Source organism: Lactuca sativa, chromosome 7 (genome assembly GCF_002870075.4).
Source record: "Lactuca sativa cultivar Salinas chromosome 7, Lsat_Salinas_v11, whole genome shotgun sequence".
Lineage (NCBI taxonomy): Eukaryota > Viridiplantae > Streptophyta > Magnoliopsida > Asterales > Asteraceae > Lactuca > Lactuca sativa.
In genome coordinates, this window is record NC_056629.2 from 145372345 (window position 1) to 145444433 (window position 72089).

The following is a 72089-nucleotide window of genomic DNA, read 5'->3' on the forward strand; positions in this document are numbered from 1 at the left end:
ACCTGTTGCTAGCAATTGGATCCGTAGCCCCATGGAAATTTGGAGCCCCACAAGCTTGGAACTCCCTGAATGTCAACTGCGCTTCCCCATCATGGCCGCCATCTCAGTGCGGAATGCTCCCAGCCTTTAATCAAGAATCTCCAAAATGCCCTCCTTGATCGTACCGAAGATCACAAGAGTCTGGTCAATGATACTGCATGTAATCTTAAATGAAATGATCCCTCTTCGACGCCAGAACTGCCAATTGGTCTAGTATGGAGCGTCACCATAACAATCATCAGACTATGCATTCTATATCGAGGGATCACACACACTACAAGTTCCCTGGTTTTATCTCAGCCCTCCCTGACTCGATTATGGATCATCTGCTTTTAGTAGTACAGACCCATACTACCTTCCACATCTACCCGTACTTTCCTCAAAAATTGCCTTGACTCCCACTAAGTCCCTTTCACTACTACTACTTTTCGCGCTAATCTCATCCTAGGCTTTCCCTAGGGTAATTTCCGACCCACTCTCTACCATCAACTGCGTAAGAAGTCCCTGTTATCTCTCTCTAAATAACTCATGAATACCTTTACATATTACTAAGACCAAATAATTCTTCGAATGAGAGGTATCTCCCTACAACGATTGGACTCAAACAAGAACTGCGAAATAAGGCTAAACCTAACCTTCTAAAATTATTTAGTCCTCATAATATGTAACTTAGCATATTTGTTTAGTAGTTAGTTAAAGATAGCTAGAACTCCTAAAAGCACAAAACAAGTAGCATTCGAGCATTGAGTAACTCAAGCCAATCATATCCTAATCAGGCCATCATATCACTGACTAATCAGTACTAGCATGTAGTTCAATAAGCACATACAGTAAGCATATAAGGCATCCTTCCTAGATCCTTAGACCTAATCTAGCATGTAGTTCACATATTCACAATTCATATCATAACATAAACGTGTATGGGTAATTTGGGAGAACTTACTTGAGCTCGGCTGATTGCATGCACCACACCCTTTTCTCTTTTAAAATTTATTTTTATAAAAATGATTTTCTTTTGAAAACATTCATACCAAGTCCTCAGTTTGAGTCTAGACAAACCCAAGAGTGTACCTGAATCCCTCAAACCAAGGCTCTAATACCAACTTGTAACATCCCAGAAATTCATGACCCAAAATTCCGTTTTAAACCATTAAATAAAACCATAGTTGTTAAGATCATTCTATCAAAAAAATAAATCATAGTATCCAAACATCAAATCAGAGTATCATATCAGAACATCAGAATAAACATCCCAGGCTAAACATCGTGGTGTGTGTCATGCAGTCATCCCGAGCTCTTCCCTTTGCTACCAGAAGTACCTGAAACAAAAACTGGAAACTGTAAGCATGAAGCTTAGTGAGTTTCCCTAAACTACCACATACCATACACATAAACACATATATTGTGCCCCCGCCCAGTATCAGGCTCTTCCTAGCATCAGGCCTCACCTGGCATCGAGCCCCGCTCGGTATACATATCTATTTTTCCCAGGCCACGCCTGTCACTGGGCCTCGCCCACTATACACATACAATCAATACCATATAATCATGCTACATATAAATAGGTCATACACAGGACTATACGTTCCAGTCCTAAGGCCTTGCCTATCATGGGCCCCACCCTTACTCTGCTAATGATGAGATATAGAACCCTGTCCACACTCAGCTAATGATGAGATATGGGACCCCGCCCACACTCACTTCCCTAACCAGACACATACAAGTATCACACAGACAACAAGTAAAATCAAACATGTACATATCCATCGGGTACCACCCGACATCGAACTGTAGTCTGGAAACACATATAAACATTCATCGGACCATAATCTGGAAAACATATAAACACACATCGGGCACCGCCCGATCATCGTACCTTATTACAAAATACATACATTCATAAATACGCGTCGGCATTGGTGCCTTTTACCTGTTCAAACAGTAGGAAAACTCACCTCAAACGTTGAAGCTCACTACAAGAAATCCCTAGCTGTAGTCCTGCCGACTCCCCGAGCTATCCATGCCAAATATCACCCAATTAACAATTAGCTTCCACATTGTAGTCCATAATCCTTACTTGGGGTGAAATGAACGTTTCACCCCTGGTCCAAAAACACTCACAATCGAGGCCCAAGCCCCAAACCATAATTTCCATGAAAGCCCATCAATGGCTCGATTTTCCAAATTGGGCCCAACTCCTACATGGAACAACCCTTTTGAACCCCTTTCATACTTCATAACCCTCCATGGGTCAACCTTGGTTAAAGTCAATTCAAGGTCAAAGTCAACATCCAAGTCAAAGTCAAAGTCAACGCTCTAAGTTGACTCAACTCGTCGAGTTTCCATAAATCACAAAATCGTAATATCTTGCATCAACTCGTCGATTTTTCCCTAAACTCATCGAGTTCTTCCATTTCAATGGAATCAGAACACTTTGAGTCAACTCGTCGAGTTCTTTAGTCTGTTAACCCCTTTTTAATGCATTAAGCCTTTATTCTTCTGATCTGAACCCAATACTATAGATCTAGACTGGAAATACCTTTAAGAAGGGTAAAGTTTCCAACTTTACCAATTAATCCCTTCTAAGGAGAATAAGCTCAAACTCTAACCCAAAAAGGGACAAAGTCTTAATCCAAAACTACAAGATAGACCATGAGGTTTGTAAATCCCCAATTTGCTTGTGTATCAATTAGATTCGTTTGATGGTGCGGAATCCCAATCAAACGGATGATGCCAGATCAAAAGAAGAAGAGAAGGAGGAGAAGAATATGATGAATCTTGTATGATTTGATTAGAATGAAGCTCCAAATACAAGATTCACACACACTAACACACACTAAAGCTCCTCTCTTCTCTCTAACTTTCTCTCTCTAAAACACCTTGGATTTCACACACTTAAGCTCCTTACCTAACCCCCCCACATGCACTCCTCACCCTATATATATGAGACATGGGCCGTGAACAAGTTCACAACCGTAAACTTGTTCACGGCCGTAAACACAGCCGTAAACTCATAACACATTTCAGAAAAATACAATTGCCTAGAAAAGCAAAGTATAAACCATAATTTTGACCCAACAATCCCCCCTTGGTTTATAGCTTTCTTTTCTTAATTGACCCAACAAGCCCCCCCCCCCCCCCCTAAAAAGTAGTTGGCTTTTCTTGTCAATCTTCATTGAGATCTTGGCTTCAACATTAATCTTCAAATTCTTCACAACTTCAAGATGAACTTGATGAATCTTCAACGAATGACTTCATCTTGAGCAGTTGGCCTTTTCTTCACAATTTGACTCTAAACGCATATTGGGTGGGGAGGCTTCTTGATAAGATTCTTGAAAGATATCGCTTTCAGTTTGAGAATCTTCAGAGAGAACAAATCTTCTGGATCACATCAGCAGGTACAAAGATAGCAGCAAATTGATTGAGGAGGCTTCAATGTAATCTATCACATAAACTTCAACTACAATTTCACCTTGCTTCTGGAGTTGACAAATTGAATGTTGAACGAATAATATTCATTTCTTGTTCCTTCGAATAAGAATTCTTCGATGCTCACGGACGAAGCCTTGGCTCAGAAATTTTCGACATAGACTCCATGAGTTTCATCTAAATCTGAATTCACTTTTCAAGACAAAACAAAACTAAAAGAAAACTTAGCACACAATATTTTTGGATTTTTCATATTTTCTGAAAAACAAATAAAACAGAAACAATTTTTTTTTAATTTTTGATTTTCTTGAACAAGAAATAAAACAGAAATAACACTATTTTTGGATTTTTAATTATCTAATTTTTTTTAATTCTCCCCCTAAATTTGTGCATAGAAAAAAAAAACTATGAACAAATTTAACAAAAACAAAAAATATTTGGGATCAAAGTTGTGAGACAGTTTTAACTTTGTTTATCAGTACCTTCACCTTCATGAATAGATCTGGTCAATTGCCGGTATTGTGGTCCACTTAAACACGAAGAATATTGACAAACTTTTCCAAATATACCACTTAGCTGACGACGACAATGAGTATTGTTGTCCACTTAAATCAAGTAGTGAGATCTACAGACAACCTCTAAATAGTTCAAGTTTAGTTGCACTAGAACGTGTTCCCCACTTCCCGATATACCCTGATTATCAAGAACTTCCAAAGAACTCCTTACTTTAGGTGAATAGACAATTATTAAGGAAGAAGTCAGATTTAGAAATAGGTGCATATGTTGTGTCCCAGGTCGGATCTCTTTCAATCACGCAGAGGGGATAACGTATGGCTAACTAGGATAGAGGGATTGAGAGGTAGAATATTGCATATGCTGTGTTCCAGGTCAGATCATTTCAATCACGCAGAGGAGACAGCATATGACTAACAGATAGAAAGAATTTCATAGATAAGGAGGTACGTAGAATTAGAGTTGCATATGTTGCAATCTAGATCGGATCTTTTCCAATCACGTTGAGGAAGCAACATATGATTGACAGATAGAAAGCAAGAAAATAATTTTCTACAGACCTACTTTATCAGAACCCCCAGTCGCCCTATCAGAACCGAAATTAAGGACATAAGTACGTACATCAAGGAAAATTTGAACCACTATTCTAGATGCGTATTAATTTAGTGTATCTCGTGGGTTCCCATGTTTATCTCACTGCTCAATCTACCCAAGCGTCGTATGGTCAGTCCAAACAATCCTATCTAAATCCACACTTTCAAATCCTTCGTGCCTACCAGCACATTGAACACAGAGTCTAGACAATTCAGATTCAGTCCCTTACACATGTTTTAGACTGACCGTTATCACTTTCTTGATATCATTTTCCAAACAATACATGCTAAACGAAAAACTATAAGAAAGAAAATAATTGTCTTCAAAATGAAACAATTTAAGATAAACTCAGGAGTATAGAGAAGAAAACTCAAATCGAAAGTCACCGGTTGAATTTTCATTCAGAAGGTTTGAGAATAACACGTATAATCTAAGAGTAGATCCAAAAATTCTTCATGTCATTAAGCACTAACCTCATGTCTGATCTATTCTTTTCTTTCTTTCACGCAATGGACACATACACTCAAAAAAAGTTATGAGTGTTTCACAGTTGAAAGATGCCTCCTATCATATGTCTGGAACAACCACTACCAACAAATCGAAGTCTGATGATATGCCTCCATAGTTACTCCAACACAGAGCGGGATCAGTTGGTCTTTGGAACCTAATCCATTTTGAAACTGGGTTGACCTTTTTCATTTGTGCAAGGAACTCTCTCCCATGACATATCCTGCTTATTACAAACAGAAGATGAAGAAATATTAGAGTCATTGGGTGATTTGGGAGATTGAACCTTTGGTACCCATCTATATTCGGGTTTAACCCATTTCTTGTTCGATCTGATGGGTGCCCCGACACTTGTTTCAGAACTTGAGGTCGATCGTCAAGATGACTTTGATTTTGGCTTCACAAGAGCATCTCTTGGATAGGACTTCTTGGCAGACATTCCCTTCTTGTTCTTGGGAGTTGGATGCTTGGCCTTCATAGCATTCCAGTCGCCATTGTCTGAACGTGACCTTGAGGGGTTTCTTTTGAAAAATCTCCCGCTTGGCGTGTTCCGCCACCCTTGTGCATAGTAGGGAACGTATGCACGATTTGGACAGTTTTGGGCAATGTTTCCAGGTGTTCCACAGTGAAAGCAAGTCTTTTTCTTCACTGGGAAGTTGTTTCTTCTTGCCCCTGGTGGCATATTCTTGCCTTGTATCTTGTTGTTCCTACAAGCACAATTACAACAGGCACTTTGTTTCACTGGAATTAGTGGCTTGTATTTCTTAACAGCAGGTTGATCAGAAGCAGCTGAGTTCCAAGAAACAAATTCAAAGTTCAAGGAGATGTTGGTTTGTTCAATGGTGTTCTCCTTGTTCTCATCCTCTGCTACTTTACCTGCACATGAAGTAGATGTGCTAGAAACAGGAACATCAGTATTTTCAAACAAATAATCAAATATGTCAAAAAAATTTAACTCAACATGATCCGGAGCAGAAGCATCACAAGATGTATCATTGATTTTAACATCGGAAACAAAAGAATTATCATTTGAGACAGAAACAACAGGTTTAGAAACATTTTTATTTTCAGAAACATATCCTTCAACTTCTTGCTTTGATTGATTTAAGGATTGATCTACATGGGAAGTAGAAACATTAGTATTTTCAACATTAATAATGCCTCCTGAAACAAAACCAGCTGGTTTGCCATAAACCATGAATGGTTCGTTGGCAATCTCCTCTTTAGTCTAAGGGTGATACTGATATGTATGGTTGAAAGGAGGAGGTACTTTATGGTATCCTAAACCCTTTTGTCGGTTTTCTTTAAATTGAAGACAATGATCTATCATGTTCGCAACTACTTCGCTTGAGACATCAAATTTTCTGAAATCAAAATCTACAGTTTCAAATTTGTTTTTTAATGTTTCAAGCTCAGTATTTAACTCAGCAAGTTGTCTCATGACATAGTTATAATTTTCACATTTATTGCTATAATCTTCCTGAAGCTTCCTAAAGTCTTTGATTTTTGCTTCTAATTCAGCCTTTAGGGGTTTCTGTCCTTTCATGAATTGATAACCTTCATATTTTAGGTCCTCGACTTCCCTTTTAAGCAAATCATTATGTTCACGAAAAAATTTAATCGTTGCTTCACAAGATGGAGTACATAAAACTTCATTGACCGGAACGCTTGAACAACTCATTGTTTACCAAAAATGCCCTTTGACTAAACACTCAAAAATCAACCTTAAAAGTCAAATTTAAAAAGTCAAATTTAAAAATTCAAATTTAAAAGTCAAACCGAAAAGCTAAATTTGAAAATTTTAAAGTCAAACGAGAAAGTCAAAATTTAAAGTCAAAGTCAAAATTTGAAGTAAAAAATCAAAATTAAAATCTAAAACTTTTGTAGAAAATGGAATTAAAAAATGAAAGAAATTTTAATTTTCGGCTAAAAGTGTCAAATTTGCGAAATTAGGTGCGAATGGGAGTGGTTTTGAATTAAAATCGGGAGGATTAAATCAACAAGTAGTTTGGCCCAAGTGGTAGGACGCGTTCTTGAAAAGAGAGGAGACCCGGGCTGGATCCTCGACACCCCCAATTCCACTTCCCTTTTTTAAATAAGATGCTGCTGCGAAGCTTGCTTGCGAAGACTATTGTTGTCCGAGAATGAGATGCGAGACCGAGAACGAGGTGCGAACCGGAAACGCTGCTGGACCGCAAACCACCGAGGATCGCAAACTCTGACCGTACACATGCGAGCCACAACCACCGCTGTAAACTCTGGCCGTAAACTCTGGCAACCGTAAAATCTGGCGGTAACCCTTCGAAGGCCGTAAACACTGCTTCAGATCGCGAAAAAAACGACGTTTTTCACCATTTTTGCTCCAAAACTCTATCAAAAACTCGTTTTTATGAAAAACACGAAGAACAAACCCCCCCTTATTTTGCCAGGATCTATCCAAAAAATGCAAAAATCCTTCAAAAATAAGATCAAATAAGCTCCAGAAGTGACAAAATTGATTGATACAATCCAAGCTTTGATACCACATGTAAATCCCCAATCTGCTTGTGTATCAATCAGATTCGTTTGATGGTGCGAAATCCCAATCAAACGGATGATGCCAGATCAAAAGAAGAAGAGAAGGAGAAGAAGAATATGATGAATCTTGTATGATTTGATTAGAATGAAGCTCCAAATACAAGATTCACACAAACTAACACACACTAAAGCTCCTTTGTTCTCTCTAACTTTCTCTCTCTAAAACACCTTGGATTTCACACACTTAAGCTCCTTACCTTACCCCCACTTGCACTCCTCACCCTATATATATGAGACATGGGCCGTGAACAGGTTCACAGCCATAAGCACAGCCATAAACTCATAAAACATTTCAGAAAAATACAATTGCCTAGAAAAGCAAAGTATAAACCATAATTTTGACCCAACAAGGTCATAGATCTGGACAATAAGAACCAAAAATATCACGTAAATGTTGGATTAGGTGTCTAAGCCCATAACTATAATTAGTATGTACTTGACCTGAGAGTAGCATGGTCCATTTGGGTTGCATATCACCACGACAATTTGATAGGATGGACTTTTGAGAAGAGGTTATTTATGATTTATTAATTTATTATAAGTTCTTATATATTAATATGAAATCATATGATTTAATTAGTATTGATCAAGAATTAATTTGGAATTAAGTTAGTGATCAAAAGAGACTAATTAAATTAATGGGGACTAATTGTGTAAATTAGTTGTATATATATATATATATATATATATATATATATATATATATATATATATATATATATATATATATATATATATATATATGTTCTGGGCTTATGATACATGATGGACTATGTTTATGAATCCATAACGAGTTAGCCCACTTGATTCATGGATCATGGAGAATAAGCCCAAGAGTATGGATTAGGGTTTACCCATGACTCTTGGATTCCTAACATATATATATATATATATATATATATATATATATATATATATATATATATATATATATACTTGACCCCATAGCTAAAATCAACAACCCTAACGTTCTATGAGTTCATATGAGCCAATTTGTATGCAAGAAACTCTCTCAAAAGTCATCATTTGTCTAAGGTGTGTTGTGAACCATTTGAGATGTCACACTTGGGGCACTAAGTTCTTAAAGGCCAAATACAACAAGTTCTACAAGATACATAAAGAGGTAAACTCCTAATTAATATTTTATGTTGTTTATGCCAATTGCATGCTAGTTGTAGGCTTAATGCTTTGGAAACAATATTGCATCTATAATGAGAGAAAACATAGATCCAAAGCATTTAGGGTTGTATGTGCACCATAGGATGTTGTAGTATACTAAAACCCATCAGTGGTATCAGAGAATAGGATTGTTTTCTAATATACTTGATGTTTATTGGTTTTCAAAGTTGAAAAAAATCGTTTTTCTACATTCTAACAGGTGAACTCACCGAGTCCACTAGGTGACTCGACGGGTCCACACAGAAATTGACCAACTCGACGAGTCCAGTTCATGTACTCATCGAGTTGGTGCCCTAGTGTGCAGAATTTCGAGTTTTGGCCAGAAATTGGATTAGGATCATTACCCCAAACCGTTTTTTGAACCATGAAATCTGTTTTTCATAAGATAATGATCATGCTTGTCCAATTTAAAGATAATTATCATAATTTCAAGATTTGTATTAGTTTATATGATTAGGCTAATTTCTTGAAGATTAATGATATGAATTATCTTGTTCTTATGAGTTAAACTAGATCATGTATGTATTATTTGATTATTGTCTTAATTAAAATAATGATCAAGTGTTGTTAATGAAATCCATAACTTGTCTTCAAGTTATGGAAAATGAAAGGTCTCATTTTTAAGAGTCATTTTAAATGGTTTTAAAGTCTTCCATAACTTGTCTTCAAGTTATGGAACTTGAAAAGTTTTTCATAAAAAATACATTAAAATCATAAGTTATGGAAACCAAAAGTTTTGACAAGGTTCAAAACTTTCCCTCAATTTTGGAATTTGTAAAGTCTCACTTTTGAATACTTTAATTCCAAACCCTAGAGTTTTAAAAGTTAAAATTCAACCATTATACTATTATATTATTATAAGTTTAATTATATATATATATATATATATATATATATATATATATATATATATATAAGAATAAGTCAGTCTTACCGTTAGTAGGCCTTATTCACGAAGCCGGTCTATAAGGGGGTATAAGGTTACTGCCTATAAAATGGCAGTTTAATGGGTGTTCACTCTCACCCGCCGCTTCCTTGACTGGTGGAGAGTCATTAGCCGAACGGGTAGGATAGGACATCAATTCTCATTAAAAGTATAATGAAAATACCAAGTAACTACAAACTTATAAATTCTCAATCTTAGTTACTTAAGAAAAATGTGAATTTTGTGTTAACTCATGAAATTGCACTTTGCACCGTGTTAAGTCGTTAGTGGAGCGTGTGTGGTTAACCGACACAATAATATGGGATTGAAAGTGTGTGAAAAAGGGTATCTTGATGTTAATCATATATTAATGGAGCGTGTGTGGTTAACCGAAACATTGATTAGGTGATGTAACATTAAGAGTACCAAGCACATTTGCATGGTTATTCACACCTTGTTTGTGATCCTCGGCATCCCAGTCACAAACTTGAAGGGCACAATCGAGATTTAAACATGCCATTGAAAAGCTCAATGAATCTCAAAGGATCTAGGAATTTCAATCCATTTAAAACTTAATAATCAATTTTGTTTTACATGGTGGAAATTGGTAATTTACCTACCTTCAAATATTTTGCAAGTGGATTACGGCATCCCTCTTCTGAATTGTAAAATATGCCTTAATATTTCATTTTGGGTGCTATTTTAAGGATTAAATAAACTCACTTGAATTTCATCCATATAGATGTCTACTTCAGACAACTATGGTCTTCCCGTATGTTTTGGAAAAACCTTTCCTCATGAAGATGATATTCCACAAGACAATCAAGGTGAAAGATTAATCCCTTCTTTGTGTTGTAGTGGAACTTCACTTCCTCCACCTCCTCCAATAATTCTCCCTAAACCACAAGTGAAAAGACTTGAAAAGTTCAAGGTCACTCAAACCCTATTGGCTAGCAAACACTAAGATGGAAGGTCCGTGTGTGCACATGTCTTGGTTATGAAGTCACACATTGACAAGCTGGGAATGTTGGGTGTCGTTTTCTCGAGGAAGTTGGCTGTTGACTGCGTTCTTTAGTCACTTCCTGAATCGTATAGTCAGTTTGTTAAAGACAACTATATGACATATCACGACATGAACCTTATCGATCTTGCCTATTTGCTTGTTGCTGCTGAATCAGCAATGATTTGGCGCACTGGTAAAGCACATTTGATTGGAAGATCTACTCCCCAAACTTCCATGGACATTGACAATGGTAACATTGGAAGTCTAGAAAATCTTTCTCTTCCCAATGGAAAGGGATCAGCCATAGTCAATTCGTTTGACCAAATGGTAAAGAGAAAGGCTAAGTCTGAGATAGTCCCGTGTACCATTCCCAAAGAGTCCATATGTTTCTATTGCCAAAAGAAGGGGAAATGGTTGCGAAGCTGCCATATTTACCTAAAAGATCGCAAGGATGGTAAAGTCAAAAGTATGACTCTACTTTAGGTAAGTCTACTATCTAACTCTATTAAGTTCCTATTTGGAGATTCTCAATACATGATGTAATGAAATTACATTTTGATGTTTCGTAGAATCGAAGAAATGAAAGAAAACTTAAAGGAAGAGTAAGTTGATTCTGATCGTGAAAAGATGGATTTCAATCACATGGTTCGACGATCATAATTTTAAGCCGCTGCTTAAGAGTTATGATAGATTGCTTAGGAATAGATAACAACATATTTTCATATGTAATCGCATTGTAAGGAAATTTTTTTTCCGTATTTTATAAATAAATAAAATTTTGTTGATTTTATCTTATCTTATATCTCCTTACAATGACCTTTGTGAAAAATTGATGTTTGTATGTTTCTAGAAATATTAGGAAAATGGATTTGATTCTTTTGTTTGTGGTAGTGTCAAAATTTACCAGATAAGGAAAAATTCTCATCACCCAATTTTCAGTTGGATAGAAACTACGAATCATGAAACTTGTATTGTGTGATGAATGAGAACTTCATCTTTGGGGAATTAAGACTAATTTCATGTTCACATGTATATGTGACTCAAGTGAAGGACTAGGCGATCGGGTACACTTGGTTGTGTGTTGGTCAGGTCCACTACAAAGAGTGATAAGACTATTTGTTATGATTTAATAAAGTTTAGTAAATATGGTTATACTTACAAGATTAAGTGTAATTCTGAATCATTGAAAAAGTTTCAATGTATGGTAGAACGAATAAGAAGAATCAAATTAGGCAGAACGATAAAACTTTCTCCAATCTGTGAAGAAGGGAGAGTACTTGAGTATCGTGTTTTATGATTATCTTAGTGATTATGAAACCATATCACAATTGATCCTCTAAGGACATCTTAGTGCATTTGTATGGATAAGAAGAGGAATCGTGAATTGTTGAAATGGTTGAATCAAGAAGATGAGTCATACATCGTTCCAAAATCAAGTCTTAGAGTCATACTCCAAGATTGTGCCTTGAATGACATAATCTTAAGAAGGTTTATAACACTAATCAAATGTAGAGTAAAATATTTACTTACTCTTGTACATTTGAAATTGGTAAGTTGTGATGTTTTGGATAAAACAAAGACCAACTAAGACCAATTGTGTGAAGTGTTTGTCTTGATAAGAATCCGCACTAACTCTTGAATAATTGTTTGTCAAGGAATGGTTCTTGACAAGAGAGTCTTATATGTCAAAAGGTCAGTGGGAGTCTAAAGATCTTGAAAGTTTCAAGAACTAATCAAGAGTAAATCTATTGTTAAACACTAGCACACGAATTGAGGATTGTAACCTATCGTGCTGACATATTCTTGTTTCTGTGCCCATTCCAGTTAAGTTGACTATGCACGTGAGTTCTATGAGTTCTTAGTTGTTTGCATAACAACTTAGGAAGCAATGGCAGGCCGTTGTGCTGCCAGGTGGCAAGGAATTAAGATTGAACAAGTTCGGTCCATATGAGTTTGGATTTGTCACTAACCTTGTCTTATGATTATGGTTATGACAAATTCACATGGATAGGAACACATATACCATAAAATCTAAGTTTCATAAGGTTTCTCTCTAATTCATGAAAATGATTGTGAGGAAACGCTTTCACTAAATAGATTTAAAGGATATAGCAATTGTGATATTTGCATTCTCAAATTCGATTATGATTACGACATCCCTCTTCATAGTTCAAATTGTGAGAAATGGCAAAAGGTCTAAACATTTCAGACTTATGGCTGTAAGTTCTAATATTGTTTAGACACACATGTGAGCTATCTAAGGAAATGTGTATGAGTTTGAGAAGCCTAGATAAAGTCTTATCGAAGCATCTCGTATCAGAAATCTAAACTTTGGTAAGAAAGTCAATAAGTATTGGTTTCTAGAAGTCCAGTTGATTTTTGGGTACATGTCAAAGCTAGTGGGAGCATAAGTGCTATGCTAATAAGAATGTAATTATTAAGCTAGTGGGAGGAAAATTATTACGTTAAGTGTTGCGAGTTAGCAATATTAATTACAGAAAACAAAAGTTTCAATTTGTAAAGATGCAGGGTTTAAAAAGTTGTTTTGCTATAATTAAGGGAGAGGAATTTATACTTCATTTCAATTCTAAATGCTTATATTGAGATTTTTTAATCAAATTTAGTCAAGGATATATATGAAAACTATGTTGGAAAGGTTCAACATAAGGAAATTCTATGGAAATGTTAATTGCGTTCTCAAATTCGATTATGATTACGACATCCCTCTTCATAGTTTGAATTATGAGAACATGGAAAATAGAAATATTATAGCAAAAGACTGATCAAGTATCATGTCTTTATGGAAGACATTATGAATCGTGTCCCATTTGCTTCGGGTATAGGATCGATTGCATATGTTATAATATTTACTTGGTCTGAATTTTCCAAATGGCTAGGGCATTAAGAAGGAAAAAGGACATGAACTGGATATGACTAAAATGGTTAAGAAGTTGTCGAGGACAATCTAAGGTTTACCAAAGATTAGTTGTTCATGGACAGTTAGAAGTATAGTGTAAATTTTGGAAGGACCATATTGACATATTCTGAAAAGAGGCAACTCTTGTTCAGAAGTGATAGTCAAAATGGGAATATGGAAATGTTTCTATAAGTGAAAGTTATTCTTTAAATCTATGTAAGATTAGAAAACTTAATTCATGAAGGATGTTCAAAGGAATGTACTTTGAATGTGAGATTTCGTTTCCATGGAATTGCTCTCCATTGGAATAATTTGTAATGTTTGTTGCCAAGTCTTTGTGACTTTTGTGCATAGTCATTACAAGAGGATCATTGCATATAAGTTTAGAATCTAACAGATTATATTAAATGGCAAGAATTTGGTATTCTTACATTTACGGTAAGGATTTGGAAATGTGAAACGAGTTTCATTAAAGATATGTTCAATTGATCTATTTCACAAAGAAAGGACCATAGGTAAACATAGTGTGCATGCTTGGAGCATGGGTTAACTATTGTTTTAATTCAAGTATTAAGTTGATTAATTGAAACATTATACAATGAATAATGTGTAATCAATATGGTTATTAAATAAAAGGTGTTTTATTTATATTCATAAGTTCTGAGACCATATTGGATTCAATTATTCTTGTGTTTCACTTTGCATGTTTTGACTTCCCGAATAACTAGGTTATTCAAACTAACCACAATCGATCGCACTTTGGAAGTAGGTATTAAGGCAAGACTGTCATGAATCTGACTGTAGATTGTCTAGTTGTTTTAGACATAGCACAAGTTTACTATAGTGTTCATGAGTACTCCTGGATTAAGATTCGAGTATTGGATTAAACCCACACTCATCTAATCACTTCATGGATTTTATCACGAGTGTGAGTTGTAGTTTACAAGTCAGTTGCACATTGACATATGTAAACGCACCAGTAACTTGGTGTTATAAAACATATTGTTGTGTGTGATTTGATGAGTAAGTACAAGAAAGCATTTGAGTCAAAGTTTATCCATTCCTTTTACCCTTAGATGGATAAAAACAATATATGTGGGCCCCTCGATGACTTAGTGATGACACCTGAAGTGCTTGGCCAAGCCTAGACTAATGTGATTTGTTCAATTAGTCAGTCATCATAAATCAGAAATCGGGAAACAACAGATGGACAGAGAGAATGATTATAGTCCATGTCTCAGTCCATATGATATCTAGAATGGAGGAATATGTGATCCCTTTGTTGGGTTTTGAGCATTCTAACACTCCTAAGTGTACATGAAACCCTAAATATCTTGGATCTATGTTTTCTCTATTATACATGAAAATATGAATATTCCAAGGTATTACCCTAACTAGCATACAATCTTTTGATACTTGAATAATAAACTAGATAGAAATACATACCTTGTTGATGTAGCTTAACTCCATGAAGCTCGAGAGCCTAGTGCCCCAAGTGTGACACCTCAAATGGTTCACACAACATCATCAACACTTGGAATAACCATGAAAAGAAGACACTTCATGCTCAAATTGTCTAGCCCTCATATAAGTATCACTAGTGCCAATTTCTTGAGATAAAGGGGTCTTTATACATTGTGGCTATTAGGGTTACACCATGTAACTCATGACTTTACCCATTCCTTATGCCCCATGGGTTTTAACCTCCATGGAGTATCCATGGGTCACCACATGGGTTAAACCCAACATAAGGAATCTTGGATCATAAGCCCACATATATAAGAATTAACGATTTTCACAATCAATCCCTATATATTTAATTAGTCTCTTTTGATAACCAAATTAAGTTCAAATTAATTCTTGATCAATACTAATTTAATAACATGATTTCATATTAATATATTAGAACTTATAATATATTAATATGTCACAAATGTCCTCTTCTCACAAACGGTCTATCCAAATGTTCCGATGCCATGCAACCCAAATGGACCATGCCGAGTCGGGTCAAGTACATACCAATTATAGTTATGGACTTAGATACTAATCCAACAGTCTCCCACTTGGATAAGTCTAAAACTATTATTGCATATGACTTCAAACCTAACTGGCAATCGTATCTCTCAAAAGTTGTTGTCGAACTCTGACCTTGTCGATGAGCTCTGACCTTTGTCAATGACTTGTCCATTAGATAAGGGATCATATATTCCTCCATTCTAGATATCATATGCACTGAGACATGGATTATTAATCATTCTCTCTATCCATTTGTTGTTTCCCGATTTCCGATTTATGACGACTGACTGATTGAACAAATCAAATCAGTCCTGGCTTGGCCAAGCACTCACATGTATCATCATTAAATCATCAAGGGGCCCACAGATATCGCTTTTATCCTTAAGGTAAAAGGAATGGATAAACTTCGACTCATATGGCTAGTTCTACTACTTGTTGAATCATACACAAATGCACGTTTTATAACATCGAGTTACCAATGCGTTTTCATGCAATCAATGTATAACCAACTCATAGTAACAACTCATATCTCTAGGTTTGAAGAATATAAGATATTATCGTCTCATGATCACTCGTGATAAAATCCATGAAGTGATTCCAATGAGCACGGGTTGAATCCAATACTCAGAACTTATGAGCACTCATGAGTGTTGTAGCACCACATTGTCCAACATCTTAGACCTCTACAAGCCCAACCCATGACAGTCTTGATTCATATCTACTTCCAACATATGACCGACTGTGGATGGTTTGAATAACTTAGTCATTCGGGAAGAATGACCTAGTTATTCTGGAAGTCAAAACATGCAAAATGAAACACAAGAATAGTTGAATCCAATATGGTCTCAAAACTTATGAATATAAATAAAACACCTTTTATTTATCACCATATGATTACTCATTATTCATTGCATATTGTTTCAGCTATCAACTTTATTCTTGAATTAAAACAATAGTTGTCCCATGCTCCAAGCATGTACACTATGTTTTCTAAACACTAGTCATGCCATACACCAAGTATGCACACTATGTTTGTCTATGATCTTTAATTTGTGAACTAGATCAGTTGAACATAATTTCAATGATTCTCTTTTCACACTCCAAAATCCCTACCGCAAATGCAAGAATTCCAAATTCATGCCATTTACCGAAATCCGTTAGATTCTAAACTTATATGCATTGATCATCTTGTAATGATTATGCACAAAGTCACAAAGACTTGACAACAAACATTACAGAGCATTCCAATGGAGATCAACTTCATGGAAACATCCTTCTTGCATTAAGTTTCATAATCTTACACAGATTTATTGAACAAGTTCCACCTTCCCATATTCCCATTTTGACTATCACTTCTAAACAAGAGTTGCCTCTTTTCAGAATATGTCAATATGATCCTTCCAGCAATTAATACTATACTTCCAACTGTTCCTGAGCAACCAATCTTTGGTAAACCTTAGATTGTTCTCGACAATTGCTTAATCATTTTAGTCATATCCAGTTCTAGACTTTTCCCTTCTTAATGCCCTGAGCATTTGGAAGAATTTAGAAAGGATAAATATTATAGCACATGCAATCGATCCTATACCCAAAGCAAATGGGACACGATTCATGATGTTTCACATAAAGACTTGATTCTAGATCAGTCTTTTGCTACAATATTTTTTATATGCCATGTTCTTAAAAGTTTGACTATGAAGAGGGATGCTGTAATCATAATCGAATTTTGAGAACGCAATATATATGAATTTTCTTAAGTTGAACCAAACCAACATAAAATTCATATATATTCTTGACTAAAGATGATTAAAATCTCAATCTAAGCCTTTTAGAATTGAAATGAAGTATAATCTCCTCTCTCTTAATTATAGCAAAACAACTTTTTCAACCCCTGTAGCCTCAAGAATTGAAACTTTTGTTTTCTAAAATTAACATTGCTAACTTGCAATACTTATCATAATTATCATGCTCCCACTAACATGATGATTATTATCATAACACTTACGCTCCCACTAGCTTTGACATGTACTCAGAAATCAGTTGGACTTCTAGAAAAAACAATACTTTATTGACTTTCTTACCAAAGTACAGATTTCTGATACTAAATTGCTTTGATAAAACTTTATCAATATCATACACCTTATCTTAGATAGCTCATAAGTGTGTCTAAACAATTTAAGAACTATGAAAAGGGATGCCGTAATCGTAGTCTCAATTGTTTAGACCTTTTCCACTTCTCACAAGTCCATGTTAGTGTGTCGGTTAACCACACAAGCTCCACTAACGACTTTGAGAATGCAAATATCACAATTGCTATCTAGTTAAAATCTACTTAGTGGAAGTGCTTCCTCACCATCATTTTCATGAATCAGAGAGAAACCTTATGACACTTAGATTTAATGGTGTATGTGCTCCTATTCATGTGAATTGTCAAAACCATAGTCACAAGACAAGGATAATGACAAATCCAAACTCATATGGATTGAACTCAATCTTAATTTCTTGCCATCTGGCAGCTCAAGGGCCTGCCATTGCTTCCCAGTTGTTGTGCAACCAATTGAGAACTCTAAGAACTCATATTCAAAGCCGACTTTAAATGGAATGGGCACAAAATATGTCAAGACGATAGGTTATAAACCTCAAGTCGTGTGCTAGTGAAGAACTTCAGGTTTTGTTCTTGATTAGTTCTTGAGACTTTCAAGACCTTTAAAACTCCCACTGTCCTCTTGACATATAAGACTCCCTTGTCAAACATCCAAGAGATAGTGTGGATTCTAATCAAGACAAACACTTCACACAATTGGCCTTAGTTGGTCTTTGTTTTGTCTAAAACATCACAACTTACCAATTTCAAATGTACAAGAGTAGAAAACTTTTATTCTTACATTTGACTAGTGTTTTAAACCTTTCTTTAAGATATTTCACTCAACTTATAGTCTTGGAGTATGACTCTAAGACTTGTTTTGGAACGAAGTATGACTCATCTTCTTTATTTGACCACTTCAACAATTCATAGCTCCTCTTCTTAGCTATCAGAATGCACTTAGAGGATGAATTGAGATAAGGTATCTTAATCATTAAGATGATCATATGACCTAATACTAAAGTACTCTCCCATCTTTTCAGATTTGAGAAACTTTTATCCTTCTGCCTAATTTGATTCTTCTTATTCGCTCTGCCATACATTGGAACCTTTTCCAATGTCTCAGAATTACACTTAAGCTTGTAAGTATAACCATATTTACTGAGTTTTAGTAATTATGACGAATAATCTTATCGATCTTTTGTGGTGGACTTGACCAATGCAGAAGAATGTGTACTCGATCCCGTAGTCCTTCACTTGACTCACATATACATGTGAACAAGGAACTAGTCTTAATTTTCCAAAGATGAAAAATTCTCATTCATCATGCTATACAACTTGCATGATTCCAAGTTTCGGTCCACTTGAAACTTGGGTGATTGTGATCTTTCCTTATTTGGTAAATTTAGACATTACCACAAATGAAAGAATCAATTTCATATTTCCACTCTTGCTAATAATGGAATCATATAAGCAACAATTTTTTCCTCAAATGCCATTGTAAGGATATTTTAAAATAAATAAAATCATCATTTTTCCTTTTATTTTAAAACTTTGCGGAAAAACTATCCTTACAATGCAAAAGAGCATGAAAGCTTTGTTGTTATCTATTCCTAAGCAATATATCATAACTCCTAAGAAGTAGCTTAAGAATCCGATCTTCAAACTAAGCGATAGAAATCTATCTACGCGATCAGATTCAGCATATTCTTTCTTTAAGTTTCTTCACTTTTCTTTAATTCTTACAAACATCAACATGTGACCCAGTCACATCATGTATCAAGAATCTCAGTATAGAACTTAGCAGAGTTAGATAGTGGATTTTACCTGAAGTAGGGTCAAACTTATTGACTTTAACATCCTTAGGTAAAATTGGCAGCTTCGCAATTAATGCCCCTTCCTTTGGCAATATAAGCATTTGGACCCTTTGGTAATGGTACCGATACTATCACAGACTTAGCTTTTCTCTTTACCATTTTGTCAACCGAGTTGACTATGGCCGATCCCTTTCCATTGGGAAGAGAATGCTTTTTCCAGTGTCTTCATTGTCAATGTCCATAAAGTTTTAGGAAGTTGATCTTAGAAAATAGATAAGATCATTAAGGGTCTTGTCATAGTCTGTTTCATAGGAGTCCCAAAGGAACTCACTATGTGACTTAGAAATTGATTGAACCACCAACTTTCTCAAGACTTTGACACCCAACTCTCCTGGCTTGTCAGTATGTGACTTCATCTCCAATATGTAAGCACACCTTGACCTTGTCTTGCCAATAGGGCTTGAGTGACCTTGAACTTGTGGGATAGGGAGAATAATTGAAGGATGTGGAGGAAGAGAAGTTCCAAGAGATTTGGGAGGATCATAGATGTCTGAATTAGACATCTTTTGGGAGACATTCAATATAGTTGATTAAAAGTCCTTAATATAACACCCAATATGAGATATTAAGGCTATGACCCTACAAACTATTTTATAACTCGGAAGAGGGATGTCGTAATCCAAGCTATAAAATATTTGAAGGTAGGTGAATGACGATTCACCAATTTCCACCAAGATAAACAAAATGTATTATTAGGTTTTAATTGGTTTTGAAACTCCTAGGTTCTTTTAAGATTCATTGAACTTTTCAATGGCATGTTTTAATCTCGAGTGTGCCCTTCAGGTTTTGTGACTGGGATGCCAAGGATCACAAAACAAGGTGTGAATAACCATGCAAATATACTTAGTACCCTTAATATTTACCCCTTAATCGATGTGCCGGTTAACCACACACGCTCCATCGATGCTATGATAAATATTAGGTAACCCTTTACCTACCTTGTTAAATGAAGCTAGTGTGTCGATTAACCACACACGCTCCACTAACCGACTTAAGCAAAGTGCAAAGTGTAATTTCATGGATTAGCACCTTATTCACATTTTCCTAAAGTAACTAAGATTGGGAATTATAAAACATTTTAGTTACTTTATATTTATCATTAATACTTTTAATGAAGGGAGAATTATAGTCCTTGTCCTACCCGTTCGGCTAACGACCCTCCACCGGTCAAGGAAGCAGTGGGTGAGAGTGGACACCCATTAAACTGCCATTTTATAGGCAGTAACCTTATACCCCCCTTATAGACCGGCTTCGTGAATGAGGCCTACTAACGGTAAGACTGACTTGGTCTTATACATATATAAATATTATTAACTTATAATATTATAAAGTATAAGGGTTGAATTTTAACTCTTTAAAATTCTAAGGGCTTAACTTGGAATTAACGTATTCATAAAAGAAAACTTTTCAGAGTCCAAAACTTGAGGGCAAGTTTTGAAACTATTCAAAACTCTTGGATTTTCATAACTTATGAGTTTTAATTAAAGCTTTAAAACTTTTAATGAAGAGACTCTTGGACATCCATAACTTGAGGACAAGTTATGAAGTCATAATACTATTTAATGAAAAAGACTCTTCATTTTTTTATGTAACCTATGACACTTTTATGAGTTTTAAGATTCATAAATGTGACATTTTATGTAACTTGAGGAAAAGTTACAAAAACACATTTTATGAACTACCTCTAGATTAATTAGGATTGAAAACAACTAAAACACAATTTTTTTTCCATTAATCTAAACTAACTCATAAATCAAGGAAACACAAAAAAATAACTTATGGAATTTAATGTTTTGTTTTATGATGAAAATTTTCATGTTCCATAACTTAAGAACAAGTTATGGAATTCTTTAAAACATTAAGACCAAGTTTTGTAACTCCATAAAAATTTTGAATTAATTTTTTTTAAAAACCTTTTCATATCCATAACTTATGGAGGTTTCAAAAAACTCTTTAGATCAAACTCTTAAAACTAATAAAATAATCATATCATTTTATCTTTTACTAAATTTGACCTAATTCAACTCATATAGCAAATGATTCAAATTTTACAAATAATTAGTTTTTCACAAAAACAAGTAATTATCTTAAAATTTGACAAACGTCATGTTTTTTTCTTTTTTTTTCCAACTTTGAGAATAAAACATTTGCATTAATATAACAGAAAACAACCCATGGCTCTGATACCACTGTTGGGTTTTGAGCATTCTAACACTCCTAAGTGTACATGCAACCCTAAATACCTTGGATCTATGTTTTCTCTATTATACATGCAAATATGAATATTCCAAGGTATTACCCTAACTAGCATACAATCTTTTGATACTTGAATAATAAACTAGATAGAAATACATACCTTGTTGATGTAGCTTAACTCCATGAGGCTCGAGAGCCTAGTGCCCCAAGTGTGACACCTCAAATGGTTCACACAACATCATCAACACTTGGAATAACCATGAAAAGAAGACACTTCATGCTCAAATTGGCTAGCCCTCATATAAGTATCACTAATGCCAATTTCTTGAGCTAAAGGGGTCTTTATATAGTGTGGCTATTAGGGTTACACCATGTAACTCATGACTTTACCCATTCCTTATGCTCCATGGGTTTTAACCTCCATGGAGTATCCATGGGTCACCACATGGGTTAAACCCAACATAAGGAATCTTGGATCATAAGCCCACATATATAAGAATTAACAATTTTCACAATCAATCCCCATATATTTAATTAGTCTATTTTGATCACTAAATTAAGTCCAAATTAATTCTTGATCAATACTAATTAAATAACATGATTTCATATTAATATATTAGAACTTATAATATATTAATATGTCACAAATGTCCTCTTCTCACAAATGGTCTATCCAAATGTTCCGATGCCATGCAACCCAAATGGACCGTGCTGAGTCGGGTCAAGTACATACCAATTATAGTTAGGGACTTAGACACTAATCCAACACCCTTATCTAATAGAAGCGTCATTGAGTATGTCAGAGTTCGACAATGGCTTTTAATTGCTACGATTGCTAGTCGGGTTGTGGAGTCGTACTTGGAATAATAGTTATTAGACTTATCCAAGTGGGAGACTGTTGGATTAGGTGTCTAAGCCCATGATTATAATTGGTATGTACTTGACCCGAGAGTAGCATGGTCCATTTGGGTTCATATCACCACGACAATTTGATAGGATTAACTTTTGAGAAGAGGTTATTTATGCTTTATTAATATATTATAAGTTCTAATATATTAATATAAAATCATATGATTTAATTAGTATTGATCAATAATTAATTTGGAATTAATTTAGTGATCAAAAGAGACTAATTAAATTAATGGGGACTAATTGTGTAAATTATTTGTATATATATGTTTTGGGCTTATGATACATGATGGACTAAGTTTATGGATGAATACAAAAAGAATTAGCCCACTTGATTCATGGATCATGGATAATAAGCCCAAGAGTATGGATTAGGGTTTACCTATGACTCTTGGATTTCTAACATATATATACTTGACCCCATAGCTAAAATTGACAACCTTGATGTTCTATGAGTTCATATGAGCCGATTTGTATGCAAGAAACTCTCTCAAAAGTCATCCTTTGTCTAAGGTGTGTTGTGAACCATTTGAGATGTCACACTTGGGGCACTAAGTTCTTAAAGGCTAAATACAACAAGTTCTACAAGCTACATAAAGAGGTAAACTCCTAACTAGTATTTTATGTTGTTTATGCCAAATGCATGCTAGTTGTAAGCTTAATGCTTTGGAAACAATATTGCATGTATAATTAGAGAAAACATAGATGTAAAACATTTTGGGTTGTATGTGCACCATAGGATGTTGTAGTATACTAAAACCCATTAGTAAAGTCCTAAACTTAGTCTACATGCATGGCCATTTGGCGCTTGAAAGGCCAAAACAAGAGCTTAGTGGTTGCATGGGGCTACTAGGGCCACAAAGTTGGCACCTTTATGCTATGAAAGCCCCTCAATACCTTAGATCTGAAAGGGTTTGCCAAAATAGGATGTCCAAATCTCAACAACCATTAAACTTGGACCAATACATGAAATAAAGCATCCTAAGACTAGATCTAAGCATGCCATGTACAAGGTTGAAGCTTTACACCTCAAATGAATCAGAAACAAAGCCCAGCTTCTGGATCTACAATCCTCTTACACGTTCTTGCTCCTCCTTCAAGCTCCTTATTCTTCAAACTCACCAAGAATGCACAAGATTAGCTCACAATCACTAAAAATGGATTAGGGTTTCGAGGTTTGGGGTTAGGACAATGGAGGCTGGAAATGAGGCCAAACCCTAAAGCTTAAGGTATTTAAATAGGGTGCAAAATCTCGGATCTAGGGTTCCCCAAACCCTATCCAACTCGTCAATTTGGTCCTCCCCAACTCGTTGAGTTGGTTTTTTAAATCCCCACGTGCCCAATTATTCCAACACATCGAGCTCTCACCCTTGAACTCGACGAGTTGGCCTATTGATTGAATATTTTCTTTCCTTAATTAGCCTTCTGGATTTCGGGTGTTACAATTATGCAAAAACATGATTGCAAATGCGCGTATGTACAGTCGAACCTTGGCCTTCTTATGAACCAATGAATCTCCTAAAAAAATTTATAAACAACTAGGTAAGCGCTAAGATTAATGAGTTCCCTCAATATGCTATATACCACAATACTTATACATGCATACAAATAATGGCTCGTGTACTTTAATCGTTCTTCCATAAAAATATATATATTCTATAGGCTCCCATACTTATTTCGCCATCCATCAACCCTAACTACACATACACGGGTTAATAGGCTCCCATACTTTATTTGTTCTATCATTAACCCTCACTAACTTTTAAGTATACCAACAATTATGCACATAGATACTATACATTCGACTTTACAGGCACATAGAAACTACACTATGGGTTCTACTCTCTTGGCTCCTATATCCTAACATAGATGGATATATACTTGAATACATAATATAGAGAGATGAACTCATCAGGACAATCACTTCGAAGATTAACAGGTATCCAGATGTAACTACTGATGAACAACGAGCCTAACAAGTATTAACCTATAGTACTATAACTTATTAGATAATAAGGTAATCCGGTAATGTAGTCTAGACCTATCACTAATCCTAGTGAATATCAATAGTTCTATCAAGTGAGGATCATCCAGGCAGGACAGTTGGGAGGCAGGATCATTTCAACATATAGCTTTTCTGAAATCCAATAACCAAGCCAACGTGACTATTCTAGACACCTCTCCCGTAAGTAGATTAATCAATATTTTGACATGGAATTACTGATAAATATTATTTATAGGTTCATAATAATGACTTATGACTATAAATATAAGTTACACTGAAAACAAAAGAGTGTAGCTTAACTTACAAAGATTTCTTAGACAAAGTCCGGAAATTGCACCGACGGAACTCCGACCTGATAGCTACTAGTTGTCAGGCTCTCTGAGGCCTCAAATCTTCACCAAACTATCCTAAATACTAAGGAGATTTCAGAATTTTAACTCAAAATTTCGAGAGAGAGAGAGAGAGAGAGAGAGAGAGAGTGTGTGTGTGTGTGTGTGTGTGTTGGAGGGTGTGAGGGAGAGAATGAGGACTACCGCCCTTTTATATGCCATTTTTGGGGTGTACGGCGTGCAAAAGGGGTGCACATCATGCATTTTAATGTAAAGTCTCCCTAGACACTTTGTGTCATGTGTCAAGCACTCTGTGGTTTGTGTTTTCACCTATTAGAAGCGCGTGTCGCTCGCCCGACTCGCACCTAGCGCACACCACGCATGACGCAAAATGCAAATTTTTTAAATTCTATAACTTCTTCATACGTATTTCATTTTTGAGGTTTGTTTTTTCCACGCGTAGCTCTCAACGAGTGCTACAACTTTCCTTTTGGCTTCATTGCCTATTGTTGAATTTATTTTTTATCCCTTATTTTTATATGATTTAATCGTTTTGAAAAAATCACAACTCTCTCGTATGGACTCCGATTTTGGTCTTCTTTTTACCAAAGTCTCTATCTTAAAGAGTACTACGATTTTTCTTTTAGTGACTTTACCCAAAACTAAGCCATTCTCTTCGTAGATTTTTACGTCACATGTTCCTTATGTGCGATTGACTTTTCTATCTTATAAAAATCATAATTAATTCACATGGAGTCAGATTTCTATGAAATTTATATTTTGGGATCGAGACGATGTGTACTTTCTCTCTCTCTCTCACTCTCTCTCTCTCACACTCTCTCTATATATATATTTATATATATATATATATATATATATATATATATATATGTGTGTGTGTGTGTGTGTGTGTGTGTTTGTGTGTGTGTGTTGGCGCACTCATTTTTACAATTTACGGACGATTCAGTTTATTGAATTCTATTGGAATGCAAAAATGGGGTGTTACATTTGGGATGTGTGTATGCTAGGTCGGCTGGTCATGAAGTCTTAGTTCTTACAAGCTCAGGTTGGTGGCAGTTTTGAGTAGTGGAATTGTAGATAGCTTGGAGACTCGAATAGGTACGAGGTTGACAGGGTGTAGTTGATTCCAAGTGGGGGAGAATCACTTGGGGTTACTGGAATTATTCCCAATGCGGGTTGATTCCAAGTGGGGGAGAATCACTTGGGGTTACTGGAATTATTCCTAATGCGGGCCAACATGGAATGACATACCGAGAGCAAGTGGATAGCTAATTATAATCGTAGAATGAGCCAAATTTATACAAGGGATAATGACAGTGGTGCATGGCAGATTCATATCTAGGTTCAGGTTGAGGGTTATGTTAGAACCTCTCTGAATGTTCTTGTCAGATAAAGGCCTTAGGGTTCGAAGCATGACCCGAACACCTGATTAGGATTTTGCAGGACAGGGGTTTCGGCTAGTATTGATTCTTGGCTAAGTTTTCCCTTGGATAGTTGAAAATACTATATGAAGGGACCATGGAAGTGGTAGGAGTATTATAAGACTGTAGGGTGGCATGTACCATTCACTAGACTGGTAGGAAGTGGTAGGAGTGTTGGAAGACTATGGGGTGGTATGTAGCATTCAATGGATTTGTAGGTGGTGGTGTAAATTTCGTAAGACTGCGGTGTGACTCGTAGCATTCAATAGGTTGGCAGACAGTTATAGAAGTATTGTAAGATTGCAGTGTGGCGCGTAATGTTCACTAGGTTGGCAGGAAGTTATAAAAGTGTTGTAAGACTACGGGGTGTCTTGTAGTATTTACTAGGTTGGTAGGCTGCATGAAGGTGTTGTAAGGCTGTGATGTGGCCCATAGCATTCACCTGGTCAATGAGCAACTGTGAGAGTGTTTTGAATCTACGATTTGGCTCATAGCCTTCACTAGGTAGAGTTAGACCATGGCAGGAAGGGTCAGGAGACTGTGGGTGGGCCACACCATTCATCGGATTGAGTAAGGTTGTAGGTCGATTTGGGGCAAAATGTGATGTAAGACTATAGATGGGTTGTTTATGTCATCCCTTGTTCAATCAGGAGGGCTGTTGGAGCCGTATTGGCAAGCATGCTAGGATAACTTCTGTCAGATAGACTCTTGGTTGGAGTCTTATGGTGATGTCGTGTGTGAGGTATCAACTACAACAGCCGGTTGGAATTCCAATACTTCAATTAATTGGTAGGTCGGTACGAGACCCAAGAGATCTTAGATAAATCAAAATGTGAATGCTAGTTAGAAGAATGTACTTTTATGTTGGTATGACACCAATGATTAAGACTCGTGTTGGGAGTCTCCTTTGTTTTCAAGTGCTAGGTTTCAGCAACGATGAATGGTCAGTGATTTTGTTTTTCCCAGTTATCAGCAAGATGATTCAATTTTGAAAGGGTTTCGTCCAGTTCAGGTTGCAAACTGGAGTCTTTATGGATGTGCGACGAGATATTTTTGTTTGGTGGGAAGTCAGACGCTATATAATGTTTTTATTTTTCGGACAGAGCATTTGGGTTTTCTTTCTTGACTGAGGACAAAATGATAAGGTTCATTTCTTCGTCAGGATGAGTGATTTCTACTAAGAATGGGTTTTGATAGCAGTATTGGAAGAGGGTCGAGTAGTGTGACAATGGAGGTAGTAAGGAATGATTTCGAGGACGAAATCTAATTTAAGTGGAGGAGAGTTGTAACACCCTGTTTTGGGTCATTTCTTAATTGGGGGTCGTGGACTAAAATTTGATCATGAAAAGGCTTTGGGTTTTGAGAAATTAAAGTTGTACCTTATTAAAGGTTTATAACATTGGTTTTGAGATCTAAGCCCTTGATTCGTAAGCTGGACCCAAAGGGAAGAAAGAGAAAAGTTATAGATTGGGCTTTGTGCATGAATTATGGTTCTAGTTCGGTAGGTAATAAGACAAAAGTAATTAGATATGACTATGGGGATCTTCAATACTTTTCCATGTATATAAAGAACGTCATAAACGGAGTTGAAACAAAGAAATTATGGCTGTTTGAAGTTGAAGTGAAAATTGGGGACTTTTGAATTACGCAGGGTGTAACGGGGGTTTAATGAATTACATAGGGCATATGTTACGCATGTCATAATGTGGGTTGATCAAAACTCTAAATATTCGGTTTTGAGGCCTATTTAAGGGCTCTAACTTATAGGAAACCCTCTCATTACAAGCCTCCATCCCCTAAGATCATTCCTTGAGAAAACCTAGCCTCCTCTCACTTGTTTTTGAGCCTTGACATCATTTATGAGCTTATTTCTCCATTGGAATGTTGAATCTTGGAGAGAAAGGTGGTGGAAAAGTGTCTAGAAGAAGATTTCAAGTATAGATCCATCAAAATTACATCATTGTTGGACCATTGTGAGTAAAAAGCATCTAACTTGCTCATTGGTTTCACAAATCTAGTTATTTGTCATATTTGCCACTTTTTGGTCATTTTAGTGCATAAAGTTTAGATCTTGGAAGTTTGTGACTTTGTTATGGATAAAGTTGGAAATTTTATCCATCTAAACATCATAATTATTCAATATATGAAGGTTAGAGACATGGACTTAATGGATTAAGATGAGAAAGATGCATTTTTGGTCCCTTTGAGACCTAAAGACTAGATCTTGGTTGTTTTAAGCATCCTAATGGATAAAGTTGGAAACTTTATCCATTATGGAGCTAGTAGGAATCAGATCTAAGCTTTGAGTAAAAGGTCTTAATGTATTAAGTGCTTAAAATAAAGTGTGGTAAGGGACACTGTACGCGGGGTGTAATCTAGGCTATGCCCAATGTAGCCTGATTTTTGTCCATTTTCTGGATAAGACCCTACGTCATGCGTAGAGTAAGGTGTACACCGTGTGTAAGTCAACGAAAGGTTGACCGTTGACTTTTTGACATGTTTGACTTTTGGTCAACTGTGAGGGGTTGAGGACTTTGAAGGGAAAAATGGTCTTTTCCCAAATAAGGATTTATCTTGATATTTGGAATTGCTAAGTTGGAGTATTTACCTTAATTTCTAATTTGGGTTTGGTTGTGGATATGTCAATGGGAGGGACTTCTACACTAGTGGTTCGTGTATAAGATCTATGTGTTACTGATTAAGATGAGTCTCCTCACTATACTCGTGGGTCAAAGGCACCAATGCCGGCCCACTGAGTTATGTTATGTAAGAAGACCAGGAAGTAACCCCTGGGAATTGCATGAAAGACTTGGATATGGCTCCCAGAAAATTTTATGCAAGACCAGGGTCTGGACCCTGACAGTTATATGTAGGATGATAGCTATGAAAGACCTGGATATGTCTTTGTTATGATTGCATGGAAGATCAAGAGGTGGATCTTGGCACTTGTTTGTAAGACCCGAGGTTTGGCCCTTAGCTTGGTAAGGAAAGACCATGATACGACTCATGACATGACAATAATTGTAAGACTATGTTTGGCATATAACATTCTCCATTCTATGTATGGTATGTGGTATTTTGGAGGAACTCACTAAGCTTTAAGCTTACGGTTTCATGTACTTCCGGTTCCAAAGGGAAGTGCCCAATGTGACTGCACAACATCCCCCAGAGTTTTATGCATTGGCTATTTGTGATTTTTTACTCTGATGTTTGATTGATATATTCACTTTTGTTGGTTTTGGGACAACTAGTCTGTATGGTTTAATGTTTTTTTTAATGAAAAATTTACTATGAATTTTTGGGACGTTACACTAGGCTCAACTCTCTCATAGATCTAGAAACTAGTTTGACTTCGTTGGAGAAAAAATATAGAGAGGATTATAGCAATGAATCTGATATGGAAACCTTAGCCCTCAAACCAGTAAACCCTAGCCAACATAGGTTTTCGACGACGTGAAGAAAGCTCTGGTGACTATGAATACGAACAAATGTGTTAAGGTGGTGGTTCAGAAAAAAGAGGAGACCATAGACAACAATGCGTGAAGATGGTGTTGGCTCGACGGATAGGGCAGATGCGACGACGACGTTGCTCCGATGAGATATTTCCGGCAGCGGTGGTGCTGCAACAAGATATATAAGAGATAAGGTGATGTTGGTATATTAAAAGATAAAGGGATGTGTGGGATATGTTATTAAGGTTTTTTTTTAATTATGATAATATATTTAAGTGAATAAAAGAAAAAAGAACAGAAAATAAGGAGAGCATAATAGTCTTTTCACATGCCTTAAATTTTTTAAGGGAACAAATCTGAAAAATATTTTTCACTTTAGATTAACCTTGAGACAAAAAGAAAATTTGGCCTGAAACTGTACTTTTTGGTAAACAAAAAAACCAATTTTACAGTTATTGAATTTAACTTTCTCTAGTTTTTTTTTATTTTTTTTTATTTTTTATTTTTAGAATTTCTAGTATTTAAGAGATAAATTTAAAAGTTATGAAAATTTCAAATTAATATATTTCAAAAAATATTGATATATATATATATATATATATATATATATATATATATATATATATATATATATATATATATATATATAACATCCAGAATATTTTAATTAGGGGAAATGACATTGTAGTCCTACAATGTATTGCACATTTGCTCATTCAATCCCTTAATATTATTTTCATGCATTTGAAGGGAACACAATTTGTTTTGTCGGGTCGATTATGTCATTCTATAAGAACTGAAAGGGTCAGCCGGTGCCTTCCTCATCTAAAACGCTAGCCAGTTGAACAATTAATAAGTCTTTGCAATGACTTCCTTCTTTAATCCTCTTTCGTTCTTCTTCGGTTTCTTCATCTTCTTTAGTTTCTTCACCACCTTCATTTTTTTCTCATCCTCCTTCCTTCCTTCTTTCTCTTAGTTTCTTTTTCTTCGTTTCCTTCGTTTTTCTTCTTTTGCTACATCCGAACAAGCAAAATTTGGTGAGGTACGATTGTGGAAGCATGAAAATCATAAGGACTTCCACCACTAAGAAGAATCCTGGTAGGGAATACTATGCTTGCCTGAATATGACACTTCGTTCTCAAGAAACATTTGGGATTTTTTCAATTCTAACCTAATTTTGCTAATTGATGATATTAAAATCTGCAAGGACCTAGGAATGGGTTTCTTTTGTGGGTTGGTGAGGCTGAAAATCATGTGCATGCTGTTGAAGTCCAGAATCAAATCTTAAGGGAAGTGGTGATACAAAATTGGAGCCTGAAGACCTGCTTGAAGGAGGTGGCAAGCTAAAATCAGAAGTTGAAGATTTGGTTAACGCTTAGTTGGGTTTTGTTTTTTTGGCATAATTGTTCACAAGCTGTAATTTGATGTATGTTAGAACTGAATTTGTTATGATTTTTTTTTTTGGCAAAATCAGAAGTGATAAGTTCATACAGTTAACAACTGCAGGAATGGAGCAACACTTTTAGATATATTATCGATTTCTTTGTCATATTTGTCCCAAAAAATAGGTTAGAACTTCCTCTTCTTTCTTGGGGATTAAGAATTATTGGCTTATTCTATCTTAGAACCTTGATCACTTTTCTCATGTGTTTCACTGTCACTTGATAACTCACCAGGTTCACGACCCATAACTATATCAGGATGTTCATGATTCCTTGAATAATTCCTACTAGACACTGAGTTGTTACCCCTATTGTTGACAAACTCTCATGCAATTCATGTTAGAACTTTTTTTTCTCCTCAGTCTCCTTTTTTCCTCTTAGTGACGACACTAACAAGTAATTAGAATTAAACTGATAATCAAAACTGATAACCTCAAAATCGGGACTGATAATCTCGATTGTAAAATTGAAATTCTGTCATTTTGACTTTTACATTCTCAATTTGACACCGAAATGGTAGGGACTAAAACCGGCTACTAAAGGTAAAAGACTTAAAAAGACAAACCACTAATAACTTTGTTCGTTTAAAAGACATGAAAATAACATAAGAGACTTAATGAACAAATATATATAAAACATCGAGGGGCTACAATGTCATTTTTCCTACAAATTAATTAATGTCAAAAAACGAGCTTGCAACATTTTTCTAATTCATATGATTAATATTTTTTTTAATCATGCCTACAGTTGTATATTAATTCCTTATAAAGTTTAGATAATGGCATGATGTACATTAGTATAAGTTGATATCTTTAATAATTAATAATTAATATAAAGATAATTTATATATCAATAAAAATATTAAATAAATAAACTTGTTAAGAATATACATATAAATTTGTTACAGAAATTAACCCTTTAAATAAATATTTGGTTTTATGATAAAGATAATATTAAACTTTTCAGATAAACTAGTAAACTACTATGCAACATAAGAAAGATCGCTTCCTAGGGGACACGAAACCCTTTGTTCGTGACCCCCATCTTCACCCTCGCCGGCCACCGGGGAACTATCACAGCTACTTTCAAAGATGGATTTCCGCCACCACATCCCCGGCGGATCTCCTTCCTCCTCTTCCACCACTTCTTCCTCCTCCCAAAACCCCAGCCACCGGAACGGTAACCAGCACCACCAGAACCACAACGGCAGCACCGCCATAACCACCACCAACGACAACAGCACCACCAACAACAACAACAACGATCCAATGCACTCATGGTGGGAATCCATCTCCAAAGCCCGATCTCGCATCCATCTCTTATCCACACTTTTACCCGTACCCGAGCCTGACTCGGAAGATCCAAACCCGATCTCATCTCTCGCCGATTCCGATGCCCCCGCACGCTCTCTCATCTCTTCTCTCATTGCATACACCGCCGTATCTTCTTCGCTCACATCCTCTCATGACTCCGGCTCCGGCGAGGATTCCCTTTGTAATTGGCTGTACGATACCTTCCTCTCTTCCGATCCAGACCTCCGCCTTGTCGTCCTCGCCTTCATCCCTCTCATCGCCGGTCTTTACCTTTCTCGCATTCACTCTCTCTCCTCCTTAACTCCGTCGCTTGCCGGATTTGAAGCCGTACTTCTCGCTTTATACTCATCGGAGACCAAATCTCGCGCCGGGAAACCAATAATGATTTCGATCCCCGATCTCTCTCAGCCGTCGCTTTACCATTCTCCTAGGGTTAGCAACAGCAAAAAGAAACCGAATTCGGCTAAAGTGAACCCTAATTCTGGATCGCAGCCTTCGCGGCCTACAGTCGGAATCCTATCTCCTCCTCTAGAGCCCCAAACCGCTATAAAGTCAACGAAACGTGCTACCATTGTTGGAGTTGCACTCGATTGCTACTACAAGCAGATCTCTCAAATGCCTAGCTGGTCGAAGCTCGATTTCTGCAAGTTCGCTGCTGATTGGGCTGGACAGGATTGCGCTTGCAAGTCCGAATTCGACCAATCCTCTGAAGTTACAAACTTTACCGATGGTATCGTTGAAGATGGAATCGACATTGAAGGGAATGTCGTTGAAGAAATGAAGAATTTGGAGATTCAGGATGGGGATTCAGACAAAGTCGTTGCTAGAGGGACAAGAATTCTTCTTCCATGGGAGCTTCTACAACCAATTCTAAGGATCTTGGGCCACTGTTTACTCGGTCCATTGAATTCAAACGACGTGAAAGATACAGCATCTACAGCAGTTCGATGTTTGTATGCTAGAGCTTCACATGATTTAGTTCCTCAAGCGATTTTAGCTACTCGAAGCTTAATCCAACTGGATAAGAGAGCTCGTGAAGCTGCTGCCATGGCTGCCGCATCAACTGCTAATACACCAGGTTCTAATGCTAATACACCCAGTAAAGCCAAGAAACCCGAAATTCTCTTAGTATCAAAATGAAAGCAGAGTATGTTTTTTTTCTATCTCAATATCGGGAAAAAAAAATAAAAAAAAATCCATTTTGTTATCTTGATAATATAGTGTTTGATCTTGTTGTAGGGGTAGGGCTCTACAATGTGTAATTGGTAATTACTATATCTATAATCTGTCAACTTAAACTTGTAGATGCAAGAACTCAATTGTGTAATTTAATTTTTTGTTTGTTATGAGATTGCATTCTGTTTTATTTAATTCTTTGAAGTTGGAAGAAGGTGTTTGCTCTTAAGAATGTATTTGTTTTAGTTTAGTATAGACTTAGAAATGACAATGCTTTGCATAGTGATCACAATATTTGTTGATAAAGATCCATGGTCCACATTTGTAATTTTATGCCCTTAAAATAAAATTTTATTTTAAATAGTGCATCTAACTTATATTTCATGCTCAAAAATAAGAAACCTAAAAATGTAGAATTCTTTTTATTAAAGCCCGAACATGACATGACATAATACAATGATATTGTACTGTGTTTGACGTGTATTGAACTAAGACTCATAATGATGTGTAAAAGTTATAGGACTACGAAAGTGTCTAACATTGTTAGACACGGTTTTGCCAACTTGTACATTTGACGTCGTTATAGAAGATGGAAGATGGTCAGGGGCGGTTTTAGGAGGGGGGGGGGGGGGGGGGGTCCATGGTGGCACCGGCAACCCATGACTTTTCCGGCCGCAGTGTAAATTCTTTTGAAAATTTTATTTTTTTCTACTATTGTCCAACCGTGACATCTCTACTGGGGAATCTTACGTCTGCCTCTGAAGTTGGTAGAAGTTGTTGGTGGCTTCTTGTTGGATAAACTTTTGATCGGTTCTTTTAGCTCCTTCTATTAACCCAAAGAAATTCTATTTAGAGTCATAAGGAATATCACTTCAAAGAATTTCTACTCTAACAACTAGAATCTTTGTTTTCGGATTATTTGGTTTGTTTGTGTGATTGTGGATTCAACATGTTGAGTTAGATTCGGTGTTAATTTTACTTAATGGGATATGACTTTGTAAATAAGATGTATACGAGTGGTTTCCTTTTAAATTAATGCAGAAATAATGACTTTAATTAAAATAAATTAAGAAAATAAAGTATTTCTGTTTAGTAACGAGTTTTTACATTTTTATCTAGTTTATTAGAGTAAAGGGAAAATGACTTGTAAGGGTAACAAAGTATTAGTCTTGTACAAAAAATACCATTAAACTTTTTTTTGTACACATCACCAATCAACTATAACTTTTGTATATATATGACCATTAAATTTCACATTTGTTCAAAAAATACCATTATATTACCGGTAATAATAGGTCATTAACTACGTAGCATGCCACGTGCAATGTCATGTGACTGCTGACGTGGATTTTACTGTTTATTATGTATACATTATACCATTAAACTTTTTTTTTACACATTTTACCATTAAACTTTTTTTTTTTTTACATATTTTACCATTAAATTTTTTTTGTACACATTTTACCATTAATGTTATATAATTTATTGAAAAAAAATATCATTTCAAAAAATACATATTATTACATAAAAGTAGGTTTCCCATCACCTGATGTGGATTTTACTGATTTTCTAAATTTGAGTAAACTTATCATTATAAGTTATTTTCCTATCGGTAAACAACGACATAATTTTAATGCACTTTTTTAATCATCAACCATAATCAAGAAGATGGGAGATTATAATAAGGTAACATGTACAAAATGTTTCATGAGTTTATAAGTGTGCCTCAAACATAATTTCCTAAGAAAATGACTTATAAGAATATGTTTATTAGACATTAGCTAAAATAATGAACAATTGAGTATTTCTTCGCCGCTCCAGATAAAAGTCTCAAGTTCAAACATTGTGGGTTTCAATTGATGTATGACCAACATAAATTCAGAATGTAATTGTAAAAGAAAGTCCTTAGTATCATTGTAAAAAACAAACTGTTTCCCCTAAACCTTACAAAATCAGAGAGTCACAATAGGTGATGGAAAACCCATTTTATATAAAACTATGTATTTTTTGAAATGATATTTTTTGAATAAATTATATAAGATTAATGGTAAAATGTGTACAAAAAGTTTAATGGTAAAATGTACACAAAAAAAGTTTAATGGTATAATGTGTACAAAAAATAGTTTAATGGTATAATGTGTACATAATATACAATAAAATCAACGTCAACAGCCACATGACATGCCACGTGGCATGTTACGTGGTTGGTGACCTACTATTATCGGTAACATAATGGTGTTTTTTGAACAAATGTGAAGTTTAATGGTTATGTGTACAAAAGCTATAGTTGATTGGTGATATGTGTACAAAAAAAGTTCAATGGTATTTTTTGTACAAGTCTAATACTTCGTTACCCTTACAAGTCATTTTCCCTAGAGTAAATTACAACTTTTGCTCCTGTAGTCATAAATTTTTTGGATTTAGTTATACATTGTTTTGTTGCTGCTTTGGTCTATTATGCTTAAACAACAGTAAAGATAATAAGTTTCATAAAGTCTAAGATAAAGTCTAAAAGGTTGTTTGATAACCTCTTAATTGAATCATTATAGTTACATCTGAATTGGTCAACATTCAAGGGTGTTTGATACAATCTCTGAACAAAACAAAAGTTTTAAAGTTAAGAAATTCTACATTCTTCTAACCATTATGATGTTTGAATAATTATATACTAAATGGTTCAAGTTTATGAAATAATCATGAAGTAAAAGAGGTATTAAATCGTCATACTCCAACAACCGTAACAGTGAGTGTTAAAAGTGAGTTAAAAGGGAACATAATTCCAATTTATATAAAAATAAAAATTAAGAAATAAAGGTAAAGATGAACAAATGAAAAGGATAAAGAAGATGAAGATTTTGATAAAATATTCGTTTTACTTGGACTTAATGAGATTTTTTTTTAAAAAAACCCTCATGGTGAGTTGTCATTTGCTTTACTTTTTAAACATCATTTATCTAGTTAAAATTTTATCACAACAATATTGAAAGGTAATATATATATGGCCTTCTCGTTGATCAAACAACGAGAACTTTTAAACTTGTACTAAAAGATGTGAACTATTTTCTTACAGATCCCACAATATTGAATATTTCAATATCAAAAGTAATGTTTTCTGATACCGGAACCCACTATTTTTTAGAAAATAAATAAATAAATAAACGAGTAGACTTTACCAATAAAAAGAAAAACAAATTGATTCAACCAAATTTCTTTAGAAAAAACAAGTCAATAGCTATTTATTATTGATATAAATACGTCATTTTCTACATTGAGCAACTATAAACAAATTAAATGCTAATACATATTTTTCTTCAATAAATATGTGATATTTAATTCGTTAAATATTTTAATAACCGAAAAATAACACATTCGATCTATGAACTTTTTAGGGTATACCCATTTAGTCACTTAAAATTTTTAGTGGCTTTATGAGGGAACAAACTTTATTTTGTCGGGTCAATTACGTCATTATGTCATTTGTGAAGGGGTCAGCCAATCATATTTATGTCATTTGTGTTACTTAAACCCCTTGGCTTGTTGACTGTGTATGTCATGTCATTTAATAAAACCTTTACTGAAATGAGATCTTTTCCCGTCTACTCTTCACCACTTTCATCTCTTTCGATAAACCCTTACTTTCTTTCGTCTCCTTAAACCTCAAACATGGATCTCGTATTCATCCAAGTCGATGTGCATTTCCAAGGAATCTTCGCAAAATACCCCATACGCTACACCAGAGGGATTACTCAGAGGTTGTCAGACATCGATTTCGCAGGCATGGACAAGAACGGGTGTTATGAGTTTATCGAAAGATTTACTGGAGAAAAGTGTGAGAAGCTCTATTACTGCCAACCAGATATTCATTTTCTCAAAGGTTTGACCTTAATTTCTAATGAGATGGATTATGTCGATTTTATAGCAATAACTTATAAATGTGGTGTTATACTCCCTATGCATGTAGACCATCTTGGTAATAGTAACATGCACGAATGGTTGGAAGAACACAATGAAGAGGTTGTTGATAACATAGTGGAAGAAGTGATTGATGGTGTAGGACTAATTAAGGAAATTAAGACATGTCATTTGGATGAGGATGAGGATGAAAATGAAGACGATGATGCAGATAAAGATGAGGATGAATATGGGACTGAGGATGTTGATGCTGATGAAGATGAGGATGACCATAGCAACCCTCATTTTTTCAAAAAGGATAATGGCCCTGATGTCGACATGGGTGAGAATGCAACTTTGGGTGACCCTTTGGAAGAAGCCATGGATGACGATGAAGATGTTTATCCTCAGTTGCCAAATATTTTCAATGAAAAGCTGCACTGGAAGGAGCAGGAACCTGTGTTAGGTATGAGGTTTGAGAGTCCAAAACAATTGAAACGCATGCTCTGTAACTATGATGTTGCAAATGGTTATCAATTATGTTTTGTGAAAAAATGAAAGTAGACGGTTGCTAGCCAAATGTTGTGATGGAAAATGTACATTTAGGGTTTGGGGTTCATGGATGAGTGATGATAAGTCTTTCCAAATCAAGTCTTTTATTAGTGACCATAATTGTTCAAAGAATTTCAAATTAGGATCAATTGTCACGTATAGATGGATAGGTACCCACTTTACCCAACAATGTTTTAACAATCAGAAGATGAGTGTGAGATTACTTAGAGAGGAGGTGAAAACCACTTTTGGCATTGTTGTAAGTATGAGTCAGTGTAGGAGAACCAAGAAGTATGCATTGAGTCTAGCTGAAGGCACAGTTGTAGAGAATTATGCTAGAATATGGTCTTACGGTGAGGAGATTAAAAGATCAAACCCTGGATCCACTGTTAAAATTTATGTGGATACAATGCCTGATGGTAAGAATTACTTCAACAAGATCTACATATGCTATGCTGCAGTCAAAGAGGGGTGGAGTGGAGGGTGTAGAAGGATCATTAACTTGGATGGTTGTTTCCTGAAAAGTTTTTGCCAAGGTGAGTTGCTTTGTGTTGTTGGTAGGGATGCTAACAATGTAATATTCCTAATTTCTTGGGCAGTTGTATGTGTGGAAAACAAGGAGAATTGGAAATGGTTCATTGAAAGTCTTGTCGAAGATTTGCAGTGTTGGAATGAAGGAAGTGGTTTGGTTTTAATTTCTGATCAACACAAGGTATGTCTGTAAAATATTAAACACAGTATAATAAATATTTACATTTCTAAATTCACCTATTATTGGTACATATGCAGGGTTTGTTTGAGGCAGTCAAAGATGTATTCCCAGCAGCAGAACATAGGCAGTGTGCTAGGCATATATATGCTAATTTTAGAAAGAAGTTTAGTGGAGCCAAATTTGAAAATTTGTTCTGGAGAGCAAGAAAGGCAACAACTGAAGCACATTTTAGAATAGTCATGAAATATATTAAAAAGTTGAATCCAGAAGCCGTTAAGCATCTTATGGATAAAGATCCAAAGACTTGGTCTCTAGCTTTTTTTAGAGTTCACAATTCATCTTGTGAATCTGTGGTGAATGGCTTTTCATAGAGCTTTAATAGTGTCATTTTGGATGCTAGGAAGAAACCTATTATCAACATGTTAGAGGACATTCACATATATATGATGCAAAGGATGGTCACTAAGAAACTCACAGGTCAAGGATGGAATCGTTATTTTGTTTGTCCAAACATCAGAACAAGATTGAATATTCTCCAAAATGAGCAAAGGTATGCACACTTATTTTTTCATACATACCTTATCTCTGTCAACTCCAAACATATGCACTACAATTTGTAGGCATTGGCAGGTTGTGTCTTGTAGGGGTATGAAGTTTGAAACAAGGAAAATGGATGAGTCGTACATTGTTGATGTCACAAAAAAGGAATTCAGTTGCAAGTTATGGCAACTAAATGGGTATGCCTATGTTCATTCAGTAGATACATTAGCGTTTTAAACATAACACCTGATGGACCTTATGTAGACCCATTGTACCTGGAAACCTTCTTCCATAATACCTCCAAACAGTCTATTAGTGGCATGAATGGGATGAACATGTGGCCTTCTACAAACTTTATACCTCCATTGCCTCCTTTAAAAAAAATAATGTCAGGAAGGCCAACAATGAAAATAATAAGGGATGCCTCTAAAAGGTCTAGAAAAGACACGATTTCAAAGGTGGGGAAAAAGGTTTCTTGTGGCATATGCAAACAGAAAGGGCACAACAAGACCACTTGCACTCAAGTGCCAAGGCCTCCTAAAACTAATGTCAAAAAGAAACAAAAGATCATGCAAACACAAGAATCAGTGAATATGCAAGGGGGTGGAGAAGATGTTGTTATGGGTGACGCAGTTAAGCCACAAACTAATGAAGTTTTGAGGATAAACGAATCTGAGCAAATGGTGAGGGTTAATGAAGCTGAGCAATTGGGCAGGGTTAATCAAGTTGAGGAACTAGGCAGGGTTAATCAAGTTGTTGGCCATGTGTATACTACATGTCAACCAAGTAAGAGGAAAAAGTCTGAGAGAATTCTTAAACTAAAGGTTGCTAAAAGAGTCGAAGGTGAAGGTAGTAGTGTTGGATCGCCAATGGAGTTAGATTAATTATAGTTTTAATTGGGTGTCTATTTTATGGATTGAACAAGGGAATTTATATTTGTTATGTTCATGTATGTTATACTAATCTAAACATTTGATATTCAGATTTGTATGTATTTACAATATGCATGATCTAATTAATATTAGTGTGTACAAGGTAATTTAGTCATTAAAAATATTTCAAGAGGGCATGTGGATGTTAGTTTAGGGGTAATTTAGTCATTCGAATCAGTTAATCCAATAGGTGTATGTTATTTCAAGTAATTATTATAGTAAGGGTATTTTTGTCAATCAAATAAGTTAAATTACTTACAGTCCCGTTAGGTGTATTGGTGTCATTTTAATTAGTTAAAGAGTATTTTGGTCAATCAAAGAAGTTAAATTACTTACAGTCTCGTTAGGTGTATTAGTGTCATTTTAATTAGTTAAAGAAATAGGGGTATTTCTGTCATTATTTTTTATTTGACTAAACCCATCAGGGGTATTACAGTCAACGTTTCTTATGTGACTTAACCTATTAGGGGTATTTCATTCATAACTTTATTATTTGACTTAACATATTTGGGGTATTTCATTTCTTCCAGGCAATTATCCAAAGTAGGCGACCAGAAATACAACAAAAAAGCACATTTCCATTATTTTCCATTTCTGGGTTATAGGCAACGACAAATCTGGGTATTAGATTCTTCTCTTGTGTCCCATGTCCCACACACAAACATTGGGGTTCATGTTTTAATGGTTTAAAAAGTTTAACTTTGTCATGTGGTCCTAGGAAGAAAATCAACAAAAATATGGTTATTACTTTACAACACATGCACATTTACATTTATAACATGAACATTTTAACTTAACCAACATTTCATTCATGGATTTCTGCATCTATACATCTATTAAACATGCTAAAATAGGATTTCCACGTCTATCTAAGTACATACAAGAATCATCACATGCGACTACCATCAAAAAACTGATAATCACAACAACATGATCACAAAACCACCAAGCACGACCACCAAATACTACAACCGGAAACCAAAAGACAACAAACAAAACGCGTTACTAATAAGGAGAATAAATTAGATGTACATCAGCATAAAATAGAAACCCATGATTGAAGTGTTGTAACCTAAAGTTCTTCTGTCATTTTAAGAACTTGTAGGTTAACACCCCCACAATAGCAACGACAAAAACCCTAAGGACCCATTTCACTTTCTTCCACTTGTTTTTTCCCAAAACGATGTTGACATACAAGGCTTGCAGTGAACACAAATGCTTCTTCAAATCAGAAACCATGTTAGATAGATCAAGTTGAACTGCCCTAACATCATTGACTTCATGATTTAGGGCGTCCAAATCTCAAGTGATGTTGTGTCGTAGTTCACGAAGGTCGTTTGCAATCTCTTCCCTCACAAGTGACACCTCCAACTGTGTCTGCAACATATTGATCGCAATGTCTTCATTTGTGACTCCATTTGAGACATTTTCAGCCATGTGCCGACTGTAGTTGGGTGACCAACTGTGACTTGAGATGATCATGAAGGCATCATTTTTGCGATTGGTATTCAAGTTTAGGGTGCAATTAGGGTAACTAGGTTACGAATTGTGACATTTTAGGGCACAAGCTTCATATTTTATACGGAGGCGGGGAGAACAGTTGTAGCACATGGTTCTTGGTATGTATTCTGTTATTAAATCTTCATTTATTTTTGCATTTTTAGCCTTGGAGTCGGCGAGTCGAAGGACTGACTCGCCGAGTAGAAGCGGGATGAGGCGCGGGGTTTAAGCTGCGGACCCGGCGAGTCGAGTCCCGGACTCGTCGAGTAGCCGCTGTTTGGACAAAAACCCTAATCCAGGGGTTTGCACCCTATTTAAACGACCTTATGCAGCCTCCTTTCCCCCTTTATGCTCCCAAACACTCCTCATAGCAAACCCTAGCCATTTTAGAGTTGATCTAAGGCTTTTTGAGTGATTCTTGTGAGTTTTGATCTCAAGGAAGAAGGAAGAGCATAGAAGGATCAAGAGGGGACTGAAGGATTCGAGTTTGGTTCATCATTTGCAGTCTTTAGAAGGTATAAAGTCTGAACCTTGCTCATTCATTTGTTAGATCCCTCTTTGAGGTGATTTAGGGCTTTTATAAGCCATTTTTGGTGGCCAACCATGTTTGCAAACATGGTTGGGGGTTTGGGCTTCTGTATCATGTCATTTTATGAGCTACAAGTCAGATCTAGGTTGCTTTTTGCACCAAGGAAGGCCCCATGCAACAAAAGAACCATTTTAGAGCCTTTTAAGCTCTAATGTCCCATGCATGCACGTAAAGTTTGTAACTTTACGTGCTAGATCGAGTTTAGGGGCCTGGATCTATCATTTTGGTTAAGTGTTGTACATCATAAATCGAAGTTCTTAGTAAGGAATGTGATAGACACGACGAGTCCATTCCTAGACTCGGCGAGTCCAAGGGTTTTGGTCCCATATTAGTGAGGTTCATAAGGACCGGTTGAGTGTGGAAGGGTTTTAGGAGTCCCGGGGAGTGACCCAACGTTCTGGACTAAGCAAAGTGTTCTGGGAATTCATGGTACTTGGCGAGTGCATGAACGGACTCGGCGAGTCCAAGACAATCTTCGCGGTACTCGGTGAGTTGTTCATACAACTCGGCGAGTCAAGGACAGAACGTTTTCATAGGATGAAGAGTAACTCGACGAGTTGTTCATACAACTCGGCGAGTCAGGGCGGGACATGAGTATTGGTTGATGATAAAATCGACGAGTTGTTCATACAACTCGGCAAGTCGGTTGTGGATTCAGTCGGTGTTCTTTTAGAAGGAAAACTCGTCGATTCATCGCCTAACTTGACGAGTAGAGACGGGTATGAGGTCTGATGGAAGGATAGGGACTCGGCGAGTTGGCGAGCCAACTCGGCGAGTCAGGTCAACTGGAAGTTGACTTTGACTTTGACTTGGTCAAGGGGTAAAATGGTCATTTTACCCTAAGGGTAGATGTCAGTTTCTGACTAAGTGTTTTGTAGGAATTATAGCCGGAGGATTTCCGGAGCAGCAGCGACAACAGTCAGAGGATTCCCGCACAGTTCAGCAGCTACGAGGTGAGTTACCTTCCAGTAGGGGTGGGTCTAAGGCCACAATGCCGACCCACCATTAAGGAGTATTTAGAAGATAACTGTCTTTGTGATAATTTATCTTGGTCTGGTATGCGTTTGGTTATGAGTTATATATGTATGATATGTTACATGATAGGGATAGTTTCCCTGATAGTGGTCCTTAGGACCAAAGGGTAGGTCAGTACCCGGATATGTCTGACTGTGTGCTTATATCTTGCTATTGTATGCTAGTGGTAGGGGGTGGAATAGTCTGCAGTTACTGGTTGAAAGATACCAATGATGATTACCGGTTGAAAGATACCGATGACGACTACCGGTTGAAAGATACCGATGATGATTACCGGTTGAAAGATACCGATGGTATTGTATGGTATGTGGTATGATGGGGGAACTCACTAAGCTTTGGGCTTACAGTTTTAGTTTTTGGTTTTAGGTACCTCTTCATCTAAGGGGAAGGAGCCGACGGCGTAGCATGACATCACACACACATATGATTTTCCGCACGGTGTTTTCTGGGATTGTACTCTGATATGACATTTGTCCATGGTTGTGGGTTTCAAATATTATACTTGGTTTTGGGATGACGTGTTTATAAAATATTTTCTAATGAATGCTTTATAAATTAATTAATCAAAAATGAAATTTTTGGGCTTGAATTTTGGGACGTTACAACAGTGTGAACGTGGTCTCTACGTTTCACATTCAAAAACGACGTTGTTTGGATCCAAGACGTAAGTACAGTTTCGCCATGTCATCGATGATGTGTCAAATTGGGATGATGTGGTATGGTTACCGGGTATAATAAGTAAAAAGGACTAAATTGCTAGGTTGCAAGACACTTCGTTCCCTCATAAAGCCACTAAAAAGTTAAGTGACTAAAATGTTAAACCCTAGAAAGTTCATAGGTCGTATGTGTCATTTTCCCTTTTAATAACAATTCAATATTATTATTAAAAAGTTATAGTTTTCAATTTTGACAATTTTTTATTTATGAAAATATCATTTCTATTTTTTTTATCATTTACAAATTAAAAATTTAGGTAAATTAAAAATTCACTATATTTTTTATCCCGATTTTGACATTTTTTTTTGTTTCAATCAAGACAATGATTTTTCCAATTTATTTCAGTCTTGATCGCTTACCCGGTTGCCAATTGTTTTGGTACTCTTTGATGACATGTCGTGCTGACATGTCACTATTTATTGATATCATAATTTAGGTCTTAAAACTAAAATAAAATAAAATAAAACAAAACGTATTGATTTTTGTGATATCCAATATGTAGTAAATTTTGTGATATCCAAAATATAATGATTTTAATGCAATTTAGTCTCATTATCAAAATAATAAGAATTCCAACCAAACAAATCATCAAATTACCTTTTAATGTTAGACAATATATGTGGCATAAACTAGGGTCTTCCTATTATAGTGTGATAATTGTAACAATGTGATAATAATTAGTAACTACTCCTTATATACAACCTTTGATGCACCTTGATTTCTCTAACCCAAAAACTTTTCATGCCGATGCCATTGTCTTTAAAGGATAAAAGATTGAATACCATTTATTTACTCTCTCTCTCTCTCTCTCTCTCTCTCTCTCTCTCTCTCTCTCTCTCTCTCTCTCTCTCTCTCTCTCTCTCTCTCTCTCTCTCTCTCTCTCTCTCTCTCAATGGTTGATTGATTATAGGATATAGTTCAGTAGAATCACTCCTAATATTTGCAAATATATGTATATTTTTGGGACAACAACACGTTGATCTTTATAAAGAAAATAGTGAGTTAATTATTTATTCAAACCCAAAATTCTGTGTGAACTGAAACATGTAAATTCAAAAGATCACCTACAAAAAACTCGGTATGATCTAGGTTTGAAACACGTAAAATAAAAAAGAATAAAAATGAATGATTGAATTAAGAGAAATGATTACAACGATTCTTCAATTCTAGAGATAGACCCTCATTTGAACCAAAGTTCTAAGGTACATTATTAAAATACCCTCGGTTAGGTATCTTATTATAGAAAGACAACCAAAGTCAAATTAACCCCATAAGGAAACCATTACTAAGGGTTCTGTCTCCTAATCTCCCCAAATCGACTTACTAAGGTATATGACAAAAATACCCTTATTGTTTCAATTTAGTTTTTATCTACATGCAAATCAATAAGGGTCAAACTATGGTTCGATCTCATGTAAACCGAGAATTTTTTTTGGGTTAGGGAAAAAATATGAATTAAAGGGTCGTATATAGTGATCAAATAATTATTATTATTACACTTTAACAATCAATGTACTAAACTTATGTCACACCCCAAAACCGGAATGACGGAAACATTCGGGGGCGGAGGACGTCATGTACAATATCATATCAATGCATAATAGTAAACAAGCAACAACATCATCCATTGCATTAATAATATAATTTAATACAATTGTGTTCTACGTATAGTTTGTAAGAAACCAAAATAAGAATCAAAATAAAAGACGAGTCTCGAATGTGCTCGGTCTTCTCAAAATCTGGTCCAGTGTACCTGTCTACTGGTGACCTGAGAATACAAGTTATTTTGAAAGAGTAGATACACATTAAAGCTGGTGAGTTCATAAGTATTTTAGTGTCATTTGTTGTATAAGTTTGATGAAAGTGTTTGAAAATGTTCGCAAGTGTTTGTTGTAAATTTTTGTAAGTGTTTTATTAAATGTTTGTATCTCATAGAAAGGCCTATATTTTCTACTAGAAATGTAGCCTTCTACCAAGACCCCACTGTTTTGTATGTTTGTTCTTTTGTAAAAGTGAGTGCTTTTCCCAATTATGACTATCATTACCAAAATGTAGTTTACATTTCCGTTTATGTGAGAAGATCACAATGTGAATGCAATGGGAAAATAAAGATGTAATATAGTATTGTATGTAAGTAACTACCAATGTACTAACTACCTTAAACTAGTTTGTTTAGTTAAGGTAAAATGTGATGAGGTTGTAACCATACTCAATAGACTAGTAAAACACAATGATCAAAGACGTCAATATGGTATGACATTCGTCACCCGTAGACCCGCAGGTCCCACTGTAGCTAGCAGCAAGGTGTAGGATGGTCAATCCCATATAAATCTATACACAAACTCACGCTCTCCCTCCAGGAGACTCTGGTTACAAAACATGACACGACAGTATATTGCCATGCCATGAAGTAATGGCTCACATTAGTGTTATAGTATTCTTGTATATGTATAGTATGCTCCATCTACTCTAGTGTATTGTATGTTCTCTTTGTATAGTGTATAGTATGTTCCTCCTTGTTTCTCATTATAGTATGTTCTTTATGTTTCTCGTTATAGTGTGTTTGAACTAACTCAAGTATGAACTGACTCTTGTATGTTTCATTGTTCTAGAAATAGTGAGTAGTAATCCTCTAAACTATACCTATTATAGTTTACTAGTGATGCATTGCTTGAATGATTGTGTATGTTTGCACACCTTTGCTACCCAAAGGTGTTGAACTGAGATAAGAACTTGTATATCTATACATATATACATAATATATAACTAAGATTCAAACGACACTCAGACAAACAACCGGATACTCTAAGTCCACAACCAAACAAGGAACAGGAAATAAAGTGAGTTATTAGTCCTAATCCCTTTCAACCTTACTTATATAACTATATCTATATAGACATGATTTTGACAATATATAAGTTTAAAAGAGATTAATAGAGAGTTTAGCATATAAAAGAGTTTGAACATAAAAGGGAATTTTAACCATTTGAATGGTTATAGATGACTTCATGTCAGTTTATAAAATGTTTTGAAGATTTTGTTTGATAAACAGTTTGAAGTATAAGAAAATCCACTTGTTTGATAGTTATTAATCACATGTGATTTATATAAAAACTATAATGTTTTCAACTTGTATCCCCCCCCCCCCCCATAAAAGCATTTAAAAATCATTTAAAAGATAAGTTAAGGGTATGAACTCACCTGTATTGAGTGATACGAATGTAAGTTCGATATAGGATGCTAAGTGTCAAGTGAAGCCTCGAGCACAAACGGATCCTATTAAGCATATAATGACACATATATGTATATAATTAGTGTATCTCTACTGGTTCTTCCACGAAGTTGAGGCTCTCGTTGATCTTAATCTCATCGAGTGGGATTACAAGAGTCTCGTCGGACAGACACATTTTCAAGTTCAATACGTGGAAAGTAGGGTGTACGTTACTTAGTTCGCGAGGTAGTTTGAGTTTGTAAGCTACAAGCCCAATTCTAGCGATGATCTCGAAAGGCCCTGCGTATCTTGGATTTAGCTTTTCACGCTTTCCGAAGCGTATCAAACCCTTCCAGGGTGAGACTTTCAATAGAACGCGGTCTCCAACCTGGAATTCCAAAGGTTTCCTTCTCTTGTCTGCGTAGCTTTTCTGTCGGTCTTTAGAGGCTTTTAATCGTTCACGGATTTGAATGATCTTCTCTGTCGTTTCCCGAATGATTTCAAGACATGTGAGAGTGCTGTCAGGAACGCGCCCTTTAGCTAACTGTGTGTCACCCACCTCAGCCCAACACAGAGGGGATCTGTACTTCCGGCCATAGAGGGCTTTAAATGGAGCAGCCTTTATGCTCGTGTGATAACTATTATTGTAGGAGAACTCGACAAGGGGTAGATGAATATCCCATGCCTTTCCAAAGTCAATTACACATGCTCGCAACATATCTTCCAAAGTTTGAATAGTCCTCTCACTTTGTCCGTCGGTTTGCGGATGGTAGGCTGTACTCATGTCCAACCTAGTTCCTAGGGAACTTTGTAGCGACTGCCAGAACCTTGAAGTGAATCTACTATCTCTATCAGAGATAATGGATATAGGAACACCATGCAGTCGTACGATCTCCCTAATGTAATTTCTAGTTAGTTTCTCCATCTTTTTCTTTAATAGGCAGGAAGTGTGCGGACTTTGTTAACCTATCTACGATCACCCATATGGTATCGAGACCACCCGTTGTCTTGGGAAACTTGGTTATGAAGTACATCATGATCCGCTCCTACTTCCATTCTGGTATCTCTAGTTGTCATAGTAAACCTGATGGTTTATGGTATTCGACCTTAACCTTGGCGCAAGTAAGGCACTTGCTGACGAAGGTAGCAATCTCTTCTTTCATGTTAGGCCATCAGTATAGCTTTTTAAGATCCAGATACATCTTATCTGAACCTGGGTGGACAGAATATCAAGTGTTGTGCGCTTCGGTCGTGACTAAGTCTCTAAAACCACCGTGTCTTGGTGTCCAGATCCGATCCATGAGATATAATGCTCCGCCACCCTTGACTTACAAGTTCTTATCCATCCCTCTCAGGGATTCACCCGCCAAATTTTCAGGTTTCAAGGCTTCGAGATGAGCCTCCTTAATTTGTGTGGACGGATGTGAATGGATAGTCATAGTCAATGATTTGACTCTACGACCAGAGTATTCTTTTCGACTTAGGGCGTTAGCTACTACGTTGGCTTTACCGAGATGATAACGAATTTCGCATTTGTAGTCATTAAGTAGCTCGACCCACCGTCGTTGTCTGATATTGAGCTCCTTCTGGTCGAATATATGTTGAAGGATCTTGTGGTCTATAAAGATAGTGCTTTTTGTACCATACAGGTAGTGTCTCCAAATCTTTAGAGCAAATACCACTGCTCCTAACTCAAGATCATGTGTGGTGTAGTTGACTTTATGCGTCTTTAGCTGTCTTGAGGCATAAGCGATGACCTTACCTCGTTGCATAAGAACACATCCGAGCCCTTGATTGGATGCATCGCAATAAACCATGAAGTCTTATATCCCTTCTGGGAGGGATAGTATCGGTGCGCTGCATAAGGCTCGCTTCAGCGTTTGGAACGCCTTCTCTTGTTTCTCTTCCCAGTCAAAGGCCATGCCTTTCTGGGTCAATGTAGTAAGCGGTTTCAAAATCCTAGAGAAGTTCTGAATGAACCTGCGATAGTAGCTAGCGAGGCCTAGAAATTGATGAATTTCTGTAGGCGTCTTTGGTGCTGACCAGTTCTCAATGGCCTTAATTTTGGAAGGGTCCACATGAATTTCTTCTTCACTGACAACGTGACCCAAGAATTCCGACTCTTTGAATCCAAAACTCGCACTTTGAGAACTTCACATAGAGCTTTTCTGATCGTAATGTTTGTAAGACTTGACGTAGATGTTGACTATGCTCTTCCTTACTTCGAGAGTAGATAAGTATATCATCGATGAATATAATGACGAACTGATCCAAGTAAGGATGGCACACCCTATTCATTAAGTCCATGAATACTGCGGGCGCATTAGTCAATCCGAATGGAATCACTACAAACTTGTAATGTCCATAACAAGTTTGGAAGGCTATCTTAGGAACATACTCCTCTAGCACTCGTAAATGGTGATACCCGGATCTCAGATCTATCTTTGAAAAGTAATTCGCCCCTTGCATTTGGTCGAAAAAATCATCTATGCGAGGTAGAGGGTAACGATTCTTGACAATTAGCTTGTTCAGTTCTTTGTAGTCGATGCACATACGGAACGATCCGTCTTTCTTCTTCACGAACAAGACCGGTGCTCCCCAGGGTGAGAAGCTTGGTCTAATAAAGCCCTTGTTGAGCAGTTCGTTAAGTTGACTAGACAGCTCCTTCATTTCAGCTGGTGCTAGACGATAGGGCGACTTGGCTACTAGGGTAGCCCCTGGAACTAAGTCGATTCTGAACTCGACTTAACGTTGTGGAGGTAATCTTGGCAGTTCTTATGGAAAGATGTCTGGAAAGTCGCGTACTTCTAGGATGTTCTTTAGGTCTTTTGTCTCTTGACTCATATCAACCACATGAGAAAGGAATGCGTGACATTCCTTTTGCAAGTACTTCTGGGCTTGTATACTCGAGATGATACAGAGGTTCGTGACGGGTTTGTCACCATAGATAACTAGAGTTTTGTTAGACGGTAGATTAAGGCGAACAGCCTTTTCATAACACATGATTTCAGCACGATGAAGACTCAAGCAATCCATGCTGATATGACATCAAAACTTTTAATTGAGACTGACATAAGGTCAATTGGAAATGAATGGCTATCTAGAGTCAGAGTACATCCTATGTATATACTGCTAGTGCTCTCAGTCTTTCCATTAGCCATTTCTACTGTGAACCGTTCTTTAAGTGCACATGGTTTTTGTTTAAGCAAGTGAGAAATTTTATGGTTCACGAAAATCCTTTCCACTCCGCTATTAAACAGTATGCATGCATATGAGTTATCGAGGAGAAACATACCAGTGACCACTGTAGGGTCGGCTACCGCTTCCACGTGGCCTATAGCCAAAACTCTTCCCACTCCGCCAGCATTCCCTGCCTTCGGGCAGCTCCTCTTGTAGTGACCCACCTCGCCACATCCGTAGCAAGCCTAGCCTACACCAATGTTGGGGACTTGGGTGATTGGCCTTGTCGGAGCCTTGCAGAAACGGGCAGTGTGCCCCTTCCTGTTGAAGTTAGCGCACTACATTTCTTGGCAGGGTCTGTTGTGGTGGAAGTTGCACTTGTTGCACTTGGGCAAGCTTCCAACATACTGCTTCATTGGCGCAGTAGCAGTAGGTGTTATCGCTGCATGAACATCCATGACCTGCTGCTTTTTGTTAGAGTTCTACGCCATGTTCTTTTTCTTATCATCCCAAAACTTTCGCTTGTTGTGAGTGGTTTTGGAGGGTTCTGGAATGGCCAGGGTTGTTGTTGTAGTTGGGGTGCGGACTCCATGATCGATGAGCCGCTGTGCCAGTCGCTTGGCACTGTCGAAGGTAGTGGGGTGTGAAGCTAAGACATTCCCCTGAAATAGAGGCACCAACCCCCAGATATACATCTCTATCTTCTTTCCCTCAATAGGGACCATGCCCGGACATAGTGCCACCAGATCGCTGAACCTGGCAGTGTAGGCAACTATGTCGGAACCCTTCATGGTTAGGCTCTAGAGTTCCTTTTCAAGTTTCTGAACCTCGCCCGCTGGGCAGTACTCTTCTATCATAAGCTCCTTCAGAGCTTCCCAACCCATAGCATTAGCAATTATTAGAGTTAGTGACTTGACATGGCTATTCCACCACATCAGGGCTTTGTCCGCGAAGGTGCAGGCAACAAATTTTACTTTGCTTCCTTCCGGAAAGGAACAGATCTCAAAGATCAATTCCGTTTTCTCGAACCATTGCGAGAGGCAATGATTCCGCCAGTCCCGTTGAAGGACCTGGGCTTGCAGTTGGTGAAGTCCTTATACGAGCACTCCCTAGAGCGCATGGGAGCATCACCTTGAGTGGAATGAACTGTTGTTCCACTCCCGCTAGTACCACTAACACTAAATTGGGCTAAGGCTGCCGAAACAGCCACGACCACTGTAGCTTGGATTGCTGCCAGATTGTATTGTGGATGAGGTGGAGGTGGTTGCGTTGGAGTTATCGGAGGATTGCGTCTCCTTGATCGACGTGGAGGCATCTTTCAACTAAAAGTTTAAAAAGATGAATATGATAGTAAGAATCAATTATAAGTATAATGACTAACTCGCCATAGCCCAGCAAAACAAATGAGAGTATGATTGATATAGAGATCTAACAGTAGAATGATGAAAGCATTTGGATAAAATTTTCCAAGAGATTAGATGTCTGTCAATAATATTGGCATTAATGATGTAATAAGTTCGGGAAAAATGACCTAGAAGTAGGTCTTACATCAAACTAGAGTTAGCAAGATTTTGACAGCATAGAGACCTAGCAACAGTACTAGAAAGATAGGAATATTTACAGGGAAAAGTGCTACATAGAGCATAGATAAGAAGGCTATTCCTTAAACCAAAAGAAAGGACGATTAGAGAATCTTATACCGACGACGAGTACCCCTCAGGTGAACCCTCAAACCTGCCAGTTGACGCTCCACGTCAAGAAGGTGTCATTCATATACTCTTTGGCGTGCTCGGAGCTCTATGACTTTAGCTCGAGTTGCAGTTAATTCTTTCTGCAGAGCCTCATTGTCTCTCATAGACCTCCCATGAGCATCTTCAAGACGAAGAGTGTGGACTGTATTAACTCCCGCATTGTAATCAACCTCCATGATTTGGTTGATGACTGTCCTACCCTGCTCTTCATTTCTCGCAACCCTGCGGACCAGAATAGACAGGACTCTGTCTGCTGAGCCTCCCTCGCTCAGATTATAGAAGATTCTGTCTCCGTTATATGGTATAGGTTGACCCTGTTCTTAACTCCATCTACCCAAGTTTTCCGCCCACAGAGGCGTCAGGCCTTGAAAAGCTGGACGAGGGTTAGGATTCGAGATTGGAGCTACCAGGGGCAGATCATTGACTTCTGGCTCAGAGTCAGAATCCTCCGGAAAGTTCTCTGCAAAGTCATCCTCCAAAGGGATTGGATGATTATCTTCTAGCTCTACATCGAGTCATCCACCATTACCTTGGTTGGGAAAGTACGGGTCGCTAGGGAGATTGAATCCAACCATGTTATCTACGCGAGAATAAGGGTAAAAGAAATAATTAATTGATGTACTACTTAAGATAATTATAGGATGATCCTTACCAGTTACTTCAATACTTGCGTAGTGCATACCAGTCATATGTAACCAAAACATGATAGACTTTCGAATAAGTGATCCTAACTCCAAATCCACAACCAAACAAGGAACATGAAGTAAAGAAAAGATCACAGATTTTAAGTCTATGACACCTTAGTCACATATAACCTTAGCGTATCCACTTAGCAGCTATTGACCTACTAATAACGACCTTTAGTTCTTAAATAAGTAATTATAGTAACACAAAATACTCCTATAGTATTTTAAGTTTATGTTATGTTCTAAAGTTTTCATTGTAGTAGTGATGGTAAGTTTTTAGACTTGTTGCAACACCACAACCATTCCTAGGCACATGCTAATCACTTCTCAGAAAGGTATAGTTGATCAGGCTATATCACTCCTAGATCTGATTATATGTCCCTAAGCCTGCTTGTACTGTCCAACAACCGTAATACTTTTCTTCTGTCCTATATGACACCGATTTTAGAATGAATGTAGGTACGTATACTTTGGTTAAATATTTTATTATTTAAAGGTATAAACCCTTGGTCAGAGTATTTTAATCATGTTGTGTTTTTAGTTTGTATATCTTTTATGGGTTGATATATTCAATTCACTATAAAGAAAACTCTAATATCAATATGTCACACCCCAAAACTGGAACGACGGAAACGTTCGTGGGCGGAGGACGTCATGTACAGTATCATATCAATGCATAATAGTAAACAAGCAACAACATCATCCATTACATTAATAATATAATTTAATACAATTGTGTTATGTGTATAGTTTGTAAGACACCAAAATAAGAATCAAAGTAAAAAACGAGTCTCGAATGTGCTCCGTCTTCTCAAAATCTGGTCCAGTGTACCTGTCTACTGGTGACCTGAGAATACAAGTTATTTTGAAAGAGTAGATCAGCATTAAAGCTGGTGAGTTCATAAGTTTTTTAGTGTCATTTGTTGTATAAGTTTGATGAAAGTGTTTGAAAATGTTCGCAAGTGTTTGTTGTAAATGTTTGTAAGTGTTTGTAGTAAATGTTTATAGAAAATAATATATTTTCTACTAGAAATGTAGCCTTCTACCAAGACCTGACTGTTTTGTATGTTTCTTCTTTTGTAAAAGGGAGTGCTTTTCCCAAGTATAACTATCATTACTAAAATGTAGTTTACATTTCCGTTTATGTGAGAAGATCACAATGTAAATGCAATGGGAAAATAAAGATGTATTGTAGTATTGTATGTAAGTAACTAACAATGTACTAACTACCTTAAATTGGTTTGTTTAATTAAGGTAAAATGTGATGAGGTTGTAACCATACTCGATTGACTAGTAAAACACAACGATCAAAGATGTCGATATGGTATGACATTCATCACCTGTAGACCTGCAGGTCCCACTGTAGCTAGCAAAAAGGTGTAGGATGGTCAATCTCGTATAGATCTATACACAAACTCACGCTCTCCCTCCAGGAGACTCTGGTTACAAAACGTGACACAACAGTATATTGCCATGCCATGAAGTAGTGGCTCACATTAGTGTTATAGTATTCTTGTATATGTATAATATGCTTTATCTGCTCTAGTGTATTATATGTTCTCTTTGTATAGTGTATAGTATGTTCCTCCTTGTTTCTCATTATAGTATGTTCTTTATGTTTCTCGTTATAGTGTGTTTGAACTAACTCATGTATGAACTGACTCTTGTATGTTTCATTGTTCTAGAAATAGTGAGTAGTAATCCTCTAAACTATACCTATTATAGTTTACTAGTGATGCATTGTTTGAATGATTGTGTATGTTTGCACACCTTTGCTACCCAAAGGTGTTGAACTGAGATAAGAACTTATATATCTATACATATATACATAATATATAACTAAGATTCAAACGACACTCAGACAAACAACCGGATACTCTAAGTCCACAACCAAACAAGGAACAGGAAATAAAGTGAGTTATCAGTCCTAATCCCTTTCAACCTTACTTATATAACTATATCTATATAGACATGATTTTGACAATATATAAGTTTAAAAGAGTTTAATAGAGAGTTTAGCATATAAAAGAGTTTGAACATAAAAGGGAATTTTAACCATTTGAATGGTTATAGATGACTTCATGTCAGTTTATAAAATGTTTTGAAGATTTTGTTTGATAAACAGTTTGAAGTATAAGAAAATCCACTTGTTTGATAGTTATTAATCACATGTGATTTATATAAAAACTATAATGTTTTCAACTTGTATTCCGCCCCCCCCCCCCCCATAAAGCATTTAAAAGATAAGTTAAGGGGTATGAACTCACCTGTATTGAGTGATACGAATGTAAGTTCGATATAGGATGTTAAGTGTCAAGTGAAGCCTCAAGCACAAACGGATCCTATTAAGCATATAATGACACATATATCTATATAATTAGTGTATATACAACCAATCATGCAAGGGGTTTAGGGACTAGGAAACACTTAGATTGAAGTGTTACAATCACATATGATTGCATCAAAGGGGTTTACGGCCACACTAGGGTGTCTACGAACAAGATGTGTACGACCATTGAGTGTACGGTCGTACACTCATGGAAGAAACATGAAAAAGGGTGTTTATGGACCTATCTAGCATCCATTAAGTGTTCATGATCCTATGTTGGGACATAATATGAGTTTGAGGCCAAAACATGCATCGAACAAGGGTTTACAACCATATAAGGAGTGTATGGCCGTAAACTCTTGGAGTTCTTGCATTAGATGATGATTCATGGCTAGGAATCAAGTTTTTCTCAAGCTTAACTAGAAGGTAGAAGAGATATTCACACTTTTGAGGGCTCCTAAGGAGTTTACGGCCCAAGAACAAGTAGGTGTTCTTGGTGTTCTTGGTGAAAGTTATGAAGACTTGAAGATCAAAGCAAAAGAGATAATTTCATGGATAAAATCATGGATCTTCACTAGATAAAGCAATGTATCAACTAATCAATGGATGAAATACTTACATTTTTGAAGATCAAGATGAAATGCTTGATGATAGTTGAGAGAGAATCTGATTTCTTGACTTGGAAATGTGAAAAGTGAGGGCAAAAGAAGGATTGGCTTATATATGGGCATAAGTTCACGGCCGTACACTCATGTGTGCTGCCCACAACCTCCCAATTGTGTTGCCCCGTATACCACATATTGGGTCCATAACCTCCCGTTTGGATTACCCTTCACATCATGTACTTGGTCCACTGCCTCCTGGTTATATTACCCTTGGCCCACAACCTACCGGTTGGAATGCATTGGCCCACAACCTCCCGGTTGGATTGCCTCGATCTGTTGAATGACAGCACAAAGCAGTAGTCTCAACCCCGGCATAACATGTCGAAAAATAATAGATAATATAAATATTCGGCAAACATATAATTATACAACCAATAATAACAGGTAGTCCCCAGATCTACCTGTCTAATGCATGTCAACAACTATCAGATAATCATACATGTCTATCACATACTCAACATATCATCAATCAGTATCTAACAGGATATCAGTCCATTAGGCCAGCCATGGTGGCTTCGACCTACAAGTACAGTGAGGAATACTCACCTCTTAGTCTGAATACAAGTTGCATAAATCTCTACTCCGAAACCGACTCTACATGACACCAATTATTCAAAGTATTGTCCAACATAAACTAATACCAAATTATCCAAAATACCATGTGGTCAAAGTTGGTCAAACTTAACAAACCAACCGAATCAAACCAGCTGAGTCGACCCAACCTCATACGTGGGACGTACACAGATGTTGGTGGGGCGTACTCCGTTTGATCGAGAAATTGGGGCGTAGACCGCGTACGCGCATCGTACCATTTGGAGCGTACGCACCTGGTCAGCCACCCAACTCATTAAGTGCTTAATACTTAAGCCTTTATGTCCAAATTATAGATCCAAGTCCCAAATGCTATTCTTGACCATACAGTTTCCAACTTTATGGTCTAGCATGGTCATTAAGTGATTAACACTAAAAATCCCAACATCTTAAGCCATTAAGACAACCAAACTCATGCATGGGGAAGAACTAAGAGCCAAAATGTAACGCCCCATTCCCGGTATGTATTTAAATAAGTTTTTCCATTTTGAGGAGAACTCGGCGAGTCCGTTGCCCAACTCGCCGAGTAGAGTCGGGATGAACACACGTATTTAGCCGGCTACTCGGCGAGTCCATACGTTGGACTCGGCGAGTTTGCCTATCTGGAGGAAACCCTAATTTCAGGGTTTTGGACCTATTTAAACTTCCTTATGCGCCTAACTCGTCCCTTTTCACCCCAGAGCATCTGATAGCAAATCCCTAGCCGTTTCTTAGTGAGTGTGTGTGTTCTTTGCTTGTAAAGGCACCTTTGGAGTAAGAAGGAGAAGGTGGAAGTCGGAGAGCCTAAGAAAGAGGAAGTAGATCCGGATTATACACTCTATTGGTCATCTTTTCTGGTATTCAATTCTATACCTTGGCTTTTGATCATATAAATCTATGTTATCCCTAATTTGTGGGTTCTAAGCTCTAAAACCCCAAATTCTCTATGATTAGGCCTTAAGGCCGGGTTATACTTCAGATCTGGACACTCATGGCATGCTAGAAGTATAAAGTTTTGGTTGTGATTGTGTTTGAAGTCCCTATTGAGACTAGAACCCCATTAAGAGCTTATTTTGGTCATATGAAGCCTTTAAAGGCATGCATGCACGTAAAGCTAGCAACTTTACGTGAAAAGCATGCCCTAGAAGTTCAGATCCGTGATTGGAATCAGTTGCATGGCTCATATCGGATCTATATGGAAAAAGGACTGAAAGAACTCGGCGAGTCCCCAGGCCGACTTGGCGAGTTGCATGAAGATAACCGTTGACTCGGCGAGTTGGAAGAACAACCCGGCGAGTCCGATGAAGTTTGCCTTAGAACTCGCCGAGTTGCATGAGCAACTCGGCGAGTTGGATGAGTGTTCCCAAATAAAGTGTGTCAAAGATCAATGGCTTCATTCCTTCGTAGTTACACGTAAAGTTAGCAACTTTACATGTTCAAATGAGTCCAAGAATTCAGATCTACGAGTTGGGAACCATAGAGAGGATTCAAAAGCAGTATATGGAGTCTGCACGTTAGAACTTGGCGAGTAGTTCCTCAGACTCGGCGAGTAGTTCGTCAGACTCGGCGAGTAGTTCTTTGGACTCGGCGAGTCGAGTCGCGAGTCCCCATCTTTCTTTAAGTCAAGAGTTCGGAGTGAATCAGTGAGTGAAAGAAGGACTCGGTGAGTAAAAATTAGAGTTAGTAAAGGAAGGACTCGGCGAGTCTGCGCCCTGACTCGGCGAGTCCGGTGAACTGGAAGTTGACTTTGACCAGGGGTAAAATAGTCATTTTACCCTCAGTATAGTTATCAGTAATTAATTGAGTGTAATTATGGTAATTGTAGCCGGGGAGATACCGGAGCAGCAACAGACAGTTTCCAGAGCAGTTCATTTAGCAGCCAGTACACGAAGTGATTTTCCTTCCAGTAGGAACGGGTCTACGGCCACAATGCCGGCCCGACTAGTTAGCATTAGTTCCGGGCTTCGGTCCGATGTAGCAGTTAGTGTGTTTGATGCCTTCGTGAGTCAGACAGGTTTTATGCATTATGTGTTCCGGGCTATGGCCTGATGCAGTATGCAGTATATGTGTTTATGCTGGTTGGTATGATTATGTGCTAGTTGATATGTGCTTATGCTATGCTATGCTCAGTTAGTTCCGGACTTCGGTCCGATGCAGTTAGTTACGGACTTCGGTCCGATGCAGCCAGTTTTGGACCTCGGTCCGATGCAGGGGACGAGGTCCCAGTCAGTTCCATACTTCGGTCCGATGCAGCTTCCGGACTTCGGTCCGATGCAGTGGGCGAGGCCCAGTATGTGATTTATATGTATTGTATGGTATGTGGTAGTTTGGGGGAGCTCACTAAGTTTCGTGCTTACAGTTTCAGCTTTGGTTTCAGGTACTTCCGCAATAAAAGGGAAGAGCTCGGGTTGATAGCATCGCACACACCACAGCTTCAGCAGTTTTTCCTGGGAGTTTGATTGGACATTTTCACATGTTTGATACAGTTTGATATGACACATTCCAGTATGTTTTGAGAATTATGAAATACGTTTATTAGTATGGTTTTCAGTATTATGATTTTAATATTATAAAACAAAAAATTTTGGGTCGTATTTTTGGATGTTACAAGTTGGTATCAGAGCCTTGGTTTGAGGGATTCGGATACACCCTCTCGGGTGCATCTGAACTCAAACTAAGGAAAATGAAAAAGGGTTTTCAAAAGAAAAGTAATTTTGTAAGAACTTAGAAAGAAAAGATTTTTGGTAAAGAGAAAAGGCTGTGGTGCATGCGATCAGCCGAGCTCAAGTAAGTACTCCCAAATTACCCATACAAGTTTATATTATGATTAATTGTTTCAGTTTCAGTGGAACAGTATGCTAGTATAGGACTAATGATCTAGGAGGATGCCTTATGTACCTGCTTTGTGTGTTCCACCTTTATGAGGATTGCATGTTAGCATCAAGTAGACAGCAATAGGATAGCATGTTTAGGTTATGCCTGATAACACGAGCTTAGCATTGAATGCTAGTACAGTTTCTCATTACGAGGATAGAATTGCTTTAGTAGTTTCTGTGTCTGAATGCTACTTGCTTTGTGCTTTGTGGGACTCTGAGTGATGGGAGTTAGCCGTTAGGTGAATGCGCCACAGCACATGTGAACAAGGTTGAATAATCTCAGAGTGCTGGATTTGGCCCTGCTGCGCAGCTCTTGTTTGAGTCTAAACGTTGTGGGGACGAGTTTTGTACTCGAAGGATTATCTGAGCCTCGCCACATGTGATGGTATTCATGTGATGACTAATTGGCATCACAAGGACGCCTTCAGCAGCTGAGGACTGGTAAAGGTTGAGTCAGATATTTCCCTAGGGCAAGCCTAGGATGAGTGTAGTAGAGATCAGCAGCAGTAGTAGTAGTCGGGTGGAATCGAGGCGGTTCTTGAGGAAAGTACGGATAGATGTGGAAGGTAGTAGGGGCCCATACTACTGGAAGCAGAGGATCTATACTCGAATCAAGGAAGGCCGAGATGAGACTGGAGGGTCCGTAGTAGTAGTGATCGCTTGAGGTATATCAGTGTTTCTGACATTTATCGTAATGTGTTTTCAGAATGGTGGTGTTACGCTCTAGACCAGCAGGTGGCAATTCAGGTGCCGTAGAAGGATCGGGATCAGGCTCAGGAGCCGAACAGTTGGATGAGCAGACTAGAGAGTTCTTCACTTCGGAAGTCACTCGTATCATTCTTGAGCAGACTCCAGTGATCTTTGGTTCGATCAAGGAGGGTTTACTTGAGTTGATGCAGGAGAAGCTAGGCACCTTTCGTGCTGAGGTGGCGGCCATGATGGGGTCGCGCACGCTTACTTTCAGGGAGTTCCGGGCATGTGGAGCTCCAGACTACCACGGGACGCGAGACCCCATAGCGAGTACCAGATGGTTGGCAGACATGGTCAATGCATTCCGCTCGAGCAGGTGTCCCGAGGGGGACAAGGTCAGATTGGCGTCCTGTCTTCTGAAGGACAAGGCACAGGATTGGTGGGAGGAGGTTGGTCATGCCATCGGGAATGACGCGACTTTGGATGACATGACTTGGGCAGACTTTTCTACCAGATTCAGAGCTGAGTTCGCACTGGCTATTGAGGTGCAGTAGTTAGCACGTGAGTTTCAGGATTTTACCCAGACCACAGAGACAGTGGCGGAGATTACCGCCAAATTCAGGGAGAGGGCACTTCTCGTTCCTCAGTACGCATCTGATAAGGAAATGAAGAAGGCCCGTTATCATGAGATGCTGCGGAGTGATATCCGCCAGTTTGTGAGCCGATCCAGCTGTAAAACGCTGGATGACATGATTGCTAGAGCTCGGGAGCGAGAGATTGATCTTGAGTTGGAGAGGAAGAGGAAGTCGGAGGCGGCTTTGGTTCCAGGGGGTTCAGGCAAAAAGCCTAAGGTTTCTGATCATAGATCCAGGAGTCAGCAGAGCCACAGTCGATGTGGCAAATGTGGGAGATTGCACGACGGGGTGTGCAAGGCAGGGAGTTCCGGCTGCTTTAAGTGTGGCCGAACTGGGCATTTGAGCAGAGATTATACAGCCACTACCACCGCCATTGCAGCATCAGATCTGATTTGCTTTCAGTGCAACCAGAGGGGACATAAAAAGTCCCAGTGTCCGAGTTTAGCGGCCGCAGGGAAGGTGTCAGTACCTGCCCCTGCTACTTTGAGGATTATGGATGGCCGTCAGGGCTGAGCTGAGATGCCAGTGGCAAAGAGTAGGGCTTTTCAGCTGACAGCAGAGGAGGCAAAGGAAACTCCTGATGTGGTGACGGGTATGTGATTCTCTTTTATCTCTGCATCTTTTTATTGTTTATTTTCTTATGGGTGTATGTTTTGTATAGGGTCGTTCTCAGTGAACGACATTTCAGCTACAGTTTTGTTTGATTCGGGGGCTACCCGGTCATTCGTCTCTCTTGCACTTAGCAAGAGGTTTAGTAGAGCTCCTGGGGAGCTAGATTGTCCACTTGAGGTCAAGATAGCAACTGATAGGACCGTTCGGGTTGCAAGGGTACACAGAGGGTGTTCTCTGCAGTTATTTGACGAGCAGTTTCCAGTGAATTTGGTCCCTATTCCCCTGCGAGGGAATAAGGTCATCGTAGGCATGGATTGGCTAAGTCCTAATGGGGCGGTGATAGATTGTGAGCTTCAATTAGTAAGGGTTCGCACTCCCAGTGGGGGAGAGTTAGTGATCCAGGGCGAGAGGCCACAGCGCGGACCAGTTCTGTGTTCAGCAGCGAGAGTGAGGCGCTATTTCCAGCAGGGTTGCGTCGGTTATGTAGCTTATGTCGTGGGTGGCCGGGAGAAGGGCAAGACGACAGTTGACGATGTTCCAGTGGTGCGAGACTTTCCGGATGTATTTCCAGAGGATCTACCAGGAATACCTCTTAAGAGGCCGGTCGAGTTTGGGATCGACCTAATTCCTGGTGCGACGCCGATAGCCAAGGCACCGTACCGGTTGGCACCCCCAGAGATGCAAGAGTTGTCTATGCAGCTGCAAGATGTTAGACAAAGGTTTTATCAGGCCGAGCCGTTCACCCTAGGGTGCACTGATTTTGTTTGTTAAGAAAAAGGACGGGTCGCACTAGATGTGTATAGATTATCGGGAGCTGAATAAGGTAACGGTGAAGAACCGTTACCCACTTCCGAGGATAGATGATTTGTTAGATCAGCTTCAGGGGGCATCTTGGTTCTCCAAGATCGATTTACGCTCCAGATATCACCAGATGCGGGTCAGAGGCGAGGATGTGCAGAAGACTGCTTTCCGGACCAGGTATGGTCATTATGAGTTTGTGGTGATGCCGTTCGGGCTCACCAACGCTCCAACCGCGTTCATGGATCTCATGAATCGCGTATGCAGGCCGATGCTGGATCGGTCTGTGATAGTATTCATAGATGACATCTTAGTGTATTCCAAGACTCAGGGGCAACATGAGGAACACCTGAGGGAGGTGCTAGAAGTTTTGAGGAGGGAGAGGCTTTTTGTGAAGTTCTCCAAGTGCGAGTTCTGGTTGCGCGAGGTGCAGTTCCTTGGTCACCTCGTCAACCAGAAGGGTATTTTGGTAGATCCGGCCAAGATAGAGGTCGTAATGCAGTGGGAGGTCCCGAAGTCTCCATCTGAGATTCGGAGCTTCCTAGGTCTGGCAGGGTATTACAGGAGATTCATCCAGGATTTCTCCAAGATAGCAGTACCGCTCACTCGACTGACCAAGAAGTCGGTGGCGTTTCGTTGGGGGCCTGAGCAACAGGTAGAGTTTGAGACCCTCAGGCAGAGATTGTGCGAGGCACCGATCCTTACCCTGCCAGAGGGAGTAGAGGATTTCATAGTCTACTGTGACGCCTCGATCACAGGTATGGGAGCAGTGCTGATGCAGCGAGGCCGCGTGATAGCTTACGCCTCGAGACAGTTGAAGCCCCACGAGGCTAACTATCCTACGCATGATTTGGAGTTGGGAGCAGTGGTGTTTGCTCTAAAGATTTGGAGACATTACCTCTATGGGGTCCGGTGTACCATTTTCACGGATCACAAGAGTTTGAGGTACCTCATGGATCAGCCAAATCTGAACATGAGGCAGAGACGGTGGCTAGATGTGTTGAAAGATTATGACTGTGAGATCCTCTATCACCCTAAGAAGGCCAACGTAGTGGACGACGCCCTGACACGCAAGGCAGTAGCGGCCCCGATCAGAGACATTTGTTTGAGGATGACGGTGATTACTGGGGCGGGGTACATCAAGTGTTGATGGATGAGGCTCATAAGTCTCGGTTTTCCATCCATCAAGGGGCAACGAAGATGTATAGAGATCTTCGACCCGACTACTGGTGGCCCTGCATGAAGCGGGATGTCGCCTGGTACGTAGAAAGATGCCTGACCTGCAGGAAGGTCAAGGAAGAGAAGCAGAGGCCTCACGTTAAGATGCAGCCGCTAGACATTCTAGTTTAGAAATGGGAGGATATCACCATGGATTTCATCACTAAGCTTCCCACGACCACGCGTGGGGTGGATTCCATATGGGTTATAGTGGATCGGTTGACGAAGAGTGCTCATTTCATACCGATCCAGGAGAGTATATCGGCCGAGAAGCTAGCCGATATTTACGTGAGAGAGGTGGTGGCACGGCATGGAGTTCCTGTTTCAGTGGTGTCAGACCGAGATGTCCATTTTACCTCCAGATTCTGGAAGCGGTTTCACGATGAGATGGGTACTCGTCTCCATTTCAGCACCGCTTTCCATCCTCAAACGGACGGGCAGAGTGAGAGGACGATTCAGACTCTCGAAGACATGCTGCGGCCATGTGTTCTACACTTCGGTGGAAGTTGGGATACGTATCTTCCGTTAGCAGAATTTTCGTATAACAACAGTTACCATGCGAGTATTGATCGACCTCCCTTCGAAATGCTCTATGGGAGGAAATGCAGGACCCCGATTTGTTGGGGAGAGGTCGGTCAGCGAGTCACTGGGAGCACCGAAGTGGTGCTCAAGACGACAGAGCTGATCCAGCAGGTTCGTAGCAGACTGCAGACTGCGCAGAGTCGGCAGAAGAGTTACGCCGATAGGAGGCGTTCAGACTTGGAGTTTCAGGTGGGCGATATGGTCCTCCTGAAGGTATCACCCTGAAGGGTGTTATCAGGTTTCAGAAGAGGGGCAAGCTGGGCCCTAGGTTCATCGGTCCTTTCAGGGTTTTGGCCCGGGTGGGTCGGGTTGCTTATCGGTTGGATCTTCCGGCAGAGCTCAGCCAGATCCACATCACTTTCCATGTTTCTCAGTTGAGGAATTGCTTGGTGGACGAGTCAGTAGTGGTACCTTTGGAAGATATTTAGTTTGATGGCAGCCTGAATTACATTGAGATACCAGTTGCGATTTTGGACCGGAAAACAAAGACCTTGAGGAACAAGGTGGTTCAGTTGGTGAAGGTGCAGTGGCAGCACCGGAAGGGACTGAGTGGACGTGGGAGGCAGAGGAAGAGATGAGGGAGCACTATCCGGAGTTGTTCCAAGATTTAGCAGCAGTAGACTTCAAGGACGAAGTCCGAGACAAGTGGGGGAGAGTTGTAACGCCCCATTCCCGATATGTATTTAAATAAGTTTTTCCATTTTGAGGAGAACTCGGTGAGTCCGTTGCCCAACTCGCCGAGTAGAGTCGGGATGAACACGCGTATTTAGCCGGCTACTCGGCGAGTCCATACGCTGGACTCGACGAGTTTGCCTATCTGGAGGAAACCCTAATTTCAGGGTTTTGGACCTATTTAAACTTCCTTATGCGCCTAACTCGTCCCTTTTCACCCCAGAGCATCTGATAGCAAAACCCTAGCCATTTCTTAGTGAGTGTGTGTGTTTGTTCTTTGCTTGTAAAGGCACCTTCGGAGTAAGAAGGAGAAGGTGCAAGTTGGAGAGCCCAAGAAAGAGGAAATAGATCCGGATTATACACTCTATTGGTCATCTTTTCTGGTATTCACTTCTATACCTTGGCTTTTGATCAGATAGATCTATGTTATCCCTAATTTGTGGGTTCTAAGCTCTAAAACCCCAAATTCTCTATGATTAGGCCTTAAGGCCGGGTTATACTTCAAATCTGGACACTCCTGGCATGCTAGAAGTATAGAGTTTTGGTTGTGATTGTGTTTGAAGTCCCTATTGAGACTAGAACCCCATTAAGAGCTTATTTTGGTCATATGAAGCCTTTAAAGGCATGCATGCACGTAAAGTTAGCAACTTTACGTGAAAAACATGCCCTAGAAGTTCAGATCCGTGATTGGAATCAGCTGCATGGCTCAGATCGGATCTGTATGGAAAAAGGACTGAAAGAACTCGGCGAGTCCCCAGGCCGACTAGGCGAGTTGCATGAAGATAGCCGTTGACTCGGCGAGTTGGAAGAACAACTCGGCGAGTCCGATGAAGTTTGCCTTAGAACTCGATGAGTTGCATGAGCAACTCGGCGAGTTGGATGAGTGTTCCCAAATAAAGTGTGTCAAAGATAAATGGCTTCATTCCTTCGTAGTTACACGTAAAGTTAGCAACTTTACGTGTTCAAATGAGTCCAAGAATTCAGATCTACGAGTTGGGAACCATAGAGCAGATTCAAAAGCAGTATATGGAGTCTGCACGTTAGAACTCGACAAGTAGTTCGTCAGACTCGGCGAGTAGTTCTTTGGACTCGGCGAGTCGAGTCGCAAGTCCCCATCTTTCTTTAAGTCGAGAGTTCAGAGTGAATCAGTGAATGAAAGGACTCGGTGAGTAAAAATTAGAGTTAGTAAAGGAAGGACTCGGCGAGTCTGCGCCCTGACTCGGCGAGTCCGGTCAACTGGAAGTTGACTTTGACCAGGAGGTTGACTTTGACCAGGGGTAAAATAGTCATTTTACCCTCAGTATAGTTATCAGTAATTGATTGAGTGTAATTATGGTAATTGTAGCCGGGGAGATACCGGAGCAACAGCAGACAGTTTCCAGAGCAGTTCATTTAGTAGCTGTCACACTCCAAAACCAAGAACGGCGGAACCGTTCTGGGGCGGAGGACGTCATGTACAGTATCACAACAATGAAAAGTAGTAAACAAGCAACAACATCATCCATTGCATTAATAATATAATTATTATACAAGTGTGTTCTGTCAAATTTTGATAAACACTAAAGCATAAATCAAAATGAGAGATGAGTCTTGAACTAGCTCCATCTTCTCTAAACCATGCATCGGTACCTGTCTATGTTTGACCTGAGGATACAAGTTATTTTGAAAGAGAGTATCAGCTTTAAAGCTGGTGAGATCATAAGTATTTTAGTGTCTTAATTTGTATGTAAGAATTTGTATGTATATGAATTGTAAGTATTGAGAATGTATATGAACTGTAAGTATAACAATGTTTTGTAAATCAACCGTAAATGTTTGAAAAACCCTAGAAATCCCTATGATTCCTACTATTATATAAGGGTGTCTTCTACCGAGACCTAACTGCTTTGAATGTAGTCTTCTACCAAGACCTAACTGCTCTGAATGTAGTCTTCTAGCAAGACCTAACTGCTCTGAATGTTCGTTTCTTGTAAAAGTGAGTAATTTTCCAAGTGTAACTATCATTAACAAAATATAGTTTTTACATTTATTGTTTAAGTGAAAAGATCACCAAATATATGTAAATGGAAAATTAATGTAGTACTGAAGTGTAGTGCTATAAGAACTACTTCTGTACTAACTACCTTAAACCGGATTTATATTAAGGCATCATGTGATTAATTCCACCATACTATTGACTGGTAACAACGACATAAGTATGGTCGTAAAAAGAAATGACGTTGAGCACCCGCAGACCTGCAGGTCCGGCTGTAGCTAGCAGCAAGGTGTAGGATAGTCAATCCAGTATAGATCTATACGCAAACTCACGCTCCCCCTCCAAGAGAATTCTGGCTACAACTCGGGCCATGACATTTAAGGCATGCTCCGATATAGTGGATCACAATTTTGTCAACGTATTTATGTATATGTAATGTACTGAAATGTTCTACGTGTGCTTGTTGTAATGTGTGTTCTCTCTCTATCTAGCAAGTATAGTAATGTACTGTAATGTTCTAGCTGTAATGTATGCTCTCTCTATCTAGCAAGTATAGTAATGTACCGTAATATTCTAGAAAGTATTGACTCATGAATGAACTGACTCATTGTATGATATCGCATTCTAGTAATAGTTCTAGTATCTTCCTAAACTACCCATATGGTAGTTTACTAGTATTCTAATTGGTACGTATGGACGTGGATGTATACCCTTGCTACCCAAGGGCATGTGATGAACTGGAAGGACCTTTATGACTATATATGCACACATGATATATAACTAATATTTAAACGACCTTCGGACGGGTATCCGATATCCCATCAGACCACATCCAAATCGAGGGAAAGGAAACAGGGTGGATAGCCTTCCTAAGTCTTTTAAACATTTCTTATATAACTATACATATAGAGGCATGCAATTTATAATATAAAAGCATAAAATAAGTTTTGTAAAACCTTTGAACATAATTGTTATCTAAGAAAAGATCGACATGATGTCAATCTATAAAACGGTTTGAAGGCATGGGTTTGATAAAACAGTTTAGTATAAAGAAACATTTGTTTTAAAACACAATTGTAAATAAGTTTGAAATGGGACATGTAGAGTAAAATGAACAGTTTAACAAGGAGTTTTAAACATATAAAATGTTTAAGAAAACATTTGATGGAAACTGTTTGGTAAAACGGCTAATGAGTAGCCAATCATTTGAATGTTGCTTATTAATCACATGTGATTGATATAATAATTAGCATAATTCTACTTGTATACCCCCCATAAAACATTTAAAAATAGTTAAAACATTAATTAAGGGGTATGAACTCACCTGTAGCAAGTGGATCGGAAGGAAGTGTCGGATAAGTGCTTGGTGTCAAGTGAAGACTTAGACACGCACAAAGATCCTAATAACATATAAGGATATATGTATATAAAAAATTAGTCTTTAAACAACTAATAAACAAAGTCAAGACACTCTAAGCCATGACAAACACTTTGTATAAGTGTTATAAGTGCTAAGGAGTGCATCTAAGTGTTGTAGGGAAATGCTAGTATGATTGGGGTTCAAGGAACACTCTTAAAATGAGTTTACTCCCTAAGGACCAACACCCCTTGAGTTTACGGTCGTAAACTCTTGAGTTTACGGTCGTAAACTCCTACCATTTGATGATTTGAAGTCTTCTAAGCTATTCCAAGCATTCCTACTTCATGATTTAGCCTTAGGAAGTGTTGTGTGGCATCAAAACACTCCTAAATGGAGTTTATGGTCTAAGTACCATTTCTCCATGAGTTTACTACCTTAAACTCATGAGTTTACTACCTTAAACTCATGAGTTTACTACCTTAAACTCCTAAGTTTGGTATTTGGCGGTTTTCAAGTCCTTAGCTCAAACATGGCACTAGTCTAGGTTAGATTCTAGGCATAAGGAACAACCATGGGCCATTTACACCACATTTGAGGTGTTTACGGTTTTGGGAGATCCCCAAATCATAAACACATAAAAATATAAGAATTTGGTGCTTTTTGTGTGATACACTCATCAAGGATGGATCTAGACAAGTCCCTAAGGCATTGTGAAGCATTTTGACACCCTAAAGCACCCTAATGCACTATATTTGGTGTTTACGGTTTTGGGAGCCTCCCAAAACCGTGAACACCTTGTTCTTGGTGTTCTTGGGATTTTTCCTTGGTATAAACATGCATATCTAGCTTAAAATGACTCTAGGATAGAAGTACTTACATTGTGGAAGCTTGAAATGAACTTTAAGTCCAAGAACACTAGTGTGTGTTCTTCGTGTTTTGGAAAAACTAGTCAAAACACATAAATGAATGGATTAAAGGATGTACAATCACTAGATTAAGTGATATACTAACTTGAAAGGGTTAGAACACTTACTAGTTTGAAGATCTAGAATAAAAACTTGGATGATACTTGAAAGGATTTTTGGAGTTTACTCTTTTGACTATTGGGGAGTAAACACAAATGACTAACTTTTTGGGGAGTAAACTTATACATAGGTATGAGTTCACGGTTTTGGGTGATTTCTCAACCCAAAACATAAAAGTTTGGTCGGGTGTTTCTAAGACGCGAAGTGTTTGCGGTTTTTAAAATTCAAAACCCGAGACGACACTTTCTTTCACCCGTTCGTTTAAAATAATATCAAAATAATCAACCAAACTTATTTTTCCCAAAAATAATTATAAGTGAACTTGACTTATAATATGAAGTGGTTGACTTTTATGGTTTGACAGAATGGAAATTTCGAGTTGTCACGGCAGCCAGTACACGAGGTGAGTTTCCTTCCAGTAGGAACGGGTCTACGGCCACAATGCCAACCCGACTAGTTAGCAGTAGTTTCAGGCTTTGGTCCGATGTAGCAGTTAGTGTGTTTGATGCCTTCGTGGCTCAAACAGGTTTTATGCATTATGTGTTCCGAGCTATGGCCTGATGCAGTATGCAGTATATGTGTTTATGCTGGTTGGTATGATTATGTGCTAATTGATATGTGCTTATGCTATGCTATTCTCAGTTAGTTCCGGACTTCGGTCCGATGCAGTCAGTTCCAGACTTCGGTCCGATGCAGCCAGTTCCGGACCTTGGTCCGATGCAGGGGACGAGGTCCCAGTCTGTTGCGGACTTTGGTCCGATGCAGCTTCCGGATTTCGGTCCGATGCAGTGGGCGAGGCCCAATATGTGATTTATATGTATTGTATGGTATGTGGTAGTTTGGGGGAGCTCACTAAGCTTCGTGCTTATAGTTTCAGTTTTAGTTTCAGGTACTTCCGCAATAAAAGGGAAGAGCTCGGGTTGATAGCATCGCACACAACACAACTTCAGCAGTTTTTCCTGGGAGTTTGATTGGACATTTTCACATGTTTGATACAGTTTGATATGACACATTCCATTATGTTTTGAGAATTATGAAATACGTTTATTAGTATGGTTTTCAGTATTATGATTTTAATATTATAAAACAAAAAATTTTGGGTCGTATTTTTGGATGTTACACAAAATCATATTTATATCACTCCAGTTACCCTAAAACGTCTAGAAGGACAACTCATTGGGTCCAGGGTAGCTCATGCCTAAAAGAACCAAGAATATGGGACTAATAAGCATAAACTTTGGACATAAACAAGATCTAATGATAAGATCATCAAGTTTAGAACTTTATACCTTAAAATGAAGCTTGAAGTGAGGTGTTCCTTGATCTATAAGGTCTTGATCTTACAAGTTGGTGCTTATATCTTCACTTTTCTTCAAAGGCACCACAAAAACACACTTTTGAGCTCAAAGGAACACACACAAGAGATTAGGGTTGCAATGGATGAAATGAGGGTTGGAGGCTAGTAAAGGAATGGGAATTTAAGAGTGAATAATGTTTATATAGGTTCCAAACCTTAAAAATTAGTGTTTGAAGGTCTCGCACGTAGGCCCCACATACGCTTACATACGCCCAACGTACATGAGCTCGTCCCAAGAATTACAAAAATGCCACTATGTCCATTTTGCAACCTTTCTCATACACAAGGACTAAAATGCAATAAATCTTCATATTTAGGGTTGAAATTGAAAATATATCATCATCAGAATGTTACAATTCTCCTCCACTTGAACTAGACTTCATCCTCGAAGTCTGTTGCTACGAATAACTCCGGGAAATGTTGCCGCATCTATGACTCAGGTTCCCATGTCCATTCGGAAACCTTCTGATGCTGCCACTGAACTTTCACTAACGATACCACCTTTTTGTGCAATGTCTTCATCTTCTGGTCCAAGATTGCAACTGGTCTCTCCACATAATTCAGGCGATTGTCAACCTGAATATCCCCTAAGGGAATAACCGCTGAATCATCAGCCATACACTTCTGAAGTTGCGAAACATGGAAAGTGTTGTGGATCTGGCTGAGCTCATTAGGAAAATCCAACCTGTACTCTACCTTGCTAACCCTGGCTAGTACTCGAAATGGCCCAATATATTGGGGCCCCTACTTTCCCCTCTTCCTGAAGCGTATTACACCCTTCTAGGGTGATAGCTTCAGTAAGGCCATGTCCCCGACCTGGAAATCCAACTCTGATCGTTGCTTGTCGGCATAACTCTTATGTCGACTTTGAGTCATCTGAAGTCTTTGCCTAATTTTTTGGATGAGATCTGTTATCAGAAGGACTACCTCAGTCCTTCCTAAGACCTTATGACCAACCTCCCCCCAACACACTGGGGTGCGACACTTCTTCCCATAGAGGAGCTCGAAAGGCGGCGCACCGATACTGGAGTGGTAGTTGTTGTTATACGAGAACTCAACTAAGGGAAGGTAGGAGTCCCAAATCCCACCAAAATCAATGACACAAGCTCTCAACATGTCCTCAAGTGTCTGAATGGTCCGCTCACTCTGACCATCCGTATGCAGATGATAATCAGTGTTGAGATGCAACCTTGTACCCAGTTCCTCGTGGAACTTCTGTTAGAAACGAGATGTGAACCTAACATCTCAATCAAATACAATTGAAACTGGAATACCATGCCAACCAATGATCTCGCGAACATACTTATCAACCAATTACTCGGTTGATGAGCTCTCGTGGATAGCTAAGAAATAGGCGCTCTTGGTCAACCGATCTACTATCATCCAAATTGCATCATGCCCCTTAGCCATCCGAGGCAACTTGGTAATGAAATCCATAGTAATATGTTCCCATTTCCACATGGGAACCTCTAGTGGCTGTAACTTTCCATGCGGTCTCTGGTGTTC

At 38.1% G+C, this 72089-nt stretch overlaps 1 protein-coding gene across 1 annotated transcript; it reads left to right on the forward strand.

The window, feature by feature from the left end:
• Positions 1-32401: 32401 nt before the first annotated feature.
• On the forward strand, positions 32402-34118 carry LOC111893973 (uncharacterized). The gene has a single exon (XM_023890044.2). It carries the CDS (start codon positions 32526-32528, stop codon positions 33885-33887), a length of 1362 nt encoding a protein of 453 aa, XP_023745812.1. The 5' UTR covers positions 32402-32525; the 3' UTR covers positions 33888-34118.
• The last annotated feature ends 37971 nt before the right edge of the window (positions 34119-72089 follow it).

Bases quoted from the DNA above. Each gene is read 5' to 3' on its own strand.
- LOC111893973 (XM_023890044.2), top strand. From the start codon at position 32,526: ATGGATTTCCGCCACCACATCCCCGGCGGATCTCCTTCCTCCTCTTCC.